This window comes from Cyprinodon tularosa, unplaced genomic scaffold (genome assembly GCF_016077235.1).
Source record: "Cyprinodon tularosa strain WSP-4 unplaced genomic scaffold, ASM1607723v1 ctg318, whole genome shotgun sequence".
NCBI classification, from domain to species: domain Eukaryota; kingdom Metazoa; phylum Chordata; class Actinopteri; order Cyprinodontiformes; family Cyprinodontidae; genus Cyprinodon; species Cyprinodon tularosa.
In genome coordinates this window covers 476,283-548,371 of record NW_024039028.1, presented here as the reverse complement: position 1 = coordinate 548,371, position 72,089 = coordinate 476,283, and the positions used below count along the sequence as shown (strand labels likewise).

Genomic DNA, 72,089 nt, shown 5'->3' with positions numbered 1-72,089 from the left:
GGCTTCTTGCTGTCTGCTGACATTCAAATAATGGAGGTCTATGGTGCCCGAGACAGAGAGGTCCATTAAAGTCCACAAAAAACGTGTCAATATTCCTCCATACTGGTCGTCCAATGTATTCCAAGTGTCCTGAGTGGGTGGCATCCAGAATTTACTCGAAACAAAGTCATTTAGAATGTTTTTAGAGCATAAACAGTAGTGTATAGGATTTCCTAAAAGCGCGTTCACGAGTCTACGGAAACCGCGGCAGACCAAACCAGATGAAAGTGCGCATTCAGCGTCTGCTCTGCCGATAATGCAAGCGTAGAAGAAGAAATGTGCTGTTTACCTGTGCAAAGAAAGAAACAACGAAAGAAAAATGTCTGAGGACTTCAGTGTTGAGGAAGAGCATGAGTTCTTTGCCGAGCTGAATGCGCACTTTCATCTGGTTTGGTCTGCCGCGGTTTCCGTAGACTCGTGAACGCGCTTTTAGGAAATCCTATACACTACTGTTTATGCTCTAAAAACATTCTAAATGACTTCGTTTCGATTAAATTCTGGATGCTACCCACTCAGGACACTTGGAATATATTGGACGAGCAGTATGGAGGAATATTGACACGTTTTTTGTGGACTTTTATGGACCTTTCTGTCTCGGGCACAATAGACCTCCATTATTTGAATGTCAGCAGACAGCAAGAAGCCTCCCAGATCTCCAGATGCATTTGAGATATCAAAAAAGTACTCCAGAGTGTTGTTCAGCATGGGGGTGAGTAGAAAATGAAGGCTAATCATGTTTTGGGTGTACTATTCCTTTAAATCTGCTGTATTCCTTCATGTTTCCATTCAAGGGGTTTAACCTCAGACATGCCTTACCACAAAGATAATCTTATTGCACAGGGTTTATACAGGAATGAGTAACTCTAATTTAATGCTTTTTAATACTCTTTTAATGCTCTTAGAAATAATTTTTAAGCCATCAACAAATACCAATGACTCATACATATATAAATAAATAGATATAGAAATAACAAGACAAAATCCTTTGTCATCTTCACCATTAACAGGTTGCAGCCATGTCCCAAATTCCTAGTTTTCCAGCCACTTTAGTTGAAATTCTCAAGATTTTTCCCTAACTCGACCTTCTTTTCTGAACATATGACTTTACGGTCAACTGCAAGCAGTTCTGCACAAGCACGCAAACAAGTTATATCTAAAATATAATATATCTGACAAAATAGTTTTTATATACTCTTCTTTTTTTAATTAAAGCATTTTAAATGCCATGATAATCACATTTAATAAATTTGAATGACACAGTCATGCAGGCGTAGTATGACTTAGATATATATATATATATATATATATATATATATATATATATATATATATATATATATATATATTTTTTTTTTTTTTTATATATACATTGTATCGGTACTTGGTATCTGCTGATACTCAGCATAAGTATCAGAATCTTGCCAGGATTCTAAAATGGTGCCTGAACATATCTTAGCCAAAACACACAGCCAGAGTGAGTGTCGATCATGGATGATAAAAGCATGTTAGTATGCTATAATATCTTTGTCAAACTCCAGAACTAAATACCATATTTGGCAAGATAACCCTTAAATCATCATAGAACCTGACTGACATTACACAAATGAAGACGTACTCAAAGCTATGATTGCAGTGAACAATGGCTCCACACAGTATTAAGCCATACTTCTCAGATTAAGTGTTTAATAAATTCTGATTTTTGAATAAATGAATAATGGTATGAACCTGTATCAGCATAATAATACTCACCTTCTTCCGCACCCCTTCTTGAACACTGGAGAGTTTCAGGAGAACAGGTGGTAGAAACTTGGAGATGATGTCCTGAAGCTGATCATCAGTCTCTGCATGACCCAAGCGAAGGAACACACGCTCCAGTTGATCTAAGGAAACACATTTTTACATCACTGGCTCACTAAATCAAGACATTGGCAGCTCTTCTTCTTCTTGTGAGGTTTTATTGTGGTTGGCAAACTAGTTTAAAGTGCATTACAGCCACCGACTGATAAGAAGTTAAACAAGGAAACAGGAAACAAGACTGGCCCCCAGAAAAAAAATAAATAAATAAAATTCAAAAATATAGATTTTCCAAACTATTTAACTTAACCCAACATAATAAATACTTAATCACATTCGTCCTCATAACTTCTAATTTATCTTTAAGTTATCTTTACTCTGCCAGTTTCTGGTGGTCCTATTGGTTTTCCCATCATGCTTTCAAATATTTCCCAGTTTAAATCTCTAACTTTAGGTTACGTTTATGCAGCTTTTACTATCATTTAGATTTTTTCGTTTTTCTTTGTTTTCTGAGCCCTACAATTCATCACTTCTACCATGAAAAGAACAAAATCTTTCTTTTCACAATCAATGAATCTTCTTCAATTTTGGGACACTGCTCCAGAGGTTTTGAACTTAACTGTTGGTTTGGGTCTTTCTGTCTGGAATGGGATCCTTTTTGACATCGGCAGCTCTATCTGCACAGTGGATTTTAATTTTTTGGATTAAACTTTAACCCTTTGAATGCATGCAACTAGAGAAACCCTCTGGGCTAAAACGCACGTCAAATTAATGGACATGTTGTCCCAATTTGTCCGATGAGCTCAACCTGTCAGCTGCTGCAATCATAGCCATGCCCTCTTTCTCCTAACTTAGCTCCCTAAACCGCTAGCAACAAATGACAAGACAGTCAACGCAGTTTATCAATTCCTTTTTTTTGGTTAGCCTACACAAGCTATTTATTTTTTCCGTCCAGTGACATCCCTCTGTGACTTTTCCAAGATGTTATAAATGATCAGGGAACCGATCTGATCACTGTAAGACTTTTGTGAATAGACATTAGTGAAGAGCAGAGAAGTTTCATTTTGACCATGACTGGGCAAACGGCCTCCTGACGTTAGCATCTCAGCTAGGAACATAATTGAGCAGCTAGCTAGCTTATTTCCAGTCCAGTTTAAAACTGAATTTGGCGTTACAATTACTTATAAAACGGACTTATTGGCTAAGCGGTGAGTAACTGGTCAGCACGTGTGGTTTTGGCAAACACAAATTATACACTGAATAATATATGAATCGCCAATAAGACAGTAAGAAACTTACTGAGTTCATCCTGGGCAGCCATGTTTGCTCTAAGTCATCACCGACCCTCCCAGTTGACAGTGTGTGGCTTCTCTGGAAAGCCAAAAGTGCCAAAAACCAATGGAGTATAATCATTTTTTTTGTATAAAAAATACATATATTATTATTTACTTCCATCTGAAATGGTTAAAAAAACTGTTTATAAATGCATTGATTATTTTATGGCAATAAATATTTTGTTACATTTTTAAATACGAATATAGAAATTTTGCGAGTAAAGTTTGGAGTTATATGATCACACCACAGAAAATATTTTACTATTGCTGTCTCTCTTTTTTATTACCTGTTCTGACACCATGACATGATTCAAACTGTCATGTCATCTATCTATCTATCTATCTATCTATCTATCTATCTATCTATCTATCTATCTATCTATCTATCTATCTATCTATCTATCTATCTATCTATCTATCTATCTATCTATCTATCTATCTATCTATCTATCTATCTATCTATCTATCTATCTATACATACATACCATATATATATATATATATATATATATATATATATATATATATATATATATATATATATATATATATATAAAACTTATATATAAGTTTCATATAAGTATTCATATAAAACTTATATATATATATATATATATATATATATACATATAAGTTTTATATATATATATATATATATATATATATATATATATATATATATATATATATATATATATATATATATATATATATAAAAACTGTTTTCTCACCCCTCGTGGGGTGATATGTGTCATCCTCAAGCTCGGGTCCTCTACCAGAGGCCTGGGAGTTTGAGGGTTCTGCGCAGTATCTTAGCTGTTCCTAGGACTGCGCTCTTCTGGACAGAGACCTCTGATGTTTTACCTGGAATCTGCTGTAGCCACTCTCCCAGTTTGGGGGTCACAGCCCCCAGTGCTCCAATTACCACTGGCACCACTGCTGCTCTTACTTTCCACATCTTTTCTAGCTCCTCCTTCAGTCCTTGGTATTTCTCAAGCTTCTCGTGTTCTTTCTTCTTGATGTTGCTGTCGCTTGGGATTGCCACATCTATCACTACTGCCTTCTTCTGCTGTTTGTCGATCAACACAATGTCTGGTTGGTTAGCCATCACCTGTTTGTCAGTCTGGATCTTGAAGTCCCATAGGGTCTTAGCTCGGTCATTCTCAACTACCTTAGGAGGTGTCTCCCATTTTGACCTTGGGACTTCCAGCCCATACTCATGGCAGATGTTCCTGTACACTATGACAGCTACCTGGTTGTGGCGTTCCATGTATGCACTTCCTGCCTGCATTTTACACCCTGCTGTTATGTGCTGTATTGTTTCAGAGGCATCTTTGCACAGTCTGCATCGGGGGTCCTGCCTGGTGTGGTAGACCCTGGCCTCTATTGATCTTGTACTATATATATATATATATATATATATATATATATATATATATAATATTATGTATACCAGTACATATATAGATTTATGTACATACATATATGTATACATACGAATATATACGTTTTTTTCAGATATATATGAAAATTTATATATATATATGAATATATATATAGTATATACAGGTGCTGGTCATAAAATTAGAATATCATGAAAAAGTAGATTGATTTCAGTAATTCCATTTAAAAAGTGAAACTTGTATATTATATTCATACATTACATACAAACTCATATATTTCAGATGTTTATTTTGTTTAATTTTGATGATTACAAATGACAACAAATGAAAATCTCAAATTCATCATATCAGAAAATTAGAATATTGTGAAAAGGTTCAAAATTGATGGCCCCTGGTGCCACACTCTAATCAGCTAATTAACTCAAACCACCTGCAAAAGCCTTTAAATGGTCTTTCAGTCTAGTTCTATAGGCTACACAATCATGGGGAAGACTGCTGACTTGACAGTTGTCCAAAAGACGACCATCGACACCTTGCACAAGGAGGGCAAGACACAAAAGGTCATCGCTAAAGAGGCTGGCTGTTCACAGAGCTCAGTGTCCAAGCACATTAATAGAGAGGCGAAGGGAAGGAAAAGATGTGATCGAAAAAAGTGTACAAGCAAGAGAGATAACCGCACCCTGGAGAGGATTGTGAAACAAAACCCATTCAAAAATGTGGGGGAGATTCACAAAGAGTGGACTGCAGCTGGAGTGAGTGCTTCAAGAACCACCACACACAGACGTATGAAAGACATGGGTTTCTGCTGTCGCATTCCTTGTGTCAAGCCACTCTTGAACCACAGACAGCGTCAGAAGCGTCTTGCCTGGGCTAAAGAGAAACAGGACTGGACTGCTGGTGAGTGGTCCAAAGTCATGTTCTCTGATGAAAGTAAATTTTGCATTTCCTTTGGAAATCAAGGTCCCAGAGTCTGGAGGAAAAGAAGAGAGGCACTTCATCCACGTTGCTTGAAGTCCAGTGTAAAGTTTCCACAGTCAGTGATGGTTTGGGGTGCCATGTCATCTGCTGGTGTTGGTCCATTGTGTTTTCTGAGGTCCAGGGTCAACGCAGCCACATACCAGGAAGTTTTAGAGCACTTCATGCTTCCTGCAGCTGACCAACTTTTTGGAGATGCAGATTTCATTTTCCAACAGGACTAGGCACCTGCACACAGTGCCAAAGCTACCAGTACCTGGTTGAAGGACCATGGTATCCCTGTTCTTAATTGGCCAGCAAACTCTCCTGACCTTAACCCCATAGAAAATCTATGGGGTATTGTGAAGAAGAAGATGCAATACACCAGACCCAACAATTCAGAAGAGCTAAAAGCCACTATTAGAGCAACCTGGGCTATCATAACACCTGAGCAGTGCCACAGACTGATCGACTCCATGCCACGCCGCATTGCTGCAGTAATACAGGCCAAAGGAGGCCCAACTAAATACTGAGTGCTGTACATGCTCATACTTTTCATGTTCATACTTTTCAGTTGGCCAACATTTCTATAAATCCTTTGTTTTTATTGGTCTTCAGTAATATTCTAATTTTCTGATATGATGAATTTGAGATTTTCATTTGTTGTCATTTGTAATCATCAAAATTAAACAAAATAAACATCTGAAATATATGAGTTTGTATGTAATGTATGAATATAATATACAAGTTTCACTTTTTAAATGGAATTACTGAAATCAATCTACTTTTTCATGATATTCTAATTTTATGACCAGCACCTGTATATAAATATATATATACCATCTATCTATCTATCTATCTATCTATCTATCTATCTATCTATCTATCTATCTATCTATCTATCTATCTATCTATCTATCTATCTATCTATCTATCTATCTATCTATCTATCTATCTGCATATATATACATATATATACATATATATACATATACATATATATGAATTAAGAAAATTTTTATATATGAAAATATATAATAATTTATTTATTTTTATATATATATATATATATATATATATATATATATATATGTGCACATACACTACAATAGAGTCAAGACATTGACAAGGTTAGAAATAATGCTTTTTTTTTTTTACATCGAACTTTGCTTTCGTCAAAGAATCCTCCACTTGCAGCAATTACAGCATTGCAGACCTTTGGCATTATAGCTGTGAATTTGTGGAGGTACTCTTTAGAAATCCATCCCACGTTTCCAGAAGCAGCTCCCACAAGTTGGATTGGTTGGATGGGCACTTCTTTGTACCATACGTTCAAGCTGCTCCCACAACAGCTCAATGGGGTTCAGATCTGGTGACTTCGCTGGTCACTCTATTACCAATAGAATACCAGCTGACAGCTTCTGCTCTAAATAGTTCTTGCACAATTTGAAGGTGCGTTTAGGGTCATTGTCCTGTGTAGGATGAAATCGGCTCCAATCAAGCGCTGTCCACTGGGTATGGCATGGCGTTGCAAAATGGAGTGATAGCCTTCCTTATTCAGAATCCCTTTTACCCTGTACAAATCTCCCACCTTACCAGCACCAAAGCAACCCCAGACCATCACATTACCCCAACCATGCTTAACAGATGGCGTCAGGCATTCTTCCAGCATCTTTTCATTTGTTCTGCGTCTCACAAACGTTCTTCTTTGTGATCTAAACACCTCAAACTTGGGTTCATCCGTCCACAACACTTTTTTCCAGTCTTCCTCTGTCCAATGTCTGTGTTCTTTTGCCCATCTTAATCTTTTTCTTTTATTGGCCAGTCTCAGATGTGGCTTTTTCTTTGCCACTCTGCGCTGAAGCCCAGAATCCTGCAGCTGCCTCTTCATTGTAGATGTTGACACTGTTGTTTTGTGGGTACTATTTAATGAAAATGCCACCTGGGGACCTGTGAGGTGTCTGTTTCTCAAACTAGAGACTCTAATGTACTTATATTCTTGCTCAGTTGTGCAACGCGGCCTCCCACTTCTTTTTCTACTCTGGTTAGAGCCTGTTTTTGCTGTCCTCTGAAGGGAGTTGTACACACTGTTGTAGGAAATCTTCAATTTCTTAGCAATTTCTCGCATGGAATAGCCTTCATTTCTAATATACTGTCGAGTTGCACATGAAAGTTCTCTTTTTGTGGCCATTTTGAGCGTTTAATTGACCCCACAAATGTGATGCTGCATAAACTCAATCTGCTCAAAGGACGGTCAGTTTTGTAGCTTCTGTAACGAGCTAAACTGTTTCCAGATGTGTGAAAATGGTTGCACAAGGGTTTTTTAATCATCAATTAGCCTTCTGAGCCAATGAGCAAACACATTGTACCATTAGAACACTGGAGTGCACATAATTTGGGCTTACAGTTCCTAAGTTATTTGCTTTTCCATTTGGTATGCAAAATAGGAGAGAATTTCCTAAATGAGGTGGATATCAAGAGGTTAAAAACACTCTGGTTAAAGTTGAAGTATCAACTTGACCTCTTCACTCAAGTAAAAGATTAAAAGCATGTGCTCCAAAAACTACTTGAAGTATAAAGTATAAAGTAACAAAAAAAAAAAAAAAAAAAAAAAAAACAGCCAGATGCTACTATATGAATTGAAAGCTAAATTGTTGGACTATTTCGAAAAATTCTTTGAGATAGGGCCAAGGATGAGGGATGGTCTTGTTGGTCTCTGTCTCCATTTCGCCTGTGTCCGACCTTTCAGACATTACAACATCTTTTTCTGAATCCGACATCGTAACATGGCATAGACAATTCACGTTTGCAGATTGAAGAACACCTGCTTGCTTCTGATGATTTCCTTCAGCTAACCAATGAGTGTTTGCGTTATATGACTCATCCAGTAGCACTAGTTTTCACTAGATGTGGATGGCGCCAATGATCTGCATTGGATGGCGCACATGACATGAAATAAATATTTATAAACATTAAACCGAAGCCAAAAGTAACAAGTAACGTTTGTTTTAAAAATGTAGGGAATAGAAAGTACAGATAATTGTGTGAAAATGTAATAAGCAGAAGTCAGAAGTAGGAAGAAAAGTAAGTAATAGAGTAAAGTATAGATACCTAAAAAGTGTACTTAAGTACAGTAACTAAGTATTTGTACTTTGTTGCTTGACACCTCTGCTCACACGTTCAGTTTAATGTTCTGGTTACATTTATGGATTACATCTAAAATTAGCAAACATATTTTCAAGTTAAATGAAGATATGAAATAATACATTACAGAAAACAATGTCTTAAATCATATTATAGGTTATTGAATCAGTGTCACTTTAATCTGTCAGAGGCTGCCTGTAGTGATTTTAAATGTCCAGCAGGTGTCAGTATTCAGTCACACATTATCAATAGTTTGCCAATGTGTCCAAACTCCTGAGAAGACCTCATGAACCCATCACTACTCATTTCCCACAAATTTAACCTGTCTTATCTTTTTTTCATTCACTAGATGTTTCTTAATGTATCTAATATTTCTTATTTAAGTCTTCATTCCTTAATGGCGTTCATGTTTCCCATCCTCCCTTATTTTCCCTGCAGGTATTTTATTCAACATCCCTTTCATGTCTTTCATTGTGTCCAACCTTCCATCAGTCTTTGACATCCATTTTTTGAAGTATCCTAAATTACTTCTCTATGCTCTGACCTTTATCTCCTCAGTCCTTATGTTGTTCTTTTTGGTCCAATTTTCTTTATTTGATGCCTGCCCTTTTAAAAATTTAATTAGCATAAAGAACTGTCTAGGAGCCCTGGATTAAGTAATAATTTCATCCATTAGCAAAAAGCTTTTAAATAAAAATTTCTGTGCGAAAATAAGAAATGTGCTTTACTAAAAAGCAAAACCTGCAGCTGAAAACTTGGGTATGAGCTGCAGGTACATCCAATGAAAAAAAAAAAAAAAAAAAAAGTAAAATAAGTTGTCTTTCTACAAAAAAAGTGAAATTTGATTACATTATCTGCAAGCCATTATCAAAAAAAGAAAAAAAAAGTCCAGTGAAATTGATGACCTAGATGATTTCACTCTGAAATTACATAACTAGTTGAATGTTTTCATCCCACAATACATTACACTATGGCCTCCTTTAAAGATGGACCAGGTTTATGTTATGCTAAATCTAAACGTTATAGAAACATATATATAGACTTCCAAGTCCACAGTGAACTGAATGCTCACGTTCGTTCAGAAATACACCGTGGAGCTGGATTGGCATCTGCCACAGAACACTGGAATTGGCAAGTCCGTCACTGGCACCCTGTGGTTTTTTACAGATGAGAGCAGGTTCACCCTGAGCACATGTGACAGACGTGAAAGGGTCTGGAGAAGCCGTGGAGAACATTATGCTGCCTGTAACATCGTTCAGCATGACCGCTTTGGTAGTGGGTCAGTGATGGTCTGAGGAGGCATGTCCATGGAGGGACGCACAGGCCTATACAGGCAAGACAACGGCACCCTGACTGCCATTAGGTATTGGGATGAAATCCTTGCACCTATTGTCAGACCCTATGCTGGTGCAGTGGGTCCTGGGTTCCTCCTGGTGCACGACAATGCCCGGCCTCATGTGGCGAGAGTATGCAGGCACTTCCTGGAGAGTGAAGGAATTGATACCATTGATATGTCCCCACGCTCGCCTGACCTAAATCCAATAGAACACCTCTGGGACATTATGTTTCCATCCATCCGAGGCCGCCAGGTTGCACCTCAGACTGTCCAGGAGCCAGTGATGCCCTGGTCCAGATCTGGGAGGAGATACTCCAGGAAGCCATCTGTCGTCTCAGTTGGAGCATGCCCCGACGTCGTCAGACATGCATACACGAACGTGGGGGCCATACAAATTACTGAATACCAATTAGAGTTGATGCAATGAAATTTCAGCAAAATGGACTAGCCTGACGCATAATTTTTTCATTGTAATTTTTGTCTTTGAATGCAGCCCTCTGTAGGTTGACAATTTTCATTTCCATCAAATGATGTGGCATCCTTTAGTTCCTAACATATCACCCAGCCCATATCAGTATAAATAAACGGCATGATTTTTTTCCCCCCATTGAGGTCTGATGTTTTCAAATTGTTCCTTTAATTTTTTTGAGTAGTGTATTTAATTTGTATAGCATAGTGGGTAAACTAATCCCTGCAGACAACTTGAAAGAGGAACAAACCTAAAAATTGTTTAGGAATCAACTCAATCTAGGGGACTGAATAAGTGATCCAGAAGATTGAAATATATAAAAGCTGTAGTTTAACACACATCTCTGCAGCTTCTCTACTGTTACCCACTCTTTACTCCATCCAGACAGTGTCTTGCCCACGATCAAAATCTAATAAATTAGCAAATATTCCCAAAGGAGTAAATCATGATAATCTAATTAAAATCAAAATAACTCCAATTGGGGAAAAAGTTAAAACAATTAAATGCGGTCTGTTTAACATAAGATCTCTTTCCTCTAAAAGTCTGCTAGTTAATGACTTGATTTGTGATAATCACATTGACTTGTGTTGCCTTACTGAAACCTGGCTGCAGCAAGAGGATTATGTGAGCATAAATGAGGCAACTCCTTCAAGCTATTTAAATTTTCACATACCCAGAAGTTCTGGGCGAGGAGGAGGAGTAGCAACAATCTTCCAGTCTGACTTACTGATTAGTTTCAAGTTTCAAGAATTTATTGTCATTGTCAACAAAAAAGGCAACGAAATTGTGATTGGGGTACAATACTTAGTAGCAGCAAGTTCCAAGTAAAGTGCACAAGAGGTAAAAGTGACACCAGTGCTTGACCCCCCCAGCCCCCCCTCCATCCCACTTAAAGTGCAGCAAAGATTATTAAGTGCCATAATGCTTGCCCCCCCCAACACACCCACACACACAGAATAAATACACAGCTCCCAACCAGACTATAATAAGGGGGCCCTAATGAATAAGGCAAATCATTCAGAATTACTCCCAAAACAATTAATACCTACAACTCTTTTGAACATTTAACCCTTAATTTCCCTGATCCAAATTTCAAGGCAAGAGAACCTCTTCTTTTTGTAACTTCTTATCGTCCACCAGGTCCTTACTCTGAATTTTTAGATTAGTTTTCAGATTTCTTTTCTGATTTGGTATTAAAAACTGACAGGGTCATCATAGTGGGAGATTTTAACATCCATGCTGACATTGAAGGCGATAGCTTAAGAGCAGCCTTTAATGCTATCTTAGACACTATTGGCTTTGTTCAAAATGTGAATAGTCCACCACATTCTCATCTTCATACTTTGGATCTTGTGCTGACATATGGCATAGAATGTGAAGAAATAACAGTATAACCCTGTCCTCTCTGACCACTTTCTAATAACCTTCAGGATTACTTTAACAGAGTTCTCCTCCCCCAAAAGAAGGTTACATTTTAGTAGGTCTTTATCAGATAGTGCAGTTTATAAATTTTAAAGAATCTGCTTCACTTTCTCTCTCCTCTGTGTCGCTGAGCAGGGCTGTAGAGTGCAAAAGCATAGCTTATTCCCCTTCACAGGTTGATGATTTTGTTGATGGGGTTGCTAGTTCTCTGCGTACTGCCTTAGACAACGCAGCTCCTTTGAAAATGAAAACCGTTAAAAATAGAAAGCTTGCTCCTTGGTTTAATGCAGAGCTGCGTACTTTGAAGCAAAATGCTAGGGAACTGGAGAGAAAATATCGCTCCACAGGCCTGCGGGAGTCCTTCCTAGTCTGGAAAAATGGTTTACTGCTGTATAAGAGGACCCTTTGTAAAGCAAGAGCAGCATACTTCTACTCATTAATAGAGGAGAATAAGATTAATCCTAGATTTCTTTTTAATACAGTTGCCAAACTCACCCAGAGCCATAGCTCTGTTGAACCGTCCATTCCACCTGCTCTTAGCAGCAATGATTTTATGGGATTCTTTATAAATAAGATTGATCTTATTAAAAATAAGATCATAAGCACTCCTCTATCCGCGATTGTACCTGAGGTAGTCATAGAATCTGAACCGGGTTTAGACTGCTTTGATCCAGTTGAACTTTCTGAATTAGCAAAATTATTGTCTTCATCTAAGCCTTCAACTTGTATGTTAGATCCAGTTCCAACCCGGTTATTTAAGGAGGTATTCCCTTTGATCTCCTCCTCCATTTTAGATGTGTTTAATCTATCTCTGTTACAGGGATATGTACCTAAAGCTTTTAAGGTTGCTGTAATTAAACCTCTGCTTAAGAAACCGTCTCTTGACCCAGATGACTTGGTTAATTATAGACCTATATCCAATCTTCCTTTCTTATCCAAAATTCTTGAGAAAGTAGTTGCCAAACAAGTTTGCGATCACTTACACCATAATGAACTTTTTGAAGAGTTTCAGTCTGGCTTTAGAGCTCATTATAGCACTGAAACAGCTCTGGAGAAAGTCACTAATGATATTCTCGTGGCCTCAGATAATGGACTTGTATCTGTGCTCGTCCTGTTGGATCTCAGTGCTGCATTTGATACATTTGATAATAATATTCTTTTAGAAGGACTTGAATATTTTGTTGGACTTAAAGGAACAGCACTAGACTGGTTTAAATCTTATCTATCTGATCGAATTCAGTTTGTTCATGTTAATGATAGATCTTCAACATGCTCAAAGGTTACCTGTGGAGTACCACAGGGATCAGTGCTAGGACCAATTCTCTTTACTTTATACAGTACATGCTCCCAATCGGTACAGTTATTAGACAGCATGGGATTAATTTTCATTGTTATGCTGATGATACCCAGCTATATCTGTCTATAAATCCAGATGAAGCTAACCCATTACATAGATTACAGGCATGTCTTGAAGACATAAAAACCTGGATGACTCTTAACTTTCTGCTTCTGAATGCAGACAAAACAGAAGTTATAGTCTTTGGACCAGAGTCTCTGAAAAAGAAGCTGATTAGCCAGTCACTTCATTTGGATGGGATTAAACTGATTTCAGATAATAAAGTAAAAAATCTTGGTGTTATTTTTGATCAGGACCTGTCATTTAAATCCCATATCGAAGAGGTTTCTAGAATTTCCTTCTTTCATCTGAGGAACATTGCAAAAATCAGAAATATCCTGTCCAGGGGTGATGCTGAGAAACTAGTCCATGCATTTGTTACTTCAAGGCTGGACTATTGTAATTCTTTACTATCAGGAAGTCCACAAACTGTAGTTAAAAGCCTTCAGCTGATCCAAAATGCTGCAGCCAGAGTTCTGATGAAAATTAAAAAGAGAGATCACATCTCTCCTATCCTGGCTTCTCTTCATTGGCTTCCAGTTAAATCCAGAATAGAATTTAAAATCCTCCTTCTCACATATAAAGCCTTAAATGGCCAAGCTCCATCTTATATCAGAGATCTGATTGTTCCTTATGTTCCTAACAGAGCACTTCGCTCTCAATCTGCAGGTTTACTGCTGGTTCCTAGACTTTCTAAAAGTAGAATGGGAGGCAGATCTTTTAGTTATCAGGCTCCTCTCCTGTGGAACCGACTACCAGTTTTAGTCCGTGAGGCAGACACCCTGTCTACTTTTAAGGGTAGGCTTAAAACTTTCCTTTTTGATAAAGCTTATAGTTAGGGTGGCTCAGGTTATCCTGAGCTATCTCTATAGTTATGCTGCTATAGGCTTATACTTCTGGAGGACATAGGGAACCCCATTTCATCATTCTGCTTCATTCTCTCTCTGTTCTCCTATTGTGCAGAATCTGTTAGTTCAATCTCTAACCTTCTGCTCTCTCTGCTTTTCCTCAGAGTAGCTTTGCCTCGTCTGTTCCCGTTTGGCTGTGACGTCATCCTGGAAAGAAACATCAGCTGTGCTGCTTCCATCAACACCCTGGTTTATAGATGTTGTAGATCGGTTTTCAAGTGTAGTCCTGTGACTGGGTGGATGTGCTCTCTTCACCCTCTGGCGTGGGAGCTGGCTCGGAGCTCGTCTGCCTGGCTGTGTGTTTCCTGGACGGGGCCGCCTTTTACAGCTGTGTCTCTGCTTCTGTCTCCTTGAACCCCAGTCGGCCTCGGCAGATGGCCGCTCACACTGAGCCTGGTTCTGCTGGAGGTTTCTTCCTGTTAAAAGGTAGTTTTCCTTTCCACTGTCGCTACAAGCATGCTTAGTGTGAGGGATTGTATTTGAGTCAATGGAATCAACTGGTTTTCCTTAGATAGAAAACTTTGTATCAATTTGACTGTATGATCTGGTTGAACTGTAAAGTGCCTTGAGAGGACATGTGTTGTGAATTTGGCGCTATATAAATAAACTGAATTGAATTAAATGGAGTGACAAGATAACTCGGATGCTATAGGCTTTATCAGGATTCTGTGCCGATCCAATTTTACATCTCACAGAAAGAATAACTGGAAAACCCTATCAAGTAAAAACTTCATACTTTATTTGCATTTATTTCAAAATATACTATTAAGGTGTAAAACTGTGATTGTGTTCAACTATCAAATATATTCCTCCACTGAATAAATATCTTATTTTCATGTACTTCATTGCGATTATGCTGCTGCAGTAAAATATGTATTTTTATACCAATAAATTTTCTACTTCTGTGAAATCCAGACTTTAAATATTAAGCTAAAAAAAAAAAAATCATCAATAAGCATTAATGGTATGTAGATGGCAACTAGGCTGTATTGATTGGACTGTCTGCCACAGTGTATTCACAATAAATGGTCGGAAATTACTTAAACTCTTTATTGATCCAGTTACAGAAACCTCTGATGCATCTGTAATGCACTGTATAAAAACACTTAAAAAAAGTATTCAACAGAGCACCGGAGTTATTCACAAGACTGAGGCTTACGATGAAATGGCAACCAATCACAAATCTATGTAGGTGGATAGTCAGACAGAACATTTGCAAACATTTTGACCTAAAGCTGCATTGTTTGGATCTATGTGCTCTTACAAAGACGGCAGGGAAAAAACAAACTCATCCTGGATTAGTGTTGGTCAAGCAATTCTCATTAATGACCAATATGCTAAACAGCAGTAAGCTTAGCAGAGGTAGGTGTCTTATGGTGGGGGTGGGGATATAGAACACCAAACAAGCAGTAACATCTCCCATCTGATTGTATGCTGTAATTAATGCTAAAAGTATCAAATGATTTAGTGCTATAGTAAAAAAAAGTAGTTCCTGCTTCTTGGAGGAGAGACAAGTAAATCGAATAGTATGCTTAAACCCCCTAAAAATTTATGCAAAACGTATGGACAAAAGGAGTAAGGTCTTAAATGCGTTAAAATCTTACATGTCAATGGCTGAAGGGTGAAAAATATCCCAGGCCATTGGTTGCTGGGTACATCCATTTGTCTGTCAGCAATAAAATTATTTCTAAATAATGATAAACCATCTGGGTTTGTATTGCACCAAAGAAAGCTTCTAAGTACACAGTAGGACGTAGAGGTGGGACATGGGATGTGCAAAACATGGGAGGATAAGGGACATGTGTAGTGGGATTAATAATCTCACGCAGGGCAGTGCAAGAAGTAGCAACTAATTAAATGCTGGAAGTGATAGAAATAGACAAATCTAGATTAAGACTAACCTAAAATCACAAGTTATTTTTTTTTTATCCTACAGCTGCTTAATGGGACTTAATGCAGAGCATGTAGCCAATGCAAGCAAGGAGATGTAAAGACAAAAAATAAAATAAAAAAAACTTAGAGGGAATGGCCACCTACTAGATAACTAACAGGGAAAAAGTATCAAATGAGTTAAAATGGAGCAGAAACATTTCCTTCATTGAAAGCATACTCTGTGGTTAAAACAAACTAAGGGCTCGGATTAAAAGAAATTTGTTAGTTTGACAAAAAAAAAAAAATCTACGATTTAATGCAAAACGGATTAAATTTAGGACTTTAAGAGTGCCAAAATAAGAGCAGTTATAAATATCAAAGTACAGGTTTTAGAGGAGTGATTTTTAAATAGTAAAATAATTACAGGTGCTGGTCATAAAATTAGAATATCATGAAAAAGTAGATTGATTTCAGTAATTCCATTTAAAAAGTGAAACTTGTATATTATATTCATACATTACATACAAACTCATATATTTCAGATGTTTATTTTGTTTAATTTTGATGATTACAAATGACAACAAATGAAAATCTCAAATTCATCATATCAGAAAATTAGAATATTGTGAAAAGGTTCAAAATTGATGGCCCCTGGTGCCACACTCTAATCAGCTAATTAACTCAAACCACCTGCAAAAGCCTTTAAATGGTCTTTCAGTCTAGTTCTATAGGCTACACAATCATGGGGAAGACTGCTGACTTGACAGTTGTCCAAAAGACGACCATCGACACCTTGCACAAGGAGGGCAAGACACAAAAGGTCATCGCTAAAGAGGCTGGCTGTTCACAGAGCTCAGTGTCCAAGCACATTAATAGAGAGGCGAAGGGAAGGAAAAGATGTGGTCGAAAAAAGTGTACAAGCAAGAGATAACCGCACCCTGGAGAGGATTGTGAAACAAAACCCATTCAAAAATGTGGGGGAGATTCACAAAGAGTGGACTGCAGCTGGAGTGAGTGCTTCAAGAACCACCACACACAGACGTATGAAAGACATGGGTTTCTGCTGTCGCATTCCTTGTGTCAAGCCACTCTTGAACCACAGACAGCGTCAGAAGCGTCTTGCCTGGGCTAAAGAGAAACAGGACTGGACTGCTGGTGAGTGGTCCAAAGTCATGTTCTCTGATGAAAGTAAATTTTGCATTTCCTTTGGAAATCAAGGTCCCAGAGTCTGGAGGAAAAGAAGAGAGGCACTTCATCCACGTTGCTTGAAGTCCAGTGTAAAGTTTCCACAGTCAGTGATGGTTTGGGGTGCCATGTCATCTGCTGGTGTTGGTCCATTGTGTTTTCTGAGGTCCAGGGTCAACGCAGCCACATACCAGGAAGTTTTAGAGCACTTCATGCTTCCTGCAGCTGACCAACTTTTTGGAGATGCAGATTTCATTTTCCAACAGGACTTGGCACCTGCACACAGTGCCAAAGCTACCAGTACCTGGTTGAAGGACCATGGTATCCCTGTTCTTAATTGGCCAGCAAACTCTCCTGACCTTAACCCCATAGAAAATCTATGGGGTATTGTGAAGAAGAAGATGCAATACACCAGACCCAACAATTCAGAAGAGCTAAAAGCCACTATTAGAGCAACCTGGGCTATCATAACACCTGAGCAGTGCCACAGACTGATCGACTCCATGCCACGCCGCATTGCTGCAGTAATACAGGCCAAAGGAGGCCCAACTAAATACTGAGTGCTGTACATGCTCATACTTTTCATGTTCATACTTTTCAGTTGGCCAACATTTCTATAAATCCTTTGTTTTTATTGGTCTTCAGTAATATTCTAATTTTCTGATATGATGAATTTGAGATTTTCATTTGTTGTCATTTGTAATCATCAAAATTAAACAAAATAAACATCTGAAATATATGAGTTTGTATGTAATGTATGAATATAATATACAAGTTTCACTTTTTAAATGGAATTACTGAAATCAATCTATTTTTTCATGATATTCTAATTTTATGACCAGCACCTGTACACATAAAAAATAAAATGAAAAAAAGTGGTGTTGACCTTCATATTGTGACACTGTTGCTGCAGTCGAGCTCCATCATCCTTAACAGCAAAGTGACACAAAAGGAATCACTTTATAAATATTTTACCAATTTAAATTCTTTAAAATTAATGAGTTGTTTATATATATGTTCAGAGAAAAGAAGCACATACATATCCATAGATAAAAATAGTGCAACATCAAGCTTTTTTTTTTTTTTTTTCCCCTCAAGTTAGACAGCTAAAGATTGCTGGGTGTAAGACTGAACCATAGTGAGGGGGTCAGTCCATGTAGACAGCATGACGTCTGAAGGCACCAGGTTAAAACCATAGCCGCCTTCCCAGGAAGAGGAGGCCCCTTGCTTCATTTAGGGCTAATTTCTGCCAAAAGAAAAAGAAAATTATTTCAATTTGATGCATTCTGAAATGTAGAAATAAGTGAAAAATCAAAGAGATAAAAGTTACCGAACACATAGTCGCACCATCTCGGCCCAGTGAAGCCTCTCACTCGCGATTGTCTCAACACTTTTGCTGGTGGTGGGGGTTGAACTATTGCTGGGGATATTTCCCCAGATTGTTTTTGTTTACCCCTCTGCTTCCCTTTTAGCACAGACACAAGTGCAGAGTTGGACAGCTTTCTTGAGCAAGTCTTGCTGTTCGAGCTTTTTCTCTCATTTCTCACAGCTTTATCAACTCCTTCCAGGTCCTTCTCCTTTCCTTCAAAAATGTCCGTAGAAAGTGAGCCGTTATCCAGTGTAACAGTGCAGGAGTCCCCTTCCGTTGACTCATTGTCTGGAGAGTTGATCTTTCTCAGAAACACGCGGCATTCCTTTAGCTTCTCGGGACTCCAGGCTTTTGAGGAGAGCTTCTGCTCTTTGTTGACAACCGCATGCTTCAAGGTTTGATCGACAGCACAGGTAAAGCTTTTCTGAAGAGATTCAGACAGCTGCCTTTTCACTGATCTGTGTAATGCTTCTTGATTTGACTGCCGGACAGTTGCTATCGGTCTGTTTGAGTACACCATTTTTCTTTTGTTTATCTTTTTACCTTTACAATTTTTCAATCTCATCTTTTCTTTTAGAGCCAGGAACCTTCTTCTCATTCTAAACAAAATGGCCCAAAATTGAGCAGACAAGCTAGATCTCCACATGACTCCTCGATTGAGCTTGCCCATTGCAAACAGTCTTCGACGTCTCAGATAAGCCTTTTGCTTTTTCATCTGGTGTAGCTGAGCCTGCTGATGCTGCAGAGGAGTTTTTGGAATGGTCTTGGCAAACTTTTTTAGGTGTTTGCGGAGTCGCTCTGCCTGAGGACTGTTGCAAACAGTGTTTTTATTGGCAGAACGAGGAAAGTGCATGATTTCAAAAGGATTAGGGGAGCTCGCTTTCTTAATAGCCAGAGACTGTGTCTCTGTGGTCTGCATAAACCAGGAACAAATCTGCTGCATGCTACAGGACCTGGGTTCATTGGGTGGACAATCAAACAGTGCTCGGACCACAGAGGACTCTTTAGATTTATTGGTATCTGGGCTTTTTGTATTAGAGTCTAGATTTGAATTATGGACAACTTTGTCTCGGTCGTTGGCAGCATTGGCTACCCAGGTATCAGAGATTACTCTTATCCGTCTAGCAAGCTCTTGATTCATTGGCTTTTCTTTAGCTGATGCTGCCCACCAAAGCACTGGCTTTCTTGGGCTGAAGATTGAATCTAATGACACCTTTGAAACTTTGTTCAGATCTTGAGTGATTTTCTCTCTCTCCCTCTTACAGGGCCGTCTTTTCAGTAGCTTAGTTTCTGCACGTCCTTGTTTGTCCTCCTGTCTCCTTTCATTGCTAGTCTTATTTATAAGATGCTGCTTGGAACGCCGCAACAGTGCATTACTGCACTTGTATGAAGAGGTAGCAACAGCATGTAGAAAGTGTATGGAGGGTTTCCTCTCCCTTTCTGAGTGGCGCAGTGCTACATTCTGATTTGGCAGTTTATGTTCCTTTCCATTTTTTGTTTCCATCAAGTCAGTTTGATTACTTGTGATTGGTAACTGGGTGTTGCTTTTGCAAAGCTCTTTTGCAGATTCTGGTGGAATTTTGTTTTGAGAAAGTTGCTTTTTAGGCGATATCCGTGTCTCTCTATTTATCTGAATTTGGCGTTGACGAGGTGATGTGGCAGTGACCGTGACAGAGATTCCAGAGATCTTAATTTTTGCAGGTCTTCCTGGTTTCCTGGAGGGTGCAGATTCATTCTGTTTCTGGGTTTTGATGGTGCTGCCTGACTGAGGTTCGGGCTCCTTTGCAGGACCTACAAAACTGAATTCTTCTGGAAATAATTTCATGATACCTGAACTGCTAGAGCAGTGCAGCAAAATCCCCAATTCACTTTTAATATCCACTGCTTGGTAACTATTATTGGAGTCTGATTGGAGATGGTCGATAACCTCGGAGACGACTCGCTTGTTTCTCCTTGAACGACCATAAACAACAGTTATTTTAAGGTTCTTCTTGATGTTGTCCTCAGTGACAGTTGTAGCACATTTTCCAATTGGTGACTTGGAGCCTGCTACACTATTTTCTTGCTTTTGCTTTCGAGGTCTGCCAATGGGCCTTTTTACTTTTTGTTCAAGCTGTGGTCCTAGCTTTCTTGGCCGACCTGGCCTTCGTTTTGGAGGAGTTGTTTCACACTGGAACAAAAGTTTACATGGTGATCGCTGATCCTCGGTTTCAGATAAACGTCTGGACAAAGTACCACCACCTGATGTTCTTGGACTGGGTTTAGGTGATGACGCGGTTGACCTAGGCGAGGTTTGACGCTTTGGTGAGTTGGCCGGTGATGATGTATGTGAGATACCAGCTTTTGCTGGTGATGGACTCTGCTTTAAGGGGGAAACAGCATGCTCCTTGCTTTGGCTTTTGTTCTTCTGAGGTGTCCCTGACCATGAGGACTCTACACATGGGTCAAATGCCACCTCTGTTTGTGAATTAGAATCTGCTGATTTAAGACTATATACTCCTTCATTGTCCTTCACTGGGTATACGTACATGAGCTTGATTGGACTGACATACTGAACTTTATTGTTCAGTGGGCTGCAGTCATTTGGTGAATTTTGGAGCATCTTCAAAGCTTTTAGCCTTTTAGATGACCGCAGCTTTCCATATGAAGACCCATCAACATTATCCTTTTCTTTCACAGGGCTGTTCATGTTATAATGCTCTTTTTCAATGGAAAATGTTTTCGGCGATATCTGGCATTCACCCTTGGACTGTGTACCTGTTGGTTCAGGTGGTTCCTCTGCCGTTGATTCAAAGGTAAGATTCCCTATACATTTTTGTGTATAAAGATTTGCTTTACTCTCCTGGGTGCCTTTAATTTCAACACGTGAGGGATTATAAACAGGAGCATGGCTTACGAAGTAGGAAGAAAAACGAGGTGGAGGGACGATGTTTCTCGTGGATTTCCTTACTCCACTAGACTGATCTAACTTACAGTTATTCCCCTCATTCACAGGACTACAAGCTGTGGCGTTTTCACGGCTCCATCCACTACCTGTGACTAAAATGGGATTCACTGATACTGTCTGTGTTTGGACGTCATCTTGGCAGAGTTGTCCATAAAGATGTTTAGTTTTAGAAATGGTTAACCCATCTTTTCTCTCTTTTTTTATTGTCTGTAGTTTATCTGTTACAATCATAGCCTTCATCTCTTCCTCAGCTTTGTCCCTTTCACTTTTTGAAGAAATTGTGCATGGTGTTCCCTTAGCAATCTCATGATTCTTAACCAGTTTAATTCTCGCGACTTTTTTTCCACAAGCTTCTTTAATTAGATCTTGTTCAGATGAAGTGATAGGTGTATCTAGAGAATAATTCTCTTCTTTCAACTTTATTCTCTTTGATGGGGTGCCTTTCCCCCGATTGTACGGCAGACAAAAAGTGGCAAGCTTCCGTTTTTCTGCTACAATTTTCCTCCTGGCGCAAGCATCATCAGCAGGTGTGGCAATGGCCTCCTGAATTTCCCGCCTGCGACGGGAACGGGTATTAGGTGACTTTGATTCTTTGTTACAATGGAGATTGAACTGATCATTAAAACTGTCTTCACTAGCACTGCCTGTATGGAGCACTGTTCTGATTATTTCCTCTAGATGGGCATCAGGATGGAAGGATTGAATGGTTGAATACTTGGGCAGTTCAGAACTACCGAGAGCCGAGACTGAATCTTTGTCAAGTGGTTTAATGCTCTCTATTTTATGAGTGAAGTGACTGACAACATCCTGCAGCAAACTTCTCCCAGGGTTCTGTTCTGGCTGATAATGTCCTATCTCGGCATCTGCATCCACACCTGCGGTAGTGTAGTCATGACCACTGTGACTGTTTTTAACATTTGGTTCAGCTTCCTCACTGTGAGTTTGGTTGGTAAGCAATGGTGGCTTTCCATGTGTGTTTTTACTGATTCTATCATGGGTGATAGGTAAAAGATGAGGAGGGGAAGGACTCCGTTCTCCTTCTGTTCTGGACAAACTGAGCTGGAGCTGCTTTAATCTTGGTATCTTTACACAGTCTGCTGCCGTCATTCTCTTGCAGTTAGGGGTGTTAGATTCATTTAAAGGGATGTAATGGGATGTTAAATCTACTTCTTGGTTAACACCACAACGCCGACATTGAGACTCAGTGTGATCAATTGATCTAAGATTATGGAATGGAGGTAATTTTTCCTGAAGAGCAAATTTAAGGATTTGGTAGAGTAAAGACTTGTGTGTTGAGCAGAGAGAATGTAGAATGGCATCCAACGTTGAAGGCTGGTGTAACTTAGTCTCTCGCTGTCCCACAACTCCCCGTTGTGTAACAGATGGCAGACTGAAGCTGAAGATAGAAATGCAAAATCTTAATTTAGAGGGATAAACTGAAACATGCAGGTTAGTATATATACACACACACTTAAAAATGCATCAGAATAGCAATAAATTGATCAGATTATAAATCGTGTTACAAATAGTAAAACCTGCCATAATAAACTGAATTTCTCTGCACAGTAAAAGATGCTTTCAAATTGCAAATTGATGTGATTATGGCTTCTTTGTATCACCTACAATGGTGATACAAAGTAGTCAGTGCACAGCGTACAATTTTCCTGTCAATTATGGTGGTAGGAGTGTCATGAGTGCGAAAAGCTATGAGTCATTAATGGAACCATATATGTCAAAAAGTTGTGCAACACACATCAGTAGAGTATAAGCCCTTCCCTTTAGAGACTTAGCTACAGGGCAGTATCCCAACATGACTACTCTAAGAAAACCTTCAAGACAACTTACCATGTAAGCAAGATTAATTATCGTGAGATTTGTGAATTCACAAACTCCTGATAATATATCTTGCCAGAAGCCAACAGATACATAAGTCTTGACACAGTGACATGTCATATAGTCGTATAAAAAATTTTGGGTAAACCTATTCATCTTAATTTTCTTAATCTAATCCCCTATTAATCTTAAATTTTTTTTTTTATTTCAAAATATTTGTGTGTTTGCAACAGCTATATCAGTTTGATATATCTAATAACTGATGGACACACTAATATTTCAGTATTGAATTGAGGTTTATTGTACTAACAGAAAACGTGAAATATGCATGAAAACAAAACTCGACAGGTGAAAAAATTTGGGTAGCCTAATTCTTTTATTGATTTGAATACCCTTAACTACTTTTCACTGACTTTCTGAAACACAAAATTGGTTTGGTAACTTCATTAAGATTTGAACTTCATAGTCAGGTGCATCCAATCTTGAGAAAATGTATCAAAGGTGGCCAGTTGCAAGTTGTTCTCCTGTTTCAAGATTCATCATGGGCACCTCAAAAACAACTCACAAATTATCTGAAAATTGTTCAACATAGTCGTTCAGGGGAAGGAAACAAAAATTTGTCTTAGAGATTTAAACAGTCAGTTTCCACTGTGAGGAACATAGTAAGGAAATGGAAGACCACGGGGACAGTTCTTGTTAAGCCCAGGCCTAGCAGGTCAAGAAAAATATAAGAGAGGCAAAGAAGAAGAATAGTGAGAATAGTCAAGGACTATCCATCATGCTTTGGGGCTGCGTTGCCAATGCAGGCACTTGGAATCTTGTTAAAGTTGATGGTCGCATGGATTCCGCTTAACATCAGCAGATTCTTGAGAATAATGTTCAAGATTCAGTTACAAACTTGAAGTTAAGCTGGGGATGGATATTTCAGCAAGACAATGATCCAAAAAATTGCTCCTAATCTACTCAGGCATTCATGCAGAGGAACAATTACAATGTTCTGGAATGGCCATCCCAATCCCCAGACCTGAATATCATTGAACATCTGGGGGATAATTTAAAGCAGGCTGTCCATGCTCAGCTGTGGAGAGGCTGTCCATGCGTTTTGCAAAGTTCTGCAAAGAAGAAAAGTTCAAAAATCCCTTCAGCCAGGATCCAGGAACTCATTAAAGCTACAGGAAGCGACTAGAGGCTGTTTTTGCAACAGGGGGGTCTACTAAATATTAATGTCTCTCTTTTGCTGAGGTGCCCATATTTTAGCACCTGTCAAATTTTGTTTTAATGCATACTGCACATTTTTCGTTAGTCCAATAAACCTCAATTCAATACTTAAATATTACTGTATCCACCAGTTATTAGGTACACTATATTGCCAAAAGTATTTGCTCACCCATCCAAATTATTGGAATCAGGTGTTCCAATCACTTCCATGGCCACAGGTGTATAAATTCAAGCACCTAGGCATGCAGACTGTTTTTACAAACATTTGTGAAAGAATGGGTCGCTCTCAGGAGCTCAGTGAATTCCAGCGTGGAACTGTGATAGGATGCCACCTGTGCAACAAATCCAGTCGTGAAATTTCCTCGCTCCTAAATATTCCACAGTCAACTGTCAGCTGTATTATAAGAAAATGGAAGTGTTTGGGAACGACAGCAACTCAGCCACGAAGTGGTAGGCCACGTAAACTGACGGAGCGGGGTCAGCGGATGCTGACGCGCATAGTGCGAAGAGGTCGCCAACTTTCTGCAGAGTCAATCACTACAGACCTCCAAACTTCATGTGGCCTTCAGATTAGCTCAAGAACAGTGCGCAGAGAGCTTCATGGAATGGGTTTCCATGGTCGAGCAGCTGCATCCAAGCCATACATCACCAAGTGCAATGCAAAGCGTCGGATGCGGTGGTGTAAAGCACGCCGCCACTGGACTCTAGAGCAGTGGAGACGCGTTCTCTGGAGTGACGAATCGCGCTTCTCCATCTGGCAATCTGATGGACGGGTCTGGGTTTGGCGGTTGCCAGGAGAACGGTACTTGTCTGACTGCATTGTGCCAAGTGTAAAGTTTGTTGGAGGGGGGATTATGGTGTGGGGTTGTTTTTCAGGAGCTGGGCTTGGCCCCTTAGTTCCAGTGAAAGGAACTCTGAATGCTTCAGCATCCCAAGACATTTTGGACAATTCCATGTTCCCAACTTTGTCGGAACAGTTTGGAGCTGGCCCCTTCCTCTTCCAACATGACTGTGCACCAGTGCACAAAGCAAGGTCCATAAAGACATGGATGACAGAGTCTGGTGTGGATGAACTTGACTGGCCTGCACAGAGTCCTGACCTCAACCCGATAGAACACCTTTGGGATGAATTAGAGCGGAGACTGAGAGCCAGGCCTTCTCGTCCAACATCAGTGTGCAACCTCACAAATGCGCTTCTGGAAGAATGGTCAAAAATTCCCATAAACACACTCCTAAACCTTGTGGACAGCCTTCCCAGAAGAGTTGAAGCTGTTCTAGCTGCAAAGGGTGGACCGACGTCATATTGAACCCTATGGATTAGGAACGGGATGTCACTTAAGCTCATATGTGAGTCAAGGCAGGTGAGCAAATACTTTTGGCAATATAGTGTATATCAAACTGAAATAGCTGTTGCAAACACCCAAATATTTAGTAATAAAAATAATTAAGATTAAAAGGGGTGCCCGAACTTTTTCATATGACTGTACCTACAGTTACATGTACGACGTCAATGTGTCAACCAGATGCAGAAGGCTGAAGGAAAACAAACATGGATGTGCTGGTTTTAGGTGGAATATCTGCTATTTCTTTTTAAAAACCAGCCAAAGGACTGGATTTGTGACTTTGTGGATGGGAAAGAGTTTCACACGTTCTTCCTGACAAGATTTCGCAAGAGTTTGATTTATCAGTCAACTCTGATTGCTATGAAACAAATCAAGAATGTTATATGTCACAGCTTGCTACTCTGATTGGCTAAAAACTCAACTTGGGACATGATTTACTCAAAACTGTACTGAATGTCCCTCTCTTTTGTGAACACTTTCAACAGGAGGCTTAGCAGATTGATACTGTGCAGAATTCAAATGTAACTAAACAGATTACAAGACAAACAAAATTCAAGTGTAACGTGCTGGATTTGCCAAGCATTTCTTTAAACCTTCAAAATATTGAGCATTTGTGGGGTAGCCTTAAAGGAAACGTGGAGGAACACAGGTCATTTAGTCAAGGAATATCCTAATGGCAGCTTGTGAAGGTCTACTGAACTCAATGCCCAAAGAGAACTTACTTAGCATCACATTTCTCTCAAATGAAGGTTGAAATCATTGAGGTAATAATGCCTATGAGATTAAAGCCATCAGCTAATAACTGGGGAGGTCAAACCATAAAGAGTTACCACCCTGCAACTTTTAGATGGATCTCTTCGACAAATCTTAACTGAATGGCTCACTGAAGGTTAAATAACATGCTGATGAGGGGATTAAGATACTTCTGGTTTGTTGAGAAAGTGATATATCAAAAAAGTATTCCACTGAATCTTAGCCGATTTCTATAAGCTTTTCTTATACTGTTCACTAGGGATGGGAATCGAAAACCGGTTCCATTCAGAACCGGTTCCGTGTGTTCCAAATCCATGGCACCATTTGGCAGCTAGCTTAACGATTCTCTTAGCGATTCCAGGCAGCACCAAAGCCTAGCGTTGGGCAGCAAGACTCACGTCACGTTTTTTACGCAAGTTACAAACATGGCATTCAGTAAGCAAGTACGACGTGACCAGGCGTAAGTCTAGAAAAGCAAAACAAAAGCGTTCAATGCGATCGAAAGTTTGGCTTCATTTTAGGGAAGCAAAAGCTTCATTAGATGTAGATGACTGTGATGGCAAGGGTAGCCTGGCTGGCTCAGAGGCTGGCAGCTTCTGTTCACTGCCTTCTGTTTTCACCGAGGCAGGCAGAAATAGAATGTCCAAGGCGAAGGTAAGGCACTCACCAAGTTAACTGTTAACAGAATCGATAAGAGAATTGATAAGTAATCAAATTGTTTCACAGAATTGATAAGAGAATAAATAAGTAATCAAATCGTTTCACAGATTTGATAAGATAATCGATAAGGACTCGAATCGTTTAACAGAATTGATAAGAGAATCAATAAGTAATCAAATCGTTTCACAGAATTGATAAGAGAATCGATAAGGAATCAAATCGTTTCACAGAATTGATAAGATAATCGATAAGGAATCGAATAGTTTCACAGAATTGATAAGAGAATCGATAAGGAATCGAATAGTTTCACAGAATTGATAAGAGAATCAATAAGGAATCGAATCGTTTCACAGAATTGATAAGAGAATCAATAAGGAATTGAATCGTTTCACAGAATCGATAAGAGAATCGGAATCTTTGAAATTGTATCAATTCCCAACCCTACTGTTCACAATGATATTTAGAAAACAAATTTGCATTGAATCGATGCATGGAAACTATATTTGTTTCTATTTAACAGTATTATTTTTTCTTCCTTTTGACGACACGCAGGGTGTAAAATCAGTCTTATAGCTTGCGTGAACAAATCCGACCAAAAGAGCAGATTTTTTGCTGATGGGGTAACTGAATATAAAAAAAGACAAAAATTCTTTGAAGAAAAATCCGTCCCTTGCCACATAATTCTTTATCTTCATCAGATGTTAAATAACATAAAAACAGTTGTCCCTGTAAAACATATTATATACCAGAAAGATTTAGGGAATTCCAGCCAGAGCAACTTACTGATCATTTTGAAGAAGTGTTTTATTGATTAGACGTTGGTGACCAGGGCGTTCTGCTGAAAGCAGAAGGAACGATTGTAGAAACGCTCAAAGGCATTTTTTATTTTATTTTTTTACATTTTATGGCGACAATTTGTTTGAAATAACATTCTCTCAACGTAACTGTTCAGAAACATTGCCTATAGTTCAAAACAGCAAACAGAAGATTTCCAGTGAAATTAAATAGTGAACAATATTAAAACATATTAGTATGATAGAGAATATATTTTTTTTGGGTCGAGGATAAACTTGACTATATATAAAATTACATTCTTTAGTGTTCTTGTTGGGTCATAATCAAGTTAATTTCCAAATATCACTTAAAATTACTTCAAAGCAAAAAAACAGAATTTGTACAAGCAGATTAAAAGCCTTCATGCATCATTATACGTCACACTGAATCAAAGTGCTTTGATGTCTACAGTCAAGCCAGATATCAAAGTTCTGCATCACAATAATAAATAAATATGCAAACCACAACATAAAAGACAGGCTTCTACAAGAAAACAAATTATAGTGCAATAGCTAATTAATGTATACAAATCAGATTCAGGATAATTTGCTTTGTTGATCTGAAAACAAAAACAGAAATCACTTTAAATCCCTTGTGTATATACACAAAATATCGCAATTAGTGTTTTGCAATAAATCATTAGAGGTGTTAACCATCAGAGGGAATTTGGGCTCGGTTTTGTTAGCCCTTTTAACACCTGCGCAAAGCTGGGATGCCAAAATCCAGTCCTCAGTGACTTGTGTCTGGCACCTTTTAGACAAGTCTCTACTTTAACACACCTGAATGAAATAATAAGGTCTTTTCAAGGACTCTGGGGAGCTAAATGTCATTTGAGGAGGTAATCGTGTCTTGATTCAGCTGTATCTAAAAGCTGCAGGATACTGGTCTTTGAGGGTTTGAGTTTGAAATCGCTGATCTAAAGGCTTCTCCATGTTGATCCTATCAGTGTCATTCAAATGACCTTAGCGTAACCACTCTAAAACCTCCATCGGCCTGGCTGAGACCTGATGAGATAGCCATCGGTTTCATGACAACAGAGTTAAGCCTCAGCGACACTAAGAACTAGAAACTAAAGGATTGTTAGTTTTCCGTTTGGCTATTCACTTTGAAACGTATAGCTTAAATAACTGATGAAATTTAAAATATCCTTTTTTTCCTATTTAATCTGCAATTACAGTAATCTGTAATTACAGCTCCCATTTCCTCTGAATGTGCCAGACGAACAAGAAAATCTAATTAACAGCCAGATGAGATGCTGAAAGTTCTCTCAACGGAATTGACATAATGCCACCTGCAAAGATTGCTTCGCCAAGATGGAAATGCAGGCCAGTGAAACAAGAGCTCCATCAAACATAGGATAGCTGTAAAGGCTAAACAGTGAAGCACTACATGATCTGAGGCATTTATTGAGCCACCTTTTCTCATCAGTAAACATTAAGGCAAAAACAAGGGTCTCATTTCTACATAGAGTCAGTTAAGTTCTTTTAGCAAATGGTATGCTTTAATAATCAATTTATCAGGATGAATCCAATCAATTGTTTCAGCCCTATTTCAAAGCAAAACATAAGCAAACAATGTCATTGACAAAAGAATTGTTTGCTACCTTCTTACAGACAAAGGACCGGTACATCCTGTTAAAAGCTGTTGTATTGAGCTGCTCATGCCATCGGCAGCAGATTTTTGTTTACCTTTTCAAATTTCAAAATCCATTTTGGAAACAGAACTGTGTTACGTCCTGTAAATACTTTGGGTAATGTGCCTTTGAATTACACTTTGCCAGCCGACAACATTCAATCTTTATTACATAATATTCCCATGTCCGCTGTGCCTTTCTAAGGTAACAATGCTGGAGGGGAAGGTCATTCCACTTCTGGACAAACTGAGATCGCTCACTGTTCAGCTGCCAATAACCCTTTAGGAGTAATCATAAGGTGGCGTCACGTCAATTCTCTGTATATCAACATGACTACCAGGGAATAAAGGAGAAAATATCCAGCGCACAGTGGAAATATTAATCTTCAGACAAGCTGTTCAATCATCTGACGCAACCTTGGCCACCATAAGTCCAATAAAGAAGGCTGCTCTTCCTTAGAAAGCAGAGAAAAGCCTGGCTCCCACAGAGCCTGATGCAAGTATGGGCTGAATGCCAACATCACAGCTGCTGAACTCAAGTACCAAATACAGAGCAGAGCATCATTGTGCAGAACCCTAAGCTCAACACCACCCAAACCAGTCGGCTACAGAGGAATGACGCCAAACATTTCCATGGACATCAGACACTCAGAAAATGCCCGGATGGAATTAATACCATCCAGCACTGGCAATAAGAGCTGTAACCTTGATTGAAGCCCTCCTTGCGAAGCAAATTAGTTTGACTACTTCAGTTTGTGAACTGATTACGTTTTCGCATCTGGATTTTTTTTTTTACTGACCTTCTAAGTACTAATCTATATCTTTCCACTTTGGACAACATAACAGAAGCCATTTAAATTCTTATTTTACAAAGCTAAAAGCAGAAAAAGAAGCTGATTGAGACTTTATTTAAAACAGCACTTTAACTATTGACCCACTTATCACCTTAATTTTAAATGGATTTTCAGGTCAATATACAGCATTTGGTGCCAGCAGGCTGCTCCTCTCAAAAACTGTAAGTTGAGATCACTCACTGAATGAGTCATGTGACCCCAAGGGCGTTACTGCAGTCTAAGCGAACAGCTAACAAAGCTTGAAGTCTTTTTTTAGGCAAACTGACAAGACACCTGATATTTTTGATTTTCTGATTGATTCAATAGGCAGATATCGCTGGATATTAGTATATGCTCTAGGAATGTGCCAACTGAGTGTCATACAGTTCCGCGCCATATAGCCTGAGACAGCAATGATGTACCCATAAGAACACTGAATTATTGGAAAACTAATTACTGCTGGTAACTGAGGGTGCACCGATTACAGCTTTCTGGGTGATTACATATTCTCGTTCTTTAATAGGCCTGGTTTTGTAGATTTCAACTGTCAAACCATCAAAAAAATTTTTTTTAAATAACTGACACTGTGTTATAAGATTACAAGAGACCTTCAATATTTGAATCAGTATCCGTAAAACAAAAATGCTCTGAAATATAAATTAAGTTTTGAGCATCGACAGTGGCTCATTCACAGACTTTTGCAGAGGTAGATAAGATCGTTTTCCCATCCAAGTATCAGCCAATTACCAACCTCAAAAAATTAAGCAAATCGAGGCTCCATCGGTCAGCTGAACAACTGGTGCACCCCTGCTAGTTACAAACAAACCTGAGGTACAGATACGCGTCGAAAGCTTAGACAAGTTCTCTGGGTGACTGTGGCTTATTGTGTAGACTTGTCTGTAGGTCCAATTCTAGCTCCTGCCTACATATGTCGATGTGCCCCGGAGCAAGGCACTTAAGCCCGAGTTGCCTTCCAATTGGCACACTGATGTTATGGATATATCAATGTTACCAATGTGAGTGCGACTGTAGGTTAAATGCAGTCTCATTCACTAGCAATGTGCGAGACATGTCCCAGGTTTTGACTAGCGCTGTATGTGTAATGAGGTTAGATGGCGTAAGAGCACAAGAAGCAGACGGGCTGGCATAGCAGCAAAGTAAATCGCAGCAGCTTTGTGTGGCTAAACCTGAAACGCTGCTTTGGTAATAGCACTACTCATGAAACTAGGCCCATCTGACAAACACAAAATTAGACGCAGCATCTAGAATTCTTGGAAACAGAAGTAGCTTTTAAGCTTTGCATTACTAAGTCACGGTCCCAATGACAACTTCCTACAAAGAAATCTTTAAAAACAATTTCCAGAGACAGACAAATAACTATTTAACAATAACAAGCCCTAAACATGCAACATACACTCACCGGCCACTTTATTAGGTACCCCATGCTAGTAACGGGTTGGACCCCCTTTTGCCTTCAGAACTGCCTCAATTCTTCGTGGCATAGATTCAACAAGGTGCTGGAAGCATTCCTCAGGGAGTTTGGTCCATATTGACATGATGGCATCACACAGTTGCCGCAGATTTGTCGGCTGCACATCCATGATGCGAATCTCCCGTTCCACCACATCCCAAAGATGCTCTATTGGATTGAGATCTGGTGACTGTGGAGGCCATTTGAGTACAGTGAACTCATTGTCATGTTCAAGAAACCAGTCTGAGACGATTCCAGCTTTATGACATGGCGCATTATCCTGCTGAAAGTAGCCATCAGAAGTTGGGTACATTGTGGTCATAAAGGGATGGACATGGTCAGCAACAATACTCAGGTAGGCTGTGGCGTTGCAACGATGCTCAATTGGTACCAAGGGGCCCAAAGAGTGCCAAGAAAATATTTCCCACACCATGACACCACCACCACCAGCCTGAACCGTTGATACAAGGCAGGATGGATCCATGCTTTCATGTTGTAGACGCCAAATTCTGACCCTACCATCCGAATGTCGCAGCAGAAATCGAGACTCGTCAGACCAGGCAACGTTTTTCCAATCTTCTATTGTCCAATTTCGATGAGCTTGTGCAAATTGTAGCCTCAGTTTCCTGTTCTTAGCTGAAAGGAGTGGCACCCGGTGTGGTCTTCTGCTGCTGTAGCCCATCTGCCTCAAAGTTCGACGTACTGTGGGTTCAGAGATGCTCTTCTGCCCACCTTGGTTGTAACGGGTGGTTATTTGAGTCACTGTTGCCCTTCTATGAGCTCCAACCAGTCTGGCCATTCTCCTCTGACCTCTGGCATCAACAAGGCATTTCCGCCCACAGAACTGCCGCTCACTGGATGTTTTTTCTTTTTCGGACCATTCATCCCAGTAGATCAGCAGTTTCTGAAATACTCAGACCAGCCCTTCTGGCACCAACAATCATGCCACGTTCAAAGTCACTCAAATCACCTTTCTTCCCCATACTGATGCTCGGTTTGAACTGCAGGAGATTGTCTTTACCATGTCTACATGCCTAAATGCACTGAGTTGCCACCATGTGATTGGCTGCTTAGAAATTAAGTGTTAACGAGCAGTTGGACAGGTGTACCTAATAAAGTGGCCGGTGCGTGTAAATCTCTCTTTTAGTTCCATGCACTTCTCTGCATCTTTGAATCTTAAGTTTATACAAGCGTTTAACAAAGCTACACGTCGTGTGAGGAGAACAGTCGAGTAAAGTTAAGCAGCAGTCATGTATGAGGTTAGCAGTATTACAACTACTGTAGCAGTTGAGTAAATATTTGACAAGGAAAAAAAAGTCGCTTACAAGCAGAAGATATACAAATAACAGATATCTCCAAGCTTCTCAGTTTACATTGTAAAACATGCAGCACGGATGCATTCCAACACACAGTATATATAGCAATGTTCAGACTAGTCTGCACTAAAGAGAAACAAAAGGGAAATGCACAAGGTGGTTTTAAGTCAACCTCTTGAATGTAAAACTATTTAAGCATGTGTTACTGTAAAATCTCACTGTTAAACGAGGTCTTCAGCAAGTATCTCAAAAGTTGAAATGGCTCTAAGTGACTTGAGAAGCTCAGGTAAAACCAAGAGATAAAAATCTGAAAATGACAATCATCAATGCTCTGCTATCATAGTTTCAAGAACTGATATATAAACCTGAATAGCCTAAAAGTTAACCAGCTAAGAAACAAGTACAGGAGTCGTACTTCATTTCAAAGCTCCAAGTCTGAAGCTGTGTTTTTCAACACTTACCATAAGAGGAGTTTAAAGCAATAAGAGAAACAAGGTTTCCTTCAAAGATTTTCTTTTTCACAGAAAACCCCCAAAATAAAGCATTAAATATGTAAATTCCTAAAAGTACCTACATTTTAAGTACAACTTCATTTTTGGGTACAATATTCTCTAGAAGCAGTGCGTTGTTTCTTATTTTGACTTATTCTGTTATTAGGATTAATCAACTGATAACATTTGACAAATTCTGACCTTTTATTTAACCAAAGGAAAGCTAACTTCGGGTCCAGCTAGTGACCAAGAGAGCTCCATGTAGATGAAACCATTAGCGCCTGTTTTAAGAGTGAATGTACTGAAAATTCACAGTACATTTTTTAGGATCACTTCAATAAGCTGAAATTTGTGAAAAGAAACATGAATGTAAATCAATTAAAATTATAAACTACAGAGAGTTTTTCGGATTATACATAGCTCCGAATTCCAAAGCTCCAAGAGCTTCATAACTGTATTTTCAAAGCCCCTGAACTCTTAAGATGCACTGAGCACCGCAGCAACAGGAAAAATATAAACAGTTCTTCAGAAAGGACTAGGTCAGAAAAACACAACTTCAATAATAAATCAATTCAGACACACAAAAAAACCTGAATATAAATATTGATGCACTTCATAAAGGCAAGAGTTGAATTTCAGTGAGTTTCCAGAGAACATTTATCTTGTAAGAGAGGATTTGTTCAAGTGTTGAGGAATTTGAGGCGTGTTGCGGTCTAAAAACCTTTCGCATCGGCAGTTGAGGCAGGATTTCCTGAGTTACTGGAACTAGTCATGGTACCAGATGCAGACAAGTTAGAACTTGAACTAAAGGTAGTAGATTTCTTTTTGGGCGGGTTCTTCAGAGTTCCTGTGCGCTCTTTAACTTTGTATTCCAGAGTGCTGTGTGGCACTCCATAAACTCCTTGAGCCTTAGAGACACTCATGCGGCCAGCCATCACCATGGTGATGGCTTCCTCCATCAGTTCGTGGTCATACTGCCGGTATCTTCCTCGTTTCTTTCTGGGTTGTTTGTCTTTATCGCGGCAGCCGTCCTCTGTTTCATCAAGTGAGGATCTGCGTGGTCCAAGACGATCAGGTAACTGGCTGGCGCCATCTGAACAGCCTTGTGCTAACAGAGGGGATCGTAGTTTGAAGAAAGATAAAGGCCTGGGAGATGCTGAAGATAAACTGGCAGTACCCTCGGTTAGTGAGGTACGCTGGCGGAGATGATCTGCCATGCTGCCCGTCTCCGCTGACACAGCTCTGTTGTGATCAGACAAGGAACGAACCTGAGGAATCCGGAGAGTTGTAGGTGATCCCAAACTGGGAGATGGACTTGTTGGTTGCAGGAGGGCATTCCTGAGCTGGAGAAATCTTTGAGGGAAGGCCTTTTGATCACTGCTTGGCTGATAGAAAGCTAGAGTAGATGACGGGAATGTAGAATCCGGGTTTTCTTCTGCTCCTCCCCCAATTTCTGCTCGCTCTGCCCAAGCTGCCACCTTCTGCAGGACGAGACGGGCTTCTCCGCCTAACGTAGATGACATTGCTCCGTGAGAGGTTGTCTCATCCCTATAGTCCCTTTCACCTTGTTTAAACTGATGCAGCACATCCAGCTTCCCATCAGTCCAGTTCTCCAGACCTTGTTGTAAGGTTTGTAGAGGTATCCCATAAAGCAAGGCAGCCCGTTGCTCCAGCAGCCTCCCTGAGCGGATATCCTTCAAAGCCTTGGACAGCAACCCCTCTGACAGCTCCCAGCTCCTCTCAATGTACTCGTTCATCTTGTGCTGCCTCCTAGGGATGGGAGGACCAAACAGCAGGGTCAGGATGGTGGTGATGAGGGGGTTTGGCTTAAGGGAGGGACAGGGTGGGGTGAAGACCAGGGGTCCACTCCTTTATTCCTTGTGTTGGTAACATCACTGCGACTGTTTCATGTATGTTCTCAGTCTGTTTCATACACTGCTGCATGTCAGTCACACACACACACACACCAACACTGTCTTTGTTTGTAGGAAAGCTTCTTCACGTCCAGGTGGGACAGTCTGAATGGCATACAACCCCTGTAACTTTCAGATATGCAGGGACTTTTACATGTTGGTCGTAAAAAGTTCAGAAAGAAAGTTAATTCGTTGAGAGGCACTGCAATGATGTCCTTACTGTCTAATCCGGGGCTTTTTGTTAATGGTGAAGCCTTTACTGTGACGTTACCGCTCAAGAGATAAAAGAGTCAACCCCATCGAAAGACAGCAGCAAATTTAAATAAAAGCTGCTTTTTACATTGATTTGCACAAGTACTCGCACCCTTGTAATGTTTTTGTGTGATTACAACCCCAAATTTCACTCTATATTTTAATTGCAAAGTAATAAACATAATAAATGTGCAAAAAGGTTCAATAGATTTGGATACCTTTCATAAACCTTCAACAGGAAGATTCATTCAGCCAAAGAGCTACCGAATGGGTGATTAATCGTAAATGGTAATCGTGAAGTTAAAGGTAAATAAATAGAATTTTAGTATTATAGTATAATTTTTGTCTTGCATTGACTGGAAAGAAGATTAAAAGATCATCAGCACCAGTTTGGTTAAATACTCAGGTGTAATGTCTAATACCCAGGTATTTTTGAAAACCAACATTTTTTTGTCCTCATCAGTGTATCTTATTTGGTATCAGAGAACTTTAAAATAATAAACATCAAAAACTCTTACCCTGAGGCGCTGTGATTGGATGTTGATATTGCAGAGCTTGCAGAGTTCCGGTTTGAGAGATCTAACACACAATCTTTAAGGACACAAAAACAGTTTTTGATTTTAGCTTTGTATGAATTCTTTATTTTAAGAACATTCAACAGTGTTTCACATTATCTTGAGTGTAACTCACTTGTCCTGTTCACTGTGAGATCCAGGGGAGCATCTGAGGTCTCTGACAGTGGAGATGAGGGTCTTGTAATGCCATTTGTGGTGGTAGGGAGCAGGCACTTGGATGCATACTCCTCAGCAAACTGATGAATAATTTTATTCATCAGCTCCTGAGCAACCAAAGGTATCTTGGGATCACAATCCAAGGTCACATCTGAATCACAGAAAGGGTAAGATGGAGAAGAAAGATAAGATTAAATGCATTTTAGCTCACAATTTGAAAATGTCCACGATAAAGCAAAGACATGAATTCAAAGGCTACTTAAAGCTGAAAACCACACGTATTTGCTTATCAGCATATCTAAGGACTTTATCAATGATCAATTATAACATTTTTGAAAATCAACAAGAACAAAACAAGGTAGCAAGGCATCAATTTTTGACCAATGGGCACTTTTCAGGTCATGAATTAAGGAGCTTATCAATTGCTTATACACTACTCAAAAAAATTAAAGGAACATTTTGTAATCAGAGTATAGCATCAAGTTAATTAAACTTCTGGGATATTGATTTCAAAACAGGAATTATTTTACAGGTGGGGGACACTGACATTTTTTCCCCTCCTCAACTTTTCTGACTCTTTTCCACCAGTTCTGCATTTGGCTAGGGTCACTGTCACTAATGTTAACATGAGGTGCTACCTGGACCCTACAGAGGTTGCACAGGCAGTCCAACTCCTCCAGGATGGCACATCAATACATGCCATTGCCAGAAGGTTTGCTGTGTCTCCCAGCACAATCTCAAGAGCATGGAGGAGATTCCAGGAGACAGGCAGTTACTCCAGGAGAGCTGAACAGGGCCAAAGAAGGTCTGCAACCCATCAGCAGGACCGGTATCTGCTCCTTTGTGCAAGGAGGAGGAGCACTCCAAGAGCCCAAGGGTCTGGAGAAGCCGTGGAGAACATTATGCTGCCTGTAACATCGTTACATGACCGCTTTGGTAGTGGGTCAGTGATGGTCTGGGGGAGGCATATCCATGGAGGGGCGCACAGGCCTATACAGGCAAGACAACGGTACCCTGACTGCCATTAGGTATCAGGATGAAATCCTTGCATCAATTGTCAGACCCTATGCTGGTGCAGTAGGTCCTGGGTTCCTCCTGGTGCACGACAATGCCCGGCCTCATGTGGTAAGAGTATGCAGGCAGTTCCTGGAGAATGAAGGAATTGATACCATTGATTGGCCCCCCATACTCGCCTGACCTAAATCCAATAGAACACATCTGGGTCATTATGTTTCCATACATCCGACGCCGCCAGGTTGCACCTCAGACTGTCCAGGAGCTTAGTGATGCCCTGGTCCAGATCTGGGAGGAGATACCCCAGGACGACATCTGTCGTCTCATTAGGAGCATGCCCCAATGTTGTCAGACATGCATACATGCACGTGGGGGCCATACAAATGACTGAATATCATTTAGAGTTGATGCAATGAAATTTCAGCAAAATGGACTAGCCTGCCGCATAATTTTTTCACTGTAATTTTTGGGGTGTCTTTGAATTCAGCCCTCTGTAGTTTGATTATTTTCATTTCCATCTAATGATGTGGCATCCTTTAGTTCCTAATACATCATTTTCAAAGTGTTCCTTTAATTTTTTTGAGCAGTGTATTATACACAGAACCCCATAAAGTATTTTCTGCATCCTTGTTGCCATTAAACAGAGTACAATAACAATGCTTGTTGGATTTTGTTCCAGCATGCTTTAGTATCGTTACTCTTCAGCCACCTGCAGGGTGTGTCTGCTTAGGGAACAGCAGCACCCTCTTCTGAATGAAGGGGAACAGCAGTTTAACCAGGCATTATCAATAGTTTTGCACTGATGCCATTTTTTGGCCCCGATACAGATACCTGATACCTTCCGTGCAGTAATGGCTGATACCAATACCATATGTTCGAAATTAATGTGTGTGTTTATATATATACTACTAAGATGTAAAATAATTGCTATCATGGCTTTGTCAAGCTGCTGCCTACCTTTGTGAAGCAGAAAAAAGACTAATACAAAGTGAATCCAGTAGAACCTTTTATTGCCTACCTGGAATGGGTGACAATTAGGGCTTGATAAAAAAAGAAAAATGGATTCAATTGACTTCGAATCGATTCCTTTACATTTTTGCAATATCGATGTCTAGCGAATGAGATCAATTAGTTTTATAGTGACGTTCACATTCCAATGAGCAGGAAAGATGCACTCAAGATGACTTCAAGCCAGACAGCTGCAAATATAGCCAATAGGTTGACTGAAGACATTAACAAATGGAGGCTGACCAGCAAACACCCTGTAGTTGTTACAGAAAACGCTGCAAATACAGGTGCTGGTCATAAAATTAGAATATCATGAAAAAGTAGATTGATTTCAGTAATTCCATTTAAAAAGTGAAACTTGTATATTATATTCATACATTACATACAAACTCATATATTTCAGATGTTTATTTTGTTTTATTTTGATGATTACAAATGACAACAAATGAAAATCCCAAATTCATCATATCAGAAAATTAGAATATTACTGAAGACCAATAAAAACAAAGGATTTATAGAAATGTTGGCCAACTGAAAAGTATGAACATGAAAAGTATGAGCATGTACAGCACTCAGTATTTAGTTGGGCCTCCTTTGGCCTGTATTACTGCAGCAATGCGGCGTGGCATGGAGTCGATCAGTCTGTGGCACTGCTCAGGTGTTATGATAGCCCAGGTTGCTCTAATAGTGGCTTTTAGCTCTTCTGAATTGTTGGGTCTGGTGTATTGCATCTTCTTCTTCACAATACCCCATAGATTTTCTATGGGGTTAAGGTCAGGAGAGTTTGCTGGCCAATTAAGAACAGGGATACCATGGTCCTTCAACCAGGTACTGGTAGCTTTGGCACTGTGTGCAGGTGCCAAGTCCTGTTGGAAAATGAAATCTGCATCTCCAAAAAGTTGGTCAGCTGCAGGAAGCATGAAGTGCTCTAAAACTTCCTGGTATGTGGCTGCGTTGACCCTGGACCTCAGAAAACACAATGGACCAACACCAGCAGATGACATGGCACCCCAAACCATCACTGACTGTGGAAACTTTACACTGGACTTCAAGCAACGTGGATGAAGTGCCTCTCTTCTTTTCCTCCAGACTCTGGGACCTTGATTTCCAAAGGAAATGCAAAATTTACTTTCATCAGAGAACATGACTTTGGACCACTCACCAGCAGTCCAGTCCTGTTTCTCTTTAGCCCAGGCAAGACGCTTCTGACGCTGTCTGTGGTTCAAGAGTGGCTTGACACAAGGAATGCGACAGCAGAAACCCATGTCTTTCATACGTCTGTGTGTGGTGGTTCTTGAAGCACTCACTCCAGCTGCAGTCCACTCTTTGTGAATCTCCCCCACATTTTTGAATGGGTTTTGTTTCACAATCCTCTCCAGGGTGCGGTTATCTCTCTTGCTTGTACACTTTTTTCGACCACATCTTTTCCTTCCCTTCGCCTCTCTATTAATGTGCTTGGACACTGAGCTCTGTGAACAGCCAGCCTCTTTAGCGATGACCTTTTGTGTCTTGCCCTCCTTGTGCAAGGTGTCGATGGTCGTCTTTTGGACAACTGTCAAGTCAGCAGTCTTCCCCATGATTGTGTAGCCTATAGAACTAGACTGAAAGACCATTTAAAGGCTTTTGCAGGTGGTTTGAGTTAATTAGCTGATTAGAGTGTGGCACCAGGGGCCATCAATTTTGAACCTTTTCACAATATTCTAATTTTCTGATATGATGAATTTGAGATTTTCATTTGTTGTCATTTGTAATCATCAAAATTAAACAAAATAAACATCTGAAATATATGAGTTTGTATGTAATGTATGAATATAATATACAAGTTTCACTTTTTAAATGGAATTACTGAAATCAATCTACTTTTTCATGATATTCTAATTTTATGACCAGCACCTGTATGGTTTGTGCAGAGGAGATAATGCAGCTCATGCATGTCTGCTGTGTCCCCACTGTGTCACGTCTGCTTGCTCAAGTGAGGCTTCACTTTTTCACTTTTCACAAACAAGTTTGCACTTATGAGACAGTTTAGTTCACATCTCAAGTTTAAACTGTCTGATTTATAAGTTTGCACTTTGTGTTTAATGTAACAGGAAGAATTAAAATACATGAGTATTTGGAAACACAGGTGAACCACTTTCATTATTGTAAAAACGGATTGAATCCAAATAATCGATTTAGAACTGTATTAATCAAAATCGAATCGATTCAGGACTTTGGCCAAAATACCCAGCCCTAGTGACAATAGTTTAATAAACTTTTGGCTCTCAAAATGCTATCAGTACCCTATTTGTTGGTACTCGCCAATACAGATACCACCATTTTAGTGCTGGATCGGGGGCCCAGTTCGATACTGGTATTGGTATCGGTGCAACACTAATTATCAGTTCACCAGACAGAAGAAACGTTTTATCTAATGAACCATTACTTGATAATGAATAGCAAGTCAATTATTTACATCCCTATTGAGAACTGATTGGCATGAAAATGTAAGAAAAACAATTAAGCAGGACACCAAAGACTCAATTTATTAAATTAAATGCGGGTTAAATGCAGAAAAGTGGACTTTGGGCTGTGATACAAGGAACATGTTAATAAACTGACCTTTCTTATGAAAAACAGCTTGAAGGAACTTATGTGCCGATTGACTGCTCTCAGATGTGGTTGAGGTTTGACAAGGGGAGTAATCAGAGGGCGAGGAAAGAGGTGATACAGTTGCAGGTACTTGGTCCTATATGGAGAAAGACATGTTATCTTGTTGGTTATTTCTTCAGACTGGACTGTGCTGTGTGTCTAGAGAAGATATCATGCATTTGATCATCTCAACAATCCTTACACTGAGTTTGTCCAATGGCAGGTTACAGAACGAACAATGCGACACACTTGCTTCTGCTGACCAGTCATCCACCTTCTTAGGTTCACAGCCTGTCAAACATAAAAACTCTAAATTTCCTCAAATAAAACTCTGCCCATATAGGATAACCCCCAGAATACACATCCTCTGTCTTTGCTCAAGTAAATCCTGCGGAGCACTTTTGCAGTAATTTTAATCAACTGTTCCACATCCATAGCTACACCTTTGCACGTCATTGTCCACGTACCATCCAAGCATGGAGCCAAGCTATTTTTTCGCTCTGCTCCGATGGAAGCTAGCCAGGTAAAGATTCGCAATTACAAACGCACCAAACAGGAAAAAAAGAACATCGATAAAATAGGGTAACAACTGCTCGGTAACTACAAATTAGTGAATAATTCTTATATATTCCCAAAAACTAAGACGGTTAAATTTTATTACTGGGTGCAAAATATTGGTACTTCCACAAACAAGGAAGCAGATTGGTCTAGATGAAAACATTTATTTTACCGTATTTTCACGACTATAAGGCGCACTTAAACGTCTTTTTTCCCCTCAAAATGTGCGGTGCGTCCTATGGTGCGGTGCGCCCTATGTGTGTTGTAACTGCGACTTTTGAGACCACATCATTGAGGAGATGATGAAAGAGTGGCTGAATGTAAGGAGACCAGGTGTTTTTTTTCCACTCATCACCATCGCTGTTAATATGTAACTCCATGCGTGCCCATCTCACAGCTGATCTCAAAAACATGGGGAAACAAATTAACGCTGTGCTTGCTGTTATTCAACCGCTCGACATCGGTGTGAACCGGACCCAGCAGGTGCAGCAGAAGCAGCGAGTTTACATGCAAAGTCAATGGTTGACGCGCGTATAGGTGCAGCAAAAGGTCCCGCAGCGCGTTTTGAGCGGCAGGGGGGCACGTCGGGAAGCGTTTAAGCATCTGACGCACCGCCAACGCGCTGCTGCTGCTCGAGATGGAAAAATTGAAGTTTTGCTGCTGGACGCGCCGCATCAACCAATCAGAGAAGCTGATCTGGGAGCTGACAGCGAGACAGACACAGCGCTCTGATGACATATGATATTAAATGAAAAAGGCTGGATGGATGAGGAGATGATGAAAGCGTGGCTGTGCCCATCTCACAGCCGATGTGAAAAAAAAGGTGAATCAAATGAACGCTGTTATCCCGGGGGGTCTGACAAAGGAACTTCAACCGCTCGACATCGGTGTGAAGCGGCCGTTCAAAGTAAGGCTGCGAGCGGCGTGGGAGCGATGGATGACCGACGGAGACCACAGTTTCAGGATAAGTGGAAGGCAGCGCCGGGCAAGTTACGCCACCGTTTGCGGATGGATTGCAGATGCTTGGACTAACGTGTCTGCTGGCTCTGTTGTTCAAGCTTTTGCAAAAGCCGGCATTATTTCTGAGGAGCCGCGCTGCACGGAAAGTGACTCTGACAGCGAAGAAGGGGAAATTGGCATGTCTGATTTAGCGTAGCTGTTTCATTCAGAAACAGAGGATGATGACTTTGATGGGTTTGATTAATACTTTGTAATAAATACATGAATAAAGCACAATCATACTCAGTTTTGCTCCCGCTCTATTTTTCTACCTGAAAACTTAATTCAACAGCAGCCTCTGGGCGGGTCTCCTCCTCTTCAGCGCGGTGGCTGGCAGGTGTTTTTTCATCTAAATAATCTAAATCTTGCAGCTATATTTGCTGTGATCAGTGGGAATAAAGTTGTTTTAATATGTTTTTAAGTGAGAAAGTCCACCTGAAAACTTCATAATTGCAGTCAGTTCATCCAGATTATCTATTTCTGTCGGAGGCGCTCAGACCCCCACATACCAGCGTTGCGCCGACAGTAGAAATCCTTTCATCAGCAGCCTCTAGGCTGGGCAGCCTCCGGGTTCACGCGGTGGCTGCCCACCTAAATAATTTAAACTGCAGGCACCAGGATACCGGTAATAAAAGCGAACATATTCCGTCGGCAGGTTTCAGGATTTTAAGTTAATTTAGGAGTGATCACAGCGCTGTGTCATCTGCAATGTGTCTGTCTCATGGCCAGCTGCCAGGTTTGATTAATACTTTGTAATAAATACATGAATAAAGCACAGTCATACTCAGTTTTGCCCCCGCTGTATTTTTAAATACGCAGTAGAGGTATTTAAAGGTAGTAGAGGACATGTACCTGTATATAAAAAATGCGCCCTATAGTCCGGTGCGCCTTATGTGTGTGTTAAATACAGAAGTGGCACACATAACTGAGACTGCGCCTTTTAGTACGGTGCGCCTTATGGTCGTGAAAATACGGTATACTGAGAGGTTCAGGAGTTTCATCAAATCAAAGGAAACTTATTGCAGACATGGATGACGAGATGCAGGAATTTTGTATGTTCCTAGTTATCCTTATTACAAAGATCCACAACAAAAAGAAAATGAGCAAAAAAAAGACATATGCTGATGGATGCTGCTTGGGGATTTCTTATGTCATATTAAATTAAGCACTCATTACCATGTATTGTGTGCCTATGAATTAACAAATAATAATGCGCATTCTCGCATCGAGCTCCAGGGAACTCAGAGCAGAGAAAGACGGAGGAAATACAGATGCTGTAGGCTTTGCTTTATACAGGCTATCTGGAACGGAGCGGTTATGGAGGATATGGGATTTCAGGATACGCCTATATCCCATGCCTGTTTCTTTTAGTTGGTTTTCTCTTGTTACAGCAGAAATAATAGAATAATAAAAAAAAAAAAACAAAAAAAAAACCGATTGATCTGTACAGATTAAACCTTTCTACTTTACAGAAGCTGTGTAAATTCCAGGAAAGCTCAGTCAAACTGATAACAGACACTGCTGCTATCATAAATCAAGAGTAAAGGCTGTTTTAGTTTCTAATATGATATAATGCTATAATCACTGTTACTTTTAGAAAACCAAACCAGCACAGTAAAATAATGGGTTTATATGGGAGACAGGAACAATAGAGCTTTTTCCTCTTCATAAATTCCAGAATAGCTCTTCAGACTCCTCAAAACCCTGCTTTTCCCAACCTTTAAAATACATATTTAATTAAAAACGGCTAATCACCAACTTGCTTTTTCTGACTCAGGTTGTGCTACATTGAAACTAAGATGATGGCTTTTCATTAGCGAGTGCGATATCTAATAATAATCAGTGGATGTAAACCAAGGCCGTTTCTCAATAAGTGTACTTGTGTGTTTTCATGTGCTTGTGAAACGTCATCAGCCTCAGCCCTAGTACTGTTCCAATTCACAAGAACAAGAAGGCCGAGAACGCAAAAAATACATGGATGTTGTTTTTGCCACTTCCTCCCTACCGAGTTTGCATCAGAGCAGACTCGTCCATTCTCGAGATTGATAGCTGCCCTAGCATATTTCCAGGGCAGCACTTACAGAGCTCAGAGTAGTAAGTTTAAATTTCTCTTTTCTGTTGCTGTTATTCTATGAAAGTACATTTTAAGATAATTTATTCAGCTAAATATTAATTTGAGTTGTGATTCTATGCTGATTATTATTCCCCCACTAAATGAAAAAGTAAGAATTTATCATTATCTTGAGACTATTAATAACAGGAGGTGAAATGCAGCTCCAGACGAGCCGAGCGTGTGCTGACGTCACAAGTATGCCTCTTTTCCAATTGACCCAGATTTATGCTGCGTTCTCAAGTTCTCCCCAAGTCCACACTTTCCTGTGTTCTTCTCAAGAACATAATTGGATACAAGTCCATACTCGCATTCTTGTGAATAGAGAAACGGCCCTGTAAGATTTCTGTCAGAGAGAATGTTGCCAGACCACAGGACGTCAACAAGCGAGGGCCATTTGTCTGCAATGGAGAATAACCACTAAGGTATCAAGCAATGAGGTTTTCAGTTTAACACCTAATACAATGTTTTTATTTCATTTTGATTTTCCTATTTAATATCTACCTAGATACTTTTTAAGCCTAAATAGCCTAAGCGAAACGCACAAGGATTTAAAAAAACAAAAGCAAACCTGTGCTGCAAAACCTTAAAACAAATTTAATTTTAAAAAGTTGTGTTAACTGAGATTTAGGAGCAACAATGCAAAAACATAGCCTAGAGCCCTGCAAAGACAATTGCTTAAAAAGCGAGTGAAACCCTCACACCTACATACGTGTTATCCAGAGGAATAATTTTAAGAAACCTTCAAATTTTTAAATCAATGTACTCCACAAACTTGTAAAGTATGGAGATTCAAGTACATTTAGTTGTTTGACAGGGTTAAAATAATACCATGGTCAAACGCTTGTAAAGGATCAACAACCTACCCATACATAAATTAAAGTCTCTCAGCAGCATTGGGCCATAGATTTCCTCCAGAATAGTTTCAAGCCCTGCAAGACAAAAATCAACAAATTGTCATTCATTTAAACAATATATTCCTACTTTAAATGACATATTGTAATTTGTCACAGTAAATCGATAGAACGACGGCATACCGTTCTGATACGGTATGGTTAAATTTTAGAGCAACATTGCATATACTATTTTAGTAAAGCCTCTTTATCAACAATCTACATATTGTTAAAACAAAGAATGTGTACAGAATGAGTTTTATCTTTGAGCTAATATTAGAAATAAAACCAAACTGACCGTTGTCACAGACAGAGCTAGCATCATCTGGACACAACTGTGTGTCCGAGGCAATAATACAAAACAATGTTTAACATGGCGCTAAATGTTAAGTAACAGCGAAATAGAAGGTGGTATAGATTCTCAATGACATCAGCTTTATCTGCGTGTGAACAAAACATCTCATTTAAACGTTAGCTTACATCTAAACCTAGCATCGCATTAGCATAGTCGAAATATGATTGTGTCAGCAAGCAAACTCGTGATTACTACATCATGCATATGATATATGCCACAGTGATAAGAGTTCCGACACATTTCGGGTTACAAAAATACACAAATAGGAAACACCGGATAACACAACTGCCAAACTTGGACAAAGGGTTAGCTGCTAGTTAGCCAATCAGCTTCAGCTCGGAGCAGCTCTCTGCTTTGCAGGCGCTTGTCGTATCCGTTAATTGGTTTTAAAAACTGAAGCAGCGTATTTCATACCAACGCAGTGAACAAGTTTATGTCGCCAAGAATCAAGTTCCCTCCGAAACCCTTTCCTTTCTGCCAAACATTTAGCACACTGGTCCGCCATTCTTCCCCCCCCCCGTCCCGTTCAGGCGTTCTTCTTCTTCCTATATTTTTTTATGGCGGTTGTTATTGAAGTGCATTACCGCCATCTACTGGAATGGAGTACGGATAGGGACGCTATAAATAAATTCTTTGTAAAAATATTAGAATAATCAAGTTAATAAATCTTTTATTCTTTCTACCAATTTCGTTTTCTTAATGTAATTCATTACATAATAATAATATTTAGAAGTAGAAAGTTTGTCCAAAATATCTTGTATATTTTATTTTCTTGTAATCGACTAATTCCCTTCTCTCAACAGAGCATTTAGAACAGACTAACAAAACATGTTTTACTGTCTCTTCTTGAAAACAAAAATCGGAATTTCCTGTTGAATGTTTTCCTATTTTAAATAATGTACTATTTAACCTTATATGATCAAAACTTAATCTAGACATAATGGTTTCCTCTTTCTTCCTGTTCTCCTCATTGTACCAACTTTTCTTTGAATACTGTAAAGCCACCTTCCAGTTCTATCCTCATCCCACTGCTTCTGCCATATTTCCATAACCTTTTGTTTAATGATAGATTGATTTCTTATTTACTAAATGGTATAATTACATCAATATAACTATTTTTTGCAGCTCGTTTTGCATATTTATCTGCCAACTCATTTCCTTTTACTCCTATATGTGATGGTATCCACGTAAAAATAACTATTAAACCATTTCCTGAATTCTATAAATAAAAAAATTAATCTCTAATTGAAGGTCCAGTCTACTGATAGAATGATTATTTTTTATTGAATATAATGATGAACTTGAATCGGTTGTTACAGAACGAAGTTCCTCAATCCCAAGGGCGCAGATAGCGTGTACGTCAGGGGTGTTCTGACGTACACAGATTCGAATGACCCTCAATCCGTCCCCCCCACTTTTATAAAAAAAAAAAAAAAAAAAAAAACATATGGCGAAACTCACAGAAAATCAAAAAGCTTTTTCTAATTTACTGCTTTGCAACAACAACATAAAACAGTCAGATCATAGACGGGCAATCGTTTTGTTTAACTGCAGGCTGCCTGCGTCGTAGAGATTCTAATCTAACAGTTATCCTGTCTCTGGCGTTTACGTCTCGAGCCTGGTTTCCATGGTTACTCAGACAGACAGTAGTGGCGGGACAGTTCCGGAGTCCGGACATCAACATGAGGCCAGCCAAACCGAAAAAACAGAAAACAATTGCATCCTTTTTTCGAAAAGCACCAACTGTAAGTAAACTGTTCATTGCGGTATCATATCACCTTGCATTTTTTTGGTTGTCTGTTCGATGTCGCCGTGGAAAAAAGAGTGGAGACGGTCAGTGAGAATAGCGTGAAGAGAGGTGCCAATGTCATAAGGCGGGAGGCAGGGGGAATCGACTGGCATTTATTTATTTATAATTAAATCGACTGTTCCGACTTTTTCTGGAGTTGTTGGGGGTCTTTCAGAAATGTGTAGGCTACAGTAGGCTACTTGAATCCGTATTTATGCCAAGCCAAATGGTTTAGGTTGTTACAGGTTGAATCATGAGAAAAACTAACTTCAAAGCTAGACAAATTCCACTACACAGGGGCGGATTTAGGAAATTTGGGGCCCTAGGCAAAGACAGGCATGGGGCCTTCTGAATTGAGAAGACAACATATAGAACAGACCCATTATACAGATACAGAAATTTTAATAGAATAGAAATTTGAGGATGTCATGTATCTTCAAGTTTGTCTATGTCACTGTAACTCGGAGGAAAGAATCTCTCTCTCATATATATATATATGTGTGTGTGTGTGTGTGTGTGTGTGTATATAAATAAATAAAAGGTGCATGTCACAGGAAAGACTAGTGATGTTACAAATATGACAATTGCTTAAACTGCAGAACAGTAAATTCTTTAATCTATAATTAACATGGCCCTTAAAGTCCCCAGCTGTACACAATAACACACATTAAAGCAATGTTAATACAAAGCTGTAAAGTAGAGTGAGACGTTGATAATAACTTCCTTATGTTTTTTGAATGTATAAATTTAATTATAGAGGACTAAAACACCTAAAACTTATGGGTGATTTTACAACATTTAAAAGCCTGAGATTTTACTGAAATTGGGGCTACTGGGGCTCACTGGCCTTAGATGTAATGAGCGAACTGGAAGTGCTGAATACATCGCTCCAAAAAAGCACCCAGACATTGGAGGGCATGGTCTCTGCAGTCTCAGTTGTCCAAGAGAGATTACGGGACAAAAGAAAGCCAGCCCACTTTGAGGCAGTCTTTAAGGAAGCAGTGGATATGGCCTAGAAGCTGTCTCTAACACATAGGCCCCCAAAGAGATATTCTGGGCCAGCACCTGCACACAGGCCAGAATCTGCTGTGGAGTACCACAAAGTGGAGTTCTACAGAGTCCTTGACAAAGTAGACACACAACTTTCTTCATTTGAGGCCATTTATTGAAAAGCCATGTAAAGTACTTATTTACAAATTTGTTTTTGTATATATGTAGGCTTTGCTGTTCGTGTTTCTGTGTGTTTACAGCCTGCACTTAAAGTCAGTCCATGTTTAAATAAAACCTTTTTTTTTTCACACGTCATGTGGCATGTTTGGTGAGTACTTGGTACCAATACATGTTATTTTCTTGCAATGATGGGCAATTAAGATTGATGGGTTGTCATAGCTGAGTAATAGCCAGTAATAGGGCTCGGGATCCACGTTGCATTGTGGGACGTCGCAGCCATACTGACTGCTACGCAAACGTAAGCATAGCTCTGACACAACGTTGTTGTTGAAAGAAGAGACAGAAGTAGAGAGAAAAAATATGTTAAAATCCCTAAAAGGATCTGGAATTTACCGGGACACATTAAATAGAGAAGCCAGGGACCGGTATGGTGACAAAATCAGCATTGTTAATCATTTGGATCCATATAAAGTTCCAAACAATGAGTGGAGCACCAATGAGTGAGCGCCTATACTTCAAAACAGTTCCGAAGCTACAAGTCCTTGGAGTCTCATGTGCAGTTCATGAATGGATGGGTTCAGGAGCTGCACATCATAAAGCCAGCAAACAGTGGGAACACAGTAATTCGTACGAAGGTAAGCTGTGATCAGAGGGGCTCTGGAACCTGCTAGTTTAGCAACTGCTAACCGCTAATGCTAACAACCACTCACGCATGTAATGTACTTTTAACTAGCTGCTATGTGTTTCAAAGGTGTAGTTAGTAACGTTAACTGCCAACCCTCCGGGTTTCTCGCATATTTGAGCATTTTCCCGCTGCCGTTTTTATTATTTTCCCGTAAAAGATCCCAACTTTGAAGGAAAGAAACAATGTAGGCTATAAAATAAAACCGTGCATCTTTACCTTACCAGAATGAAAATGCAGGGAACACACTCTCAATGACATTGGAATACTGTGGAAAGTTATGTTCGCTCGTCTTACAGCCGCGATCCAAGCTAGCCGACGACTCTTTATCTCTGACGCTTGGTCTCCATGGTTACGCCTCCAGTCAGGAAAGCGGTGGAAAGTTAACCCATTTTCTATGTTTCCATGGCGATCATGTGTTGAGCTGTTACAGCCCACAATACAGCAACGGTTTACCATGGTTGAAATCAAGTTAAGGTGAAATTAATAAAATTAAAACACGGCTGAGAGGGAGTACAGTACGTGGTAGTCATAGGCAGTAGTCTGAGCTGCGGTAAAAGACGCATTCAACATGGCGGCGACGCGAAGTGCTTACGTCACGATGACCAAACCCTATAGTAACTGTCCCCCACAGTTTCAAAAACCTATCTGCGCCCCTGCTCAATCCACCCTAAAGCCAAGACGATCCCCATCCTCTCTCCTGCATAAACGGATACTCAATCAGTAATTGTTTTACATGTTTTAATATTGAATTCTGGAACAATGAATGACACGCCACTATTGCAATTTAAATTTTTTTAAGCATCTGTATAAACTTGGACATATCCATAGTACTTATTGTCTAAATAAATTTGTACTGAAATTGAATCTAACAGGTTTCCTTTTCTCCAACAAAGTAAAATCAACAACACTTTTAGGAAATATAGATGGATGAACTGGTGAAAAAGGAACTGTTTGACTGATATTTGTATAACATAAATCAAAGTCTTTTATAATGTTTTCTATATTCTAACCAAAATAATTTAAATTACTTTTTTTACTTTCCCCAACTAGGTTTTAAAATTTCTTGACACAGATGATTGTCATTTTGGCCCTTTAAATGACACCAATAAAAGGTCTTTAACTGTAATCTTCTGATCTGAAGTGGAAGCTCTCCCATCTCTAATAGTAAAGCTGATGTTGGAGTTGTTCTGACAGCTTCAGTACATAATATCAAGGCTTGATAGTGAATATTATATAATGTTTTGAGTAGTGTATCTGATGCTGATCCAAAAGCTATACTACTGTTGTGCAATAACTTCTTTTGCACCTGCTTATGTCACAGATCAATAAAGACCTATATTCTCTTGATCTTAAATCTGCACTTTCCTTTTTCACAACAGAACACAATCTTCATCTTTCCGCAAGCCTGTCTACATCTTAATTCTGATGAATTCAAAGATTACATTTAATTCATTTATTTATCACGTTGCATATGCTTTTACATTTTTCTAGACAAATACCCCCATATAAATGCTTCACACTGTGTAACATCCTACTTTCAAGCCCGAGTCTTCTGGAAAAAAAGACCATAACATTAATCAACTATTTACATTGTGTAAAAAATGCATTAGCGTTTTAATTATATATCACAAAACAAGGAATGATCTTACCCGATTCTTGTGCTACATTGACAAGTGATATTGACCAGTTAAAGGGGGATAATTACCTCTGTATAAAACACATTAAATCTGTACCGCTCACCAGTAAACACGATCACAGCCTATCATCTACATAAGAGAGATACTAAATGGAGAGCATGTAAGAAAATTAATGTGCTTTTATTTAATTAAAAACGTTAAAACTTACAAAGGAATTATGGTTTCAAAAAGGTCCAGACCACCAAACCGATGGTCTTCATGGAACAATAATGTCTAAATAAGTTCCAATGTTTCCCTAAAGATGGTTTGTGTAAAAGTTTAAATGTGGACACCACATAACACAATATACCTTTCCTACCCCGCTTCCCGCTTCTGAGAAGGGTATGGCGCCAACAGGACGTTACGTATTGCATCCGGGTTCTTCTTCTTCTTTGTTTTTTATTTTATTTTATTTTTTATAAGGGCAGCTTGCGAACATAGTGTGTTGCATTACTGCCACCTAGTGGATTTTTATGACCTAATTCTTAAATTCTTCAACTTTGCTTGAAAAACGAAAAATCTTTTTCTCCACTTCATTATTAAACTGTGCCCCGATATCATTAAACATCAGCCCTTTTGTAAAACTCAATTATAATTCTAAAGATTTCTTTGAATATCATACTTAATACACACAAAAAACAACAAAAAACACACAAAAGCAACATGTGATATGTTATTGTGCTATTACATCCACTACAGCAGGGATAACCAATTAAAAATCAGCAAGGTCCGAATAAAGAAAACCATCAACCAGTAAAGGTCTCTAGACATATTTAATTATAATCTGTTTCTTTAAACTGAAATGAACATTTAGATAAAATTAGGTGTTTATACATTACGTCTATGATATACATTGAATTTTAAAATAAAAATAATAGAACATTTTTCCATTTTAAAATCTAAAGTGTTTTTTGAAGTTAGAGAACAATAATTGTTCAGTTTTGTATATAAACATTTTCCTGATTCCCTTATTTTTTAAAACGCCTGAACTGAATTACTTTTTTTTTTCTGGCTTAATGAGAGCAGTGGGCTTTATGCTGGCCTGCAAGTATTAAACCTGGGTTTGAATGGAGACAAAGTCATTCTCAAGCACATATCGAGGTGCTCATTTTGAGCCTGGATCCACATTTATTTTTTATTCTGTTCAGGGTAGAAAATCCTGCTTCACAGCAGCAGGTTGAGCCAAAGTTAGTCAAAATCTGCAGGGCATTCTTCGGTGGCACATAACCCATGTATAGAGGCCTTAGTCCTCGACGCGGGTGACCTGGGTTCAAATCTGGCCTATGATCCTTTGCCGCATGTCTCTCATACCCCCTTGTCTGTCAGCCTACTTTCCATAAAAACCAGCCACTGGTGCTGTAAAAAAAAAAGAAAATTCGGGGTAATCTTTGAGCACGCCATAGGGTTAGGGTTACTCAGTAAATGTTTTAAATCAGGTTGGGTCCGGATTAGCCAGTAGGTGAGTCTGGATCGAGACTGCGGTCTGCTAAGCTGTGACCTCTGCACTACTGTAATGAGACAGAGACTGGATCCAAATAAACCAAGACAGGTTAGTGACGTTTGATTGGTTTATTGAAAGGGTTTCTCTGATAGCGGAGCTGAATCTGTGCAGAAACCATTACAACTATACCATTCAGTGAGATGTTTCCCTGTCTCGAAAAGGCGGCCATTTAGGAGACACTGGCATGATCTTATTCTATTCTATCTTCTATAAATCCCTACAAATTATTCGTTTCCTTAGTCTACTATCCTATATCCACTCTAAAGCCACAATAATAGCATATGATTCTAATGCATTTATACTTAAAAAGTTTGATGTTCTTTTTGATATCTTAATTTGTAATATAGGAATCACTACTCCTATTCCAGTTGCTTCTGTTCAGGGTCCTTTGATCCATCCACATAGAAGGGTGAATTGTTCACTATTCTTTCCCACTTGATTACAAAGTTCTTGACAGATTTCTGTTGTGTTTCTCTTCTTATAGACTGTCAGTGATCTAGCAACACAAATAGGATTCAATGATCGTGTTGGTTATAAAGCCAACAAAACTGTTGGGCTCAGCTCCTTATTGTATACTTTAAATATTTTTGCACTATTATCCCTGAAAAAAATTTCACCAATTTCCCAACAAGTTTTTAATGCCTTTTTTTTCAACTGGAAGACTTTTATTATGGCTTTTCAAATATATCCAATAATTGTCTATCAGTTGTTGTTTTCTTTTACATAGTGACATTTCTCCTGACTCGATTTACAACCCATAAACCTGAGTTGTCTTAGTTGCCCCTAAACAGATTCTCAGTGCTTGTGCTTATGTAAAATCTAGTTTCTTTAACCAAGTTTTGGCTGCAGACTCATATAGTACATATCCATAATCTATTATTGACAGGATTAGTGACACATTAATATTTCTAAAAGTTTCAAAATTTGCATCCCATGATAACCCTGTTAAATACCTCATGATATTAAGTGCTTTTTTTTACTCTTCTTGATAATATAATCTACTGTATGTGATTTTTCCAACTTAATTTTTTAATCAAAGACAAAGCCCAGAAAATAAAAGCTCCCAACAGACAGTGGCGACAGTGGCCCTGCATCCGGACTGTTTCAGAGTCATTGTGTCCCTGGAAAAGACGCTTTACCTGCACTGCCTTCTGATGGTGGCCAGGGGGACTGGTGGCGCCAGAGTATGGCAACCTCGCTTCTCTCAGTGAGCCCCAGTGCACTATGGGGCTACTATGTAGCTTGCCACCATCAGTGTGTGTGAATGGGTGAATGACTGCAAATATTGTTAAGCACTTTGGTCAAATCGCACGGCTTGAAAGAGCGCTGTATAAGTACGGGCCATTTACCATCTATTTCTTTTATATAAATTAACTTCTTACTATCTCTTACTTTTTTTTATTTGTGAGCAACATGAATTTAGTCCTCTCCACTGAAAATTTCAAACACAGCCTATACTTTCAAACTTTATCTATCCCCTCTTGAATTTTCATTATAAGATGGTTGATATTTTGTTCTCTTTTCCATAATGTGCTGGGATTTAGGGATTTACCATAAATTGAAGTTACGTCTATAAAAATGTAATTGATTATAACTGAAAATAATGTTGAACTTACCAGACTTCCTTGAGGATTTCCAATTCCTATTTCATTCTGCTCTGGAACAAGTGGTCCAACTTTAATTTAAACAGCTCTTATATTTCCTCTTTTCTATTCTATTCTATTCTATTCTATTCTATTCTATTCTATTCTGTTATCAGCTGACAGTAAAAGTTTATGCTGCCACACACCGTCTATAACTCTACAACCTCCACTAACTAATGTTTTGTATCCTGTTGATATAGAATAATGATTAGTTAAAGATGCCCATTTGCTACCCTTTTTCTACACAACCCCACCCTTGTTCCTTTTTTTCTCTCCAATATATACACAACATCCCTGAAATATTTATGCCTCACCTGTAATCTCGTCATTAAGACTTCCTCTGTTCTTCAAAATGTTTTCAGAATTTTAGATTTTTGTGTTTTATATACATTTCTGCCTTTCTTGTGTTCTTCACACAATTTCTGCCACATTTCTTCTTTTTTTTCTTTTCTTTTGTTTATAGATTATGATTTAGTCTAACCTTTCCTAATGGAATATTTAATGTTATTTTATCCTCCAAAGCCTTTTAGCCAATTTATCGGCAGTTTTGTGCCCTTCCCATATTTAACTATATTTCTATTATTTTGTTCCTTTCACTTAAACTCATGTCCACTTTTATCCAACTGGATATTCTATGAGAGTGTTTTATCTTCTAGTACATATACTTTAGCCCACTGGTTTCCTTCCATCTAAACCAGTTCATCTGAAACTGGTTTGGATTCTAGATTTTGTTTTCTCATGTCAGCATTTTCTAATATTAAAGCATTATCTATCTATCTATCTATCTATCTATCTATCTATCTATCTATCTATCTATCTATCTATCTATCTATCTATCTATCTATCTATCTATCTATCTATCTATCTATCTATCTATCTATCTATCTATCTATCTATCTATCTATCTATCTATCTATCTATCTATCTATCCATCCATCCATCCACTGGACCAAATGATACCAAAAAACACCAGGAGGGGGAGCCATTGTATTTTACTAAAGCCAACAGTCTCCATATGCTTTTACATATCTTTATTTTTTTTCCACCTTACATCATAAATGTAAGGTGGATGAAAGGGGATACCTGGGATTTTTTTAACAAGAAAAAAAAACAAAACAAAAAAACAATACAAGCAAACGACCAAAACATAATAGTGTTTGCTGTGCCATCACATTTACCCCCCCATTAATCTGATGCCTCTAAATCAGAGGTGTCAATCTAATTTTAATATCAATCCACTTTTGCGTTAACAGAGCCAGTTGCAGCAATGTTTTAAATTCGTTATTTTATTTACAAAGAACTCACTTTTCTGGTATCACAACTTTACTACAGTTTATGTATCAGTTTCATCCACTTTGCATACTTTAAAAGAACATATGGCTCTGTTTCATGACACAATGTGCCTTTTATTTTGCCATGAGGGCAGGATAAAAAGCAGCAGTGGGCCAGATTCAGCATACATGCCTTGAGTTTGACATGTGTTCTAAGAAATTGGGTGCAAAGAACATATTTCAGAAGTCCCAAAAATATTCCAGCCGTTTAATTCTCAGCATGAGAACGGCTGTTCTGTGATAGCCAAAGAGGACATCATGTCTTACTGTATGCATAATACCAAGTTTGAAGCACAATGATGACAGCATCCCCTTATTGGTACTGATCTTTATGCTCCACGTTCAGGTTAACCCAGCTTTGCATTCACTCCTACAGAATCAATGAAAAGTATTTGAAGAACATGATGGATGTGGAAGTTATTAAGAGAGGGACAGATGCTGGGAGGCTGATTAGAAAACATATCTGATCCAGGTATTAGAAGCTGTGGAGAGCAGGTAGACAAATGTGATTGCATGTAGAGCACGGAGAAGGCTGCAAGTGTCACAGGGCCAGCTGGAATTCATTGTCACGCTGACTTAAGGTTCTGTCGCTCTTGAGATGATGATGAAAGTCTGGTGGACGGAGCGTGACCAACAGCATTCAGCCGGCTGTGCCCTGAAGAAAGCGGTGATTATTTCCAGGCAGGGTCACAATAATAATGTGAGTTTTGAGCACTGAAAGCACACATATGTCCAGGAGCCATGCATGCAAGCGCACGGATAGCCTAACAAAGTCGTCTACCTCTAGCTTTGACAGGGAGCCATCAGGAAGTCTGCAACAGCAGCTCAGCACTGAGGTGGTGGTCCCTCTGCAGCCTCTGCAGTAGCCCAAACTTTTAACACTTCAGTTCCACTCAGTCCTAACAGCTTTTAAAAGGGCCACTCAGAGGTGTCTGTGCGCTGAGAGCACATCTGGATCCTGTTATGCATTTCAGAAGAGCAACACAGTAGCTAAACTTTTTAATTTCCTCTCGTTTTACAGCTTCAGCAACTCCAAACACACCATCCAGAAAAGACTGTGATGACAAACCTCAGTGTGTTTAATGAATAATAAGTAGATTGTCTTTTAGAATTTCTAAGACTAGAATTAGATCAGCCATGTTATTATTTATATTGTTGCTACTGGATTTATGTCCAACGTAGTGCAAACATGATAAAATAAGTTAAATAATTCTCCGTGGCAATTTTATTCTACCCCTTAACTCTGATAATTGCAAATAATATAGGCCTAGTACCTGTTTATAGGAGTCTCCTTTTTGTGAATAGAGAGTGTGTTATCCGATTTGGGGTTCTGTGAACAAACAGCATCATGAAGACTATAGAAACACAGCAGATAAGTCAGGAAGAAAGTTGTAGGGATGTTTAAAGCAAGGCTAGGTCCTAAATTAACATTTTTAGCAGTAATTACACGGTATTGAAACTATCAGAGGATAAAAATAGCTGGGATGGAGGTTCAGCTTCACTGGCTCTAAACAAACACCCAGAGCTACCTTGGGGTGATTTAAGACAAAGCATATTTATGTGTTTGCATAACCCAGTCAAAGTCCTGACCTAAACCAAATCTTGCATCTGTGGTAAGACTAATGATGTTTACAGATTATTATTACCAGTCTGAAAGAGTTTGAGCAAAGAAGAAAGGGAAAACATTTTAGTTTCTAAACAAATTTGGTAGACAGTCTTTTATTCAAGTTATTTATTCACAAAAAAATCTAAAACATTAAAGAAACCGGGGCTATGAATGTTAGGTTTCTGTTTTCTGTCATGTTTTTCTTTTGAGTATCCAGTTTTGCTTTTCTCTGTTTCCTAGTTTTTACGGTTTAATTCTTATTTTATTGTGTTCTTTGTTTTTTTTTTCTCAGTTACTGTCCTAGTCTTGGTTCTGTTATGTTTTCTTTTAAGTGTTTAGTTTTACTTTTCTCCATGTTTTATAGTACTAGTGTTTTAATTATTATTTTGTTGTGTTTTCTAATAGGGCTCGGGATCCACGTTGCATTGTGGGATGTCGCGGCCATATTGACAGCTACGCAAACGTAAACATAGCTCTGATACAATGTTGTTGTTGAAAGAAGAGACGTAGAAGTAGAGAGAAAAAAGATGTTAAAATCCCGAAAAAGATCTGGAATTTACCAGGACACATTAAATAGAGAAGCCACGGACTGGTATGTTGACAAAATCAGCATTATTAATAATTTGGATCCATATGAAGTTCCAAACAATGAGTGGAGCACCGATGAGTGAGCACCTATACTTCAAAACAGTTCCCAAGCTACAAGCCCTTGGAGTCTCATATGCAGTTCATGAATGGATGGGTTCAGGAGCTGCAGATCATAAAGCCAGAAAACAGTGGGAACACAGTAATCTGTACGAAGGTAAGCTGTGATCAGACGGGCTCTGGAACCTGCTAGTTTAGCAACTGCAAACCGCTAATGCTAACAACCACTCACGCATGTAATGTACTTTTAACTAGCTGCTGATGGGAGCTGGAGAAGTTCCACCTTTCTCCAGCAGAGTCCGCCGTGGATACTCTGAGGGAGCCTCCCGCACAGCTGCAGCTCGTCTAGATCATCAGAGGATCCACTACTTAAGCTGTCTTCAGACCTTGCCTCAACGCCGCAGTGTTGTTCCAGTTGGTCAGCGCTTAAGCCTAGATCCTCAGAGTAAATCTATGACTTTCGAATCCAGCTTGGATTCTAACCCCTGTGTCTGTTTTCCAGGAAACCTGTGCCTCCTCTGTGAAAGCTCTGGAAGAGCTAACCTGCCGAGCCGACCCTCTGAGCCAAACCTGAAGATTCACAGAGAACCTCCAAGCAGCTCTGGACTTGAGCTGGGAAACCCAAAGCCAAGGTCTGTTCTAAGTAGACGTGAGGCGCTGAAGCACCTACGGACTCTGCTGATGAACTCTTCTCCAGAACCAACAGTGACTCTCCCAAAGCTAACCTAAAGAACCCTCAAGGTACAATCAGTAGACTTCTGGAAATCAAACCTCTGTTGGCAACGCTAACTGAACTGTCTCTCACGCAGACTCCGGTGAACCAGAATCCAGGCCCCGAACCCGAACCAGAATATTCAGTGTGCTTGTGCAAAATAAAACTGTTAAACTTTCATCCTTGTGTCCATCAGTGGTGTTCTGCATTCTTGGGTCGCTTTCAGTGAACCCATCATGACAGCTGCTATGTGTTTCAAAGGTGTAGTTAGTAACGTTACCTGCCAACCCCTCGGGTTTCTCACATATTTGAGCCTTTTAAAGCTGCCGTTTTTATTATTTTCCCGTAAAAGATCCCAACTTTGAAGGAAAGAAGTAGAAGAAGAAACAAAGTAGGCTATAAAATAAAACCGTGCATCTTTAACTTACCAGAATGAAAATGCAGGGAACACACTCTCAATGACATTGGAATACTCTTTGGGCGTTTCTCAATATGCGTTCTTGAGCGTTCTCGTGTGCTCGTGTACTCGTGGCAGGTCATCAGCCTCAGCCCGAGTACCGTTCCAATTCTCGAGAACGCCAGATCGAGAACGCATCAAATCCCCAGATGTTGTTCTCACCCCGCCCTCTTTATCGAGCATGCATCAGAGCAGACTTGTGCGTTCTTCAGACTGACCGCAGAATGCCCCGCGGCCGCAGCTTGATTCGAGACAGCGCTCACAGTGTTAAGTTAAACATTCCCTTTTCTGCTGCTGTTGTTCTTCAAAAGTACGTTTTGAAATCGTTTGAGGCGATAACATTATACATTTAAGCCTCCCTGTGTGGTCTGTTTACAGAGTTAGTGCGAAATAAAAAAAAAAAGTCAGACGTTGAGCGGACCAGAGTGACCAGCAGACCTCCGAGGGTAACCGCAGCCAGGGCTAAATTTACCCCGTCTGTAGTGCACTTCTCTCGGTCTAGTTATGTGTGAACTACCGCTCGTTCTGATGGCGGTTTTTTGCGGTTCGGTAATTTTTTAAAATGTTTTTTAAGCTTTAGAAATTAAAAATATTGTTTTCAAAATGTTTTGTGCAGGGAATAAATAGTTTTGACTGTTAAAGAAATGCTAAACAACGTTGCATGTCATGACGTCACGAGTACGCTTCTGCTCCAATACACATACGTGCTTGCGTGCTTGCGTTCTCGTCAAGTCCGATCTTCCTGCGTTCTTGCCAAGAACGGACTTGACGAGAACGCGAGTACGTACTCGCGTTCTCGTGAATTGAGAAACGCCCTTTATCTCTGACGCTTGGTCTCCATGGTTACGCCTCCAGGTAGGAAAACATTTTCTATGTTTTTCCCATGGCGATCATGTGTTGAGCTGTTACAGCCCACAATACAGCAACGGTTTACCATGGTTGAAATCAAGTTAAGGTGAAATTAATCAAATTAAAACATGGCTGAGAGGGAGTACAGTATGCGTAGTCATAGGCAGTAGTCTGAGCCGTGGTAAAAGAGGCCGTCAAGATGGCGGCGACGCAAAGTGCTTACGTCATGACGACCAAGCCCTATTATTTCCAGTTTTCCAGGTTTTTCATTTGTTGCCCTCTGCTGCCCTCTTGTGTTCTCCTTTCTCCTTAGCTCGTGTTTTGTTTCTGCTCTGTCCTCACCTGTTCCCAATCTTCTCATTAGCCCTCTCTTTGTCTCAGTCTCCTTTAAAAGCCCTCTCTCTTCATTTCCTCTTTGCTGGCTCCTCGTCTTACCTGATCTATCTTACTCCAACTCGTCTCTCTGAGTCCTCCTCCTCGTAAAAGTAATTCCCCTGATGACTCCATGTTTTTTTTTTTTGGTAACGTTTGACTTGACTTATGTCTTTCTTGTTTTTTGATCTTTGGATTTTTTTTTTGGACCTTTGGTTTCTTGTGTTTTTGGACTTTGTTTTCATCTTTGGATTTTTGGATTCTTGGTTGCCTGTTTGTTTTTTCAGTTATTCTCCATTAAATCAACTTACAATTCACCTCTGCCTTCCTGCCTCTGCTTTGGGTCAAGCTTCCACAAACAATCCTGACAATGAATACGTTGCAAGGCACTGTCGCTCAACATATCTGCTTGTCCAAGTTGGATTCAGATGGCAACCTGTATAACACTTCTTGGATTAGAGATTCATTCCATGACTTCATGTCATTTATGATTAGATCAACTTCTGGACCAATAAAAAAACACTTCACGTATTTAATATAAACTGGATTAACTAGTATTAGTCAAGTTTTATTGTTCTGTGTGGCATTTTACCTGGATCAGTGTGTTTCCTTTGCATGCCAACCCAGAGCTAAATCAAACTGAACGTAAAACATATTTCTCATGTCATTTTCCTGTTTCTATCCCGTTTTAAATATAAGGCATCATTCTTTATAGATCAAGCAGGATCAAGTATAGCCAGTGAACAGATAGAGATCTGATAAAAAAAAAAAAAAAAAGATCCCTGCAACTAACTTTAAAGCCTGTCTTGCCCAGAAAAATACCTTCAATTTTTTCATTTTATCTTTCATCAAGACACTGGATTTTAACATATTGTGTGAGTTTTAATGCCACATACAAACAAAATGTTGTGCTTACTTATCAAGAGGAAGGAACATAACATTAAATGTTTAGCAAAAATATAGAAAAGTATATTTTGAATGTCTACTTTCAAAAGTTATTTCTTTGTAGGACCGCCTTTGCTTCAATGTCAACTCCAGGTCTTATTGGTTCAGTATCACCAGATTTGCTCATGGAAGTTTCCCTCATTCTTACAGAGAATATGAGCAAACAGCAAACTCCAGTTATACTAGAGATGCCCTATTGGATCAAGGTCCAAACTTTAATGAAGCTGTTATGATACATGAATATTGCATTGCAGCTTTGGCTGTTCTGTATGTTTGGATTTCTGGCCAAGGTCATGTCTAAAGCAAAACTGCACTACACTCTATATCAGATCTTACTGTTAAATTGTCTGTAATTAATCCTTTCCTCTCATACATGACCAGATTCTCTGTAATGAGGAAACGCATACCTTCAGCATCTTAATGTAACAACCATATTTCGATATTTACAACACCAACAGCAAAGTTAAATCAAATCAAATATGCTTAGCAGAGTGCTTTACAACAGTCACTACTAAGAAACCACTTTTAATTAATGCAATAAATACGAATTAGATTACATAATGATTAAAGCAAGAAAACATTTAAAAAGCAACATAGAACCGCAAGGAATGACAGCGCTGCTATGTGCTAAAAGCAGTTTTAAACAAATGCCTTTTAGCTTAGCTAAACGCACTCTAAAGCTTTGGAGTAACAAATAACAACCAATGCTTGGTCAGCAAACTGTTTGGACTGACCTTTAAAAATGAGCTTTTTTCTGCTTTGATCTCTGTCAAACCTGTGTAGCTTTAACCCGCTGGTGTATTTAACTATGATTTAAACACTTCTGAAGGCAACTTTTTGCAATCAAATGTATTTTTAGTAGTGCTGTCAAAATTATCGCGTTATTAAAGCGTTAACGCGAGGCTATTTTAACGGCGATCATTTTTTTAACGTGAGATTAACGCTATGTGGTTTTATGGTACAATTTTCCAAGTACATCCCGCTGCAGCCTGCGGGAAGGCGGGGCTATTTCCCCCCAGTCTATGCATTTCTCATAGGCTTCGAGAGCGGAGCTCCTCAAGGGAAAAAGACGCTCATACACTGGGTGACGCTAGTGCCTTTTCTTTAAGCCCCACCACCAACAAACAAGTTGAGTGTCTGGTAACTAGTACCAACCTGAAATACGCTGAGAAAACAGATTACCGAGGTGAAATGGAATCTGCTACGGCACTATTGCTGTCTGTGTACGCCACAGGTCAGTATTGTGTGTGTGTGTGTGTGTGAGTGTGCGTGTTCTCATTTTTGTTAAGAGGCTGAAAAGTAACTTTCTAGAGCATAGACTACCTCCATCTAGTGATGTCGGTCTATTGATTTTGATGTATTGATTGAAAATTGTTCATTATTATCTTGGTTAATTAACATCTAATGTTAACTCTACTACATTTTATAGAAGTAGGGTAAAATGCTTGTCTTTGTTCAAAAGACTGTATTGACTGTAAAGGCTGTCTTTTACATCAGCCTGTTTTCAGGGCCTTTTTTTTTGGCTACATATTTGTTATTTTTTGCTACATGCCTCCCCATCTTCCTGCCATATGTTTCTATGGCATAAATCATTGTCTGTGACCTGTTTTCATTAAAAAAAAGAACATTGGCACAAACCTAGCCTGTATGTATTTTTTTGTACGTCATCGAGAGTATTTAAATGATTTTCAATCAGAAAAAAAATGTGCGATTGAAATGCGATTAATTGCGAGTTAACTTAGGCATTGATGCGATTAATCGCGATTAAAAAAATTTAATCGATTGACAGCACTAATTTTTAGGCATCAGAGTGAATGGGGATAAGCCCAGATGCAACAGCTTCATTTATGAATTAAAGAATAAATGGTATCTATTATTTTCCTTCTGCTGCACAATGTTATTCTAGATTTCCTCTGGTTCATAGTTTGAAGTCCTAATAAAATACAAAAAAGTTTGTGGTTGTAACTTGAGAGCACGTGTTGTGAATACTGTTGCAGGGCACTGAAAGACTAAGAATTCACTGCAGTGCTGTTTATAAAGTCACTTTTCTCCTTAAATTATGAAACAGATTTCCTTTTACTCCTCTGTAGTCTGCACAAACCAGCAGGAGTCTGTTTAATTGGATAAGGTAGAGTAAATTAGAGAAACATTCAGTTTATGTCTAAAAGCTGAATGTTTTTGCCAGCTAGCTGATTGAGAAGGAATTTTTGTGCCAGCAGATCTTATATGTTAAATCATTTGGGCACTTAATGAGTCAAAACATGCCATTTATGAACAAGGAACACACACAGTTCACTTCACAACATAACAGCTTTCCACATGTTTCAGTCTCTGACATGGCACATACGCTGATCGCTCTCAGAGGGGGGCCCATTCGAGCAGGGTTTCAGAAAATCATTTATATAACCCGCTTGGAAGGTTTTGCCATTGTTTAACATAAAAACAGTCAAAGCGGAGATGAATGTGAATGCTAAGTAAACACAAAGACATGGAAATTATAAAGGGAATATTTTCTTCTATGCATTAAGTTTCCATTATATTATGGCTGAGATAAACACACTGGTGAACATCTGATGGTATGAAATATTAATTTTACTGTCATTAACTTTAACTAGGACACGGATATAGATTATTTATAATGTTTATTTGTGATTCAACTTTTACATTTCCCTAAAATCAATCCTGTTTGATCCTTTTCAGAGGATATTAGAAACAAGGAACCAGCATTTGGAGATATTGATATAGGAACAGAGGAAGGAAGGTCAAATAGTGAGAAAAGAGATGCTTAACTTGAGCTGGATGTAAAGACGCATGCAGAGAGTGAGAGAGCTGTACTGCTGTGCTGGGAGACACTGAGCTGCTGCCGAATTGAAAAAGTCTTTCATAACTTTTGCTCCCTTCAACTGGTTTCAAGTGCCCCCCCATCATTCTCTCTTTCTGTCTGAGCTGTCTGTCTTCCAGCCATTTTCACAAGCCCTTTAGCTAAAGACCGGGCTCTGGGGGATGTGTGTTTCTCTGGAGGCAAAAGGTAAAAAGCAGCTGGAGGGGCTTATGGAGCACAGGAGCACTAGGAAGGATTATCATTATTTCCACACACAATAAGAAATTGACTTTGAAGACTAATGCTCATGCACATACATACACAGGAGGGTGAAGGTGCACTATGGTGGGGGCTGGAGGCTGCTTTTAAGTGGCGTAGCACAGGGCCAGACCTCACTCCGGGGATAAGGTTGGAGGATAGGGAGAAAGGAAATGGTCCAAGTGAAAACACATGCAAGATCCTATTTTATTTAGCAAATAACTCAAGGAATAAGAAACAAATCAAAACACTGCTGTCAAGTTTATTAGTCTGGATGTTTCTGTTTACAGCCTTACCTGCTTGAAATGAATCAAGCAGTTTAGGTGAATCATTAAATTGGTATTAAGGCCTAAGATAGCAATGATGACCTAAAGTTGAAGAAACACATCTTTGTAACTTAGGATCCAGGTTTTGTCTGCTCCTTTGTCCTTTCTTCATGATTTTTTTTTTTATAGAGATGTTTTTATTAGTCGACAAGAAATCTGGTTATCAGAATCCAACGATTTTCATAATGAATTATGCATCTATGTATACGATAATTCCTAAAATACAATTTTTGTAGAATATAAATAAAGACAAATCACTGTTTTTTTTTTTACTCCTTTCAAACTTTTGTATAATCTGTTTATAGATTTCTATAGATTGCTTTTTTAATCTAAATCTAGCAGGTGTATAAATAGGTCTTAATGATTTTTGTCTTTAGATAATGCTGTGCTACTTTCTAAAACCTCTCTGTAGACTAACACTATTTTACAATGAGACTGTTTAAAACATGCCTTTATTTATGACAGCAAACAGTGACTTCAGATGAAAAATGCAAATAAACTCATATCAATAAAACATGTTGGAACTGTCTGGCTTTCAAAGTCTGAAAAGATTTGTAATTTTAAGGGGGATTTATACACTTCTGAAAGCTGCAAAGATAGGTAGTTATGTTCAGTTCCTCAACAATTATGAGTAAATCAAGCCAAATGGTGCAAGTCATTAGAGAACATTAATTTTTTTTACGCCTAATTAAAAACTTTTGATTTACTTTTGCATGTTAGTTCTTTTTTTTTTTACTTTAATAATTTAATGTTTGATTTTGCCTTAAGCATGTTATTAGTTTTGCTATTTAGGTCTTGCCATATTCTGTTGTTTTATGTTTATTGGTTTGGGAAGTGAGTGGTTTATATTTGTCAGTTGTTTTCTTATCATGTTGGTTGGTAGTTTTTCGACCAACATGCAGCATCACACATAAGGAACCACAATCTAGAAGCTGACAACTGCAGGACGTCATTTGTAACATTCCAGTTTGTCTTCGGAGAGAAAGTTGTTTGATACCTGATGACTGATTGATTTCCTTTCTTGAGAGATTAGTGAGCAGACAGGTGATAAAGAGTGGGAACTGCTGCACACAGGTAAGACTTTTTCCATGAGGACATGAGATGAACTGAGGTTTGCTGGTTTCTGGAACAATAACAAAATCCACATTAAAAGGGATTCACAAGAAGTGTAAACAAGAAGGACATTTCTTTGACTGGAATACCAACAAGGTTAATCAACCGGTGAGGAGATAGATGACACTTTGCCTCTTTAGATGTATGTTAGATATCTTGATTGAGATATCTTGATTGAGATTGTTCTCAGGTTTGAAGCAACACGGGTCGGCCCAGCCAGCAGGAAAAGTTTTATTTGTTACAGGAAGTACACTAGACAACAGAAAAACAGAAAAACCTCTAACATTGCTTCCCCTTCAAGGACTGCCCCTGGCGGGCCAGAAAAAGGAAGGATGAGAAGCCCAAGAGTCATGAGCAAATATCAGAGTCCAAAATAAAAGGACGAATGATCCAAGACCATTCCTTGGGTCCATTACCCTCTCAGTAGACCAGACACTGACAACCGCTTAATTGCAACGAGCATCCAAAATCTTTTGCACAGTGAAGGTCGGGTACCAGTGGCAGCTGGTGGGTTTTTGTCCATGGGGGGGCCATAAATTCAAAATAGACGTATACCAAAAACGGATCAAAATATTACTAAGTTATCACACCAACAACAATAAAAAAGACGTCATAAAAATACTTTATAAAAACAAAGCATAATTTCACGTTCAGGTTTACTTTTTGTACATAAATGTTGTCCTTTATGTACATCTGTGTTTTCCATGGTCCAATATTTTGTCTCAAACCTAAAAAGATGTTGTACCAGTTTAAAAATGGAAAAGCTATTAAACAGCTTTATATTTTTTTAATGTATAAAAACAAATTTTTTTCTGAAAATGATTTTTTTTAAGAGCAACAATGCAAATTAACAAACACCTAGAAAAAGTACACTATATTGTATTCTTTTCCATGTGAATCCCAGATTGTTCACCCTTCTTTCTAAAAAGTGCTTTAAATCAGTCCTACCTGTCTTTTTCTATGCTGGGTCAGATCCTGCCGTGTGAAAAAGGAGGAAGGCAGTCAAGGCAGCAGGATAACGCTTTAGCCTCACTCCATGTAGTTAGCCAAGCATTGTAGCTAAACCAGGTCCAGAGTGTACCGTCTCCCTAGTCTTTGGACTGCTAATTAATTTTGGTGTTCGGCTGATCAGGTCCAAGCGGTTTTACCTCCAGCTTCTCCTGGTAAGTTTGTTTCCCCAATAACTCGCACAACAACTTTGACGACAATTCCAGTCACCTCAGAGCGTAGCTTTGATGCAGCCAGAGCTCTCCTATACTTCTGTATTGCAGAGGAGCTTCTACGCATGTAAAACTTTAAGCGAGTCAATGGGCAAACATTTTTGCACCCTAGGTCACCAATTATATGTTTATCTTGCACATCTAAAACATACATATCAATATATTTAAAAATATCTTCCTTCTATAATTTAATTTTAATTAAACTTTTTCTGTCTTAATCAAGGTCACCCCAGTGCCCTCTACTGGCCAATTGCCACTGGTGCCCACAAACATCTTCAGAATGTGGAGGGGCACTGGAAGAAGGGCAAAGAGTACTAGTCAGGACAGGCTTCCTTAACTTAAAAAATAGGATGAATCTCTAAATGATCCTGCAGCTTGAGGTGAAACTGCACTGCGACTGAGCACTGCCTGGATTTCAAATGGACGATTAATCTGGGAGAGAGTTTGCGATAAGAAGCCTTCAGGTTAATGTCACAAGTTGATAACCAAACCTTTAGTCCAGGTGAGTACTAAGGAGCAGTAATCCTTTTCGATTGACCAGATGTCGATTTGCTTCCACTGACTGGTTCAAGGCAGAAACCATGTGGTTCCCCGTCTGCAGCACCCAGTGTAGTGCTTGACAGAGGTAACTGCCAGTGTTGGGCAAGCTACTTGTCCAGTGTAGTGAGCTAAGCTATCAGTTACTCAACAATAAATTAAGCTTCACTACACCAAAGCTACCACCTAAAGAATTATAGCAAGCTAAGTTACACTAATGTGTTAAAAGTAGCTTAACTACATCAGAAGCTACTTAACGTTGTACCAACCTAATATCAATTCAAAATGAGTCTGATACACTGGTTAAAATATTTATTAAAGATCAGCCAATGACATAACACAGTGTAAACATTGCTTTATGATCAGCATATTAAAATAAAAAGTGAAGTAATTACTAGTAGACAAACTAGTAAACAATCTGCTGTTATTAGAACCAAATGAAAGGTACTGTGTAGTGTTCTACACATGGAGACATGGCTATGAGTTTGCATTCAATGGACATCTCTAGGGAAAACAAAACCCTACAAAAGACATCTTATTTCTTTAGGGTCTCCCTTAGAGAAAACTTCTTCAGACCTCAATTAAACAGTCGATTCAAGTAACAAATGAAACTGTTTACAAAAAAGGTGAAAAAATAAAGAAGCTAATTAAGTGATACATATATTTATGTCTCACCATATAATTAAATTTCTACCTACATATTTATTCATTGTATTTTTGGGGGCAATTAATTGAATGCTTATTTATTTATTTATTGAGCATTTATTTTTTTATGCATTTATTTTATATATACGGTAGAGCTGTTCCTCCATAAATAAAAAATATTTTCTGTGCAAAGCCTAAAAACAGATTTATGTAAACATCCCGTCAGGTAAACTAGGCCATGGAAATACAATATCGAAGTTTCACTACTGCTCTCTAATTAGAGTATCTTAGTGGCACATAGATATGGGAGAATTATCCTGCCATAATGCAAGAGCACATCATTTCAATTTGAGAAAAGAATTTCATCTTCTTGCACTCAAAACTTATAATGCTCACACTCCAAACAAGCGCGCTCTCTCTCAAATCTTTTCTCCTCTCTCTCAAATCTTTGTTTCTTCTCTCAGATTAATGCTTCTTGCACAGATATTCTCCTCTCGCTTGCCTGCTTCTTGTCGCGCACAAACCGCGCTCTATTCGAGTCTCAGATACGCTCGCAAACCCGTAGGCTCTGCTTGCGGATTTTTGTTGCTCTCTCTGACTGCAGTTGGATCGTCGCCTAGCAACTATTCCAGCCAATAGAACGACAGCCTCGGAAAGGGTGCGCTTGTTTAACCCTACGGCGTGTGCCTGTGCTACTACGCCACTTATAAGAGCATCAGCTGAAACTGATATTTACAGTAGTTTTGTGGCTGATTGTTGTTTCAAAATAGAAAATCTGGTTTCAGTACTTAGTTTTGCCCTGGATTTTGTAGCGTTTGTGGACGCTACGTCGCTACTTGATCAAAACAATAACGTCGCTACAGGAAAGTTACTTGATAAATAAAGCAGCGACGCTACGCTCAAGCTACTGGAAAATGTAGTTCAACTAATAGCTTCGCTACATGTAGCGGCGCTACTGCCCATCACTGGTAACTGCAATGTCCTGCTCATCAGATAGAAATCGGGGAGGTTTGTATCCTACAGAGGACTCAATGGAGACAGGCCAGTAGCATAGGAAGTGTGACAATTATGTGCTCAATCTACGCACGGAACGTTACAGATGAGTAGACATCCATGGCTCCAGCCTTATCAAGATATTACACTTCGTTCTTAGCTGAAGGACACCACTCTCATTCCATTTCCAAATCTTCACCATGTGCAGAATAAATATTATAACTTTATATCCAGACAAAGGGAACTATCTTAATTAGATCAGATCTCAAGGGCGCATTGGGTAGCACTGCTGCCTTGCAGCAAGAAGGTTCTGGGTTCGATTCTCGGTCTGGGGTCTTTCTGCATGGAGTTTGCCTGTTCTCCTTAGGCGTAAGGTTGAGATTGAATGGTTGTTTGTCCTTTTTGTCTCTACGTTACCCTGCAATGGACTGGCGACCTGTCCAGGGTGTACCCCACCTCTTGCCCATAGACAGCTGGAGAGAGGCACCAGCACCCCATGCGACCCCGCTTGAGCTTAAACGTGTAAGAAAATGGATGGATGGATGGAAAACATCAGTTCTGACACGCAACAGTCAGCCAATACCAAGGTGTAATAAACTCACCAATCAGGTTGGAGTTTTTCTTCCTGGAGATAGACCAGATTCTCGTGGTCATTCCCCACAATAACATGATGTTCAGCTCCCTCTAACTTCATGGCTAAGAGCTCTGTATCGCCCACATTGTAGATTCACTCTGCTTGAGACAAATGGCAGGAAAAGAAGGCACATGGACGAAGTTTATTATCGTCAGGGGAAATTTAAAAAAGGACTGCACCAACCCCTTAGTCAGAGGCATTAACTACAAGGACAGACTGTGTCTCTGGATCTGGCTGAATCAGAATCTGAGTATTGGCAAACCTGTTCTTGAGCTCCGAAAAAGCCCTTTTGGCTTCAGGTAACCAAATGAAAGTTCTTATGAAAGTTCTTCTTCTATCAATTCTCAGCAATGAAACTTCAAACCTGAACATCTTGAGAACAAAAAGACACGCCTCAATTTCCACCATTTATTATGAACACGTAGAGATAGAGATCAAAATCTGAATTCTCCCGTATGTGTGGCTCTGTGCCCATTTTATTGTGTTATTATGAGAAGATGTAAAGACAAAAACATCCCTCCTCTGTGTAATTCCAATATATCCCGACAGCTGTAATATTTACATCCAGAGGAAAATTAAATTTCCATCTGATATCGCCAATGCTCACAGACTTCTCATAAATCCAGACAGCTGTCTTTTTATTTAACAGCATGTGTCTGAGGTTTATAATGCATTTACAGGTCTTGGGTGGGACTTTTAGAAAACAAGCAGATGGTATTAAAATGGAGTCTCTCTTCATCTAGAAGCTTATGAAATCACTATCCTTCTGGCTGTTAGGGATATGCTAAGACCCTTGTGAAAGATTGCAAATGATCTCTCTTGGTAATTCAATAAAGGACGCCTGACCTGTACTGGGAATAAACAAAAATTCAGAAATATGATTAAACAGTTTCAGATATACTAGTTATTGACATGATTCTGCACATTTTGGACCTTTTGGTTCTGTTTAAGTTTTATTTTTGGCTTCTTAGGAATGCTTTATTTAATTTTATTTTATTCTGTGTTTGTCAAGATTTAAATAATTTTTGAATTCTTAGTTTTACCCCACACTGTTAGTTCTTTCTCTTTTCAGCATTTTTTGTTATTACTCGTTATTTTGGTCAAGTTTTAGCTGTAGTCATTAGTTTCATTTCCTTTTGCCTTATTTAAGTTCCTTCCTAGTTACAGTTAGATCCTGTTTTCCCTGGTTAGTTGTTGCCCCCTAGTGTCCCTTTTCTTTGCCCTTATTTCCTTTCAGTTGCTCCTGTCCACACCTGTTCCCTATCAACTGATTAACTCATTCATTTTTTGTTTCTACCATATATACACCTCCTGTGCAGTTCCTCTTTGCTGGATTCTCTTCATTACTTTATTCCTTATGTTAGTTTCCCTGAGAAGCTCCTAGTTCCTTGCCTTCTGTTTCTGAATTATTTGCTTCTGTACTATCATCTTTGTTAAATCTGCAAGAAATCCTCTCTGCCTCTCTGTCTCTGCATCTGGGCCCTCAACAAACATCCACCAAACCTAACAACTTATTAAATAAATGCCAAAAAATAAATTTCATACAAATTTAAAGGTAAATGACCTGTACTTATATAGCGCCTTTTCAAGTCAGGAGACTCCAAAGCTCTCTGCTTTACACAGGAATGGTTGCATGTTACATTGCAGCAACAGCTGCCCTGGGGCCCACTGACAGAAGTGAGGCGGACAAACACAGGCACCTCTTAGCCCTCCAACAGTCATCATTGTGCAACACTGGTGA

General features: G+C 39.2%; 2 protein-coding genes across 7 annotated transcripts in view; both read right to left on the bottom strand.

Annotated features, from left to right (window-relative positions):
• ecpas (Ecm29 proteasome adaptor and scaffold) overlaps positions 1-3,154 on the bottom strand; it is a 24,068-nt gene extending 20,914 nt beyond the window's left edge. Inside the window, exons 1-2 of the mRNA XM_038292776.1 lie at positions 3,133-3,154; positions 1,789-1,919 (exon numbers count right to left, since the gene is read on the bottom strand). Of these exons, the coding sequence (XP_038148704.1) occupies positions 1,789-1,919; positions 3,133-3,154 (153 nt within the window). The remainder of the gene's footprint in view (positions 1-1,788; positions 1,920-3,132) is intronic.
• A 15,142-nt stretch (positions 3,155-18,296) lies between these two features.
• Positions 18,297-52,119, bottom strand: lcorl (ligand dependent nuclear receptor corepressor-like). Of its 6 annotated transcripts, none has more exons than XM_038292779.1 (8): positions 52,051-52,119; positions 46,039-46,104; positions 41,708-41,796; positions 41,476-41,602; positions 36,812-37,003; positions 36,640-36,712; positions 18,587-22,968; positions 18,297-18,502 (listed from the first exon to the last, which is right to left on the bottom strand). In XM_038292779.1, exons 1-8 carry the CDS (start codon positions 52,112-52,114, stop codon positions 18,486-18,488), a joined length of 5,010 nt encoding a protein of 1,669 aa, XP_038148707.1. In that variant the 5' UTR covers positions 52,115-52,119; the 3' UTR covers positions 18,297-18,485. The 6 variants fall into 6 exon arrangements, with proteins under 6 accessions (XP_038148707.1, XP_038148709.1, XP_038148708.1 ...); XM_038292781.1 differs by lacking the exon at positions 52,051-52,119 and adding an exon at positions 51,910-52,028 and having other exon boundaries at positions 46,045-46,104; XM_038292780.1 differs by lacking the exon at positions 52,051-52,119 and adding an exon at positions 51,910-52,027.
• Positions 52,120-72,089: the final 19,970 nt, after the last annotated feature.

Coding starts and splice junctions, on each gene's coding strand:
- lcorl (XM_038292777.1), bottom strand. CDS start 46,925: ATGGCGGACCAGTGTGCTAAATGTTTGGCAGAAAGGAAAGGGTTTCGG. Junction 41,797..46,038: donor AGACTTTAATTTATGTATGG/GTAGGTTGTTGA, acceptor TATGTTTGACAG/GCTGTGAACCTAAGAAGGTG. Junction 37,004..41,475: donor AGCTGTTTTTCATAAGAAAG/GTCAGTTTATTA, acceptor TCTGTGATTCAG/ATGTGACCTTGGATTGTGAT.